The following is a 71,305-nucleotide window of genomic DNA, read 5'->3' on the forward strand; positions in this document are numbered from 1 at the left end:
AACCATTCTGAACCGGATCCAACCGGATTGAACCGGTCCCAACCATTTTGAACCGGTTCCAACCGACTTTGACCGGTTCAATCTGGCTTGGACCAGTTGTAACCGGCTTGAACCGGTTCCAACCGGCTTGAACCGGTTCCAACTGGTCTGAACCGGGTCCAACTGGCTTGGACCGGTTCAAACTGTCTTGGACCGTTTCAAACTGTCTTGGACTGGTTCTAACCAGTCTGAACTGGTTCCAACCAGCTTGGACCGGTTCAATCCAGCTTGGACTAGTTCCAACTAGTCTGAACTGGTCAACTCAGAGAAGGGCTGTTAGACCGGAAGCCATTATTTAAGAGGCTGGGTTCTATTGCCTCTCTCTGTAATACTGAAATAAAAAAGGAGGGGAAGAACCTTTTCCTTGTCTTTATGCTTCCCTGGGCAGTCAGCCAGGAGCTGCTGACAGCATCTTGACACCTAACATCTTCCTCATCTCGTCCCTCTCCATCCTTTTTAAGAAACAGCAGTCTAGAGGCTACTAGTCACACAGCTCAAGCCTCACCAGGAGAACCAATTCTGACCCCAAATTAAGAAAGAATAAAAATAATCTATGCTGTGGCTTCACTTGGTGGTGGTTTGTTTTTACAGCTGCTTTTGAGCCTCTGTTGTCGAGTTTTGTCTCGGCTTTACGAAAGAGGCATGACCGACCTACAAATGCATTTGCAAACTGTTATTTTTCAGTATTTCCCCTCTTGAGTAGGGGCAGGAGAAGTGAACAGGTGGAAATCTCACTCCCCTCAAAAGGAAACAAAATTCAAAATGGAAATACCTCCTTTCTGAGGATGCAACATGCCCCAATGTATATTGTATTTGCATTTTGCCTCCAGTTTTTGACTACCGGCTATGTCCGTTTTACCTAAGTTAAGAAAGCAACGGAAAAAGAACGTACCTTTGCATTCCGGTTTGGGTAACCATTCTCCCTCGATGCATTTAGCTTCACGAAGCCTGGAATCACAGATGTAGCTGAGGACATCATTGTTGTCATACTGACTTTTCAGAGGAACAGCTGATGCAAAAGTTGCATTCTTAGGCATATTTGGACGTGCACATTTTGTTGAAAAATCTAATAATTCAAATATTGTTCAAGTGAGGTGGCTTAATAGCTAAGGCAAACACATTTGTATGATTTAATAAGCCTGAAAGTGTTACTGGATAAGTTCTCAAACTATATATATAATTTATGGAAACTAATCTTTGTGGCAAAGAGATAAAAATTATTCTCAATTTTACAGACAGGAAACTGAGGCTGAGATGCAATGACTTGCTCAAGGCTACATAGAGTGTGCTTGTTTTTACTCTTCCATAGTCACAAAAATAAAATAAAATCTCATAATAAGTGCACTCAGATATTGGGCCGCTTTGTTGTGAAGGTTATTTTGCTTTATTTGACCAACAAAAAAAATAATGTATGGGCTTCTTAGATATTGTATGGATTTATCACAACCAAGACCAAGATGAGATGAATTTTGTAATTTGGGACATCCCTACACAAATTATGGACACTTCATAATAGTGCTTTCCCAGTAGTGATGTATGGAAGTGAGAGCTGGACCATAAAGAAGGCTGATCGCCGAAGAATTGATGCTTTTGAATTATGGTGCTGGAGGAGACTCTTGAGAGTCCCATGGACTGCAAGAAGATCAAACCTCTCCATTCTGAAGGAAATCAGCCCTGAGTGCTCACTGGAAGGACAGATTGTGAAGCTGAGGCTCCAGTACTTTGGCCACCTCATGAGAAGAGAAGACTCCCTGGAGAAGACCCTGATGTTGGGAAAGATGGAGGGCACAAGGAGAAGGGGGCGACAGAGGACGAGATGGTTGGATAGTGTTTTCGAGGTTACCAGCATGAGTCTGACCAAGCTGCGGGGGGCAGTGGAGGACAGGAGTGCCTGGCGTTCTCTGGTCCATGGGGTCACGAAGAGTCGGACACGACTAAACGACTAAACAACAACAACATAATAGTGCAACCCCATAGATCCTAGGGTGAGAATCACAGCTTAGTAAACTATGAGCTCTGCTTACCTGCACATCTAGGTAATTCCCAAAGTCCATGAAGACACCTGGCTAAGCTGGTCTGAACGATGATGAAGTTTTCTTCACATTCATATTCCACATCCTCACCGTGAATATATTCTTCTCTGAGTGTTCCAGCTGCATGTCCATTTGGAATACTGGGTGGTGGGCCACATTTCTTTTCCTCTACTGCAAAAGGCATAAAGGAATGTGAAAGAAAATACTCCAGATTGTGTTTAGACCCTGACCGGAAGGCAACTTTATTAATTGAAATAGGATCTTACTTAGTGTGACAAATCCATTGTTCTCAGAAGTCAAGGACAGCTCTCTGTTCCTAACTCATATTCCAGGCACTAAGCGTTCACTGGCAGTGTCAGGTGAAAGGGTCAGTATATAAACTTTCAGGGTTCATCTTTTCATTGGAAATTAATTTGCCACATGCCATTGCAATTACTTAATGTGGTGCAAGAAATATCTGGTTGTTTTAAACCCGGTTGATACGTTTATGTTAGTATTATTGAAGCTGTGGATAGGAGCCTGTACACAACATTTAAGATAACTTCAGAGCAGAGAAATCAGGAGAGAATATTTAAGATGTTCTCTTCCACTTTCTCAGATGCAGGAATCATTGGACTACATAAAATCATGGAAAATGATTACACACACAGAGTACACTGTGTACACACTTATTTTATACGGATTGCAACCATGGCTTACCTGTACAAGAAGGTACAGGTGTCCATTTTCCATCAACACACTCTATTATCTTTGATCCAGTCATCACAAATTTGATGTTACACGCATATTCCACTTGGTCACCATGGTGGTATTCTTCAAGAAGATCATCAACAATACTGCCATTCCTAATGTTGGCTGGTGCCTTACAGTGCTTGACTTGTTCTAGAAGTAAGCAAACATAATTCCTCACCTAATAAGGTTTGCACAACACTATTCACAGGTGACATGGATGGCACTGTGGTCTAAACCACTGATAGGAAAGGTCAGCGGTTCGAATCCCCATGACGGAGTGAGCTCCCGTTGCTCTGTCCCAGCTCCTGCCAACCTAGCAGTATGAAAGCACACAGTGCAAGTGGATAAATAGGTACCGCTGCGCAGGAAGGTAAATGGCATTTCTGTGTGCTCTGGCTTCCATCATAGTGTTGCACCAGTGGTTTAGTCCTGCTGGCCACATGACCTGGAAAGCTGTATGCGGACAAACACCGGCTCCCTCAGCCTGAAAGTGAGATGAGCTCCGCAACCCCATAGTCGCCTTTGACTGGACTTAACCATCCGGGTGTCCTTTACCTTTACTACAGACAGGTGCTCATCTCGCTTTATTGGCCGAGGGAGCCGGCATACAGCTTCCAGGTCATGTGGCCAGCATGACTAAGCTACTTCTGGCAAACCAGAACAGCACACGGAAACGCCGTTTACCTTCCTGCCAGAGCGGTACCTATTTATCTACTTGCACTCTAAAGTGCTTTCGAACTGTTAGGTTGACAGGAGCAGGGACCAAGCAACGGGAGCTCACCCTGTTGCAGGGATTCGAACTGCTGACCTTCTGATTGGCAAGCCCTAGGCTCTGTGGTTTAACCCACAGCGCCACCCGCATCCCAAGATCTCCAGATGGCTTACATCTAAAATTGAATTTCAGCCTAATGCCCAGTTTTCACAACTATTCCAGGCACTGCGGCTGCTCAGTTCCCTGAGTTTCAGCTAGGAGGGATGAGACAGTTGGGAGGAAAGAATCTTGGCAATTGAGATACAGATTCAAGGAGAAAAAATTTTGATATTTGGAATTTATGCACCGAATGAAGGGAAGGCAGAATTTTACAAGAAATTACATGAGACATTAATGAACTATCTGGACTATAAGGTGATCCTATTAGGCGATATGAACGGTGTCATCTCTACAAATATGGACAAAGCACAAAGACAGGTGATCTCCAAGGACGGGAGACTACCTAAGACTTTCTTTGAAATGACTGACAACTTGGACCTGATTGACATTTGGAGAACAAGAAACCCCCTCGAGAGGGAGGGAACATTCTTTTCAGAATCACAGATGACCTGGACAAGAATAGACCAAATATGGATTACTAGTGGAATGGCTCCTAAGATAAAGAAAGTGGAAATCTGCCCAAAGACATGCTCCGACCATAATGCGGTAAGGATGGAAATGAAAATAACAACAGCTGGCTCCTTCAGATGGAGAATGAATGACACCCTATTTAAAGATCCAGAGGTGTACCAAAAGGCCCAAAAGACTTTGAAGGACTATTTTGAGATAAATCTAAGGACAGAAGTGGAGAAACGAGTGATCTGGGACGCAAGCAAGGCCGTGATGAGGGGTTTCTTGATACAGCAGAACTCCTTGAAAAGGAGGAAACAACAGGAGAAGAAAGATAAAATTTTGGAAAAGATAAAAGAAAGTGAAAAGAAATTGAGATCCAACCCAAAGTCACATGAGATCTTGAGACAAATTAAACTGTACCAGAAGCAATATATGGAATTGATGAATCAGGAGATTGAATGGAAAATTAAACGAATGAGACAAAAGACATTTGAATCAGCAGATAAATGTGGGAAACTCCTGTCATGGCAATTGAAGAAGAGACTGAAATTGAACACAGTCACAAATTTGGAGGTAGATGGAAAGAACATTTCGAAACCAAATGAGATCAGCAACTGCTTTCAGAGTTATTTCAGAAGATTGTATGCACAAGGGCTGGAAAATGAAAGAGAAATTGAAGAATTTCTTAAGAAATATGGATTACAAAAAATTTCGCAACAAAGTATGTCGCTTTTAAATGAGAAAATAACTGAACAAGAAATTGAGGGTGCCATTCAAAACATGCAACTGGGGAAATCTCCAGGGCCAGATGGACTAACCTCCAGATATTACAAAGCCTTGAAAGATTGGATAATCTAGCCGCTTAAGGAGGTTTGTAACGAGATATTAGAGGGGAAAAGGGCACCTGAGACGTGGAAAGAAGCTTTCATCACACTTATACCAAAGACTGAGGTTGATAAAAAACAGATCAAGAACTACCGCCCTATATCACTACTTAATGTGGATTACAAAATTTTTGCAGACATTTTGGCAAAAAGATTAAAGAAGGTGTTGGTGGAGGAGATCCATAAAGATCAGGCAGGCTTTCTCCCGGGTAGGCATATATCTACTAATGTAAGGAATATAATTGACATTATAGAAATGTTGACAGTGAACATTAATACGAAGGCAGTTTTAATTTTTGTGGACGCGGAGAAAGCCTTCGACAATATATCTTGGAAATTTATGAAGAAGAATCTCCACGGGATGGGGGTAGGCCAAAGGTTTGAAAATGGTATAAGTGCAATTTATTCTGAGCAAAAGGCAAAGTTAATTGTAAATAATGTGGTTATGGATGAATTACCTATAGAAAAAGGGACACGTCAGGGGTGCCCAATATCCCCATTACTTTTTATATCGGTCCTGGAGGTCCTGTTAAATATGATTAGGGGGGACCAGCTGGTAAAAGGGATTCAGGTCGGAGCCAGACATTACAAATTAAAGGCTTTTGCAGATGACTTAGTACTGACCTTGCAAGAGCCAGACACTAGTACCAAAAGAGCTTTAGAACTAATTCAAGTATTTGGCCAGGTCGCAGGATTTAAGCTGAATAAACAAAAAACTAAGGTACTGGAAAAAAATTTAACAAATGTTGAAAGGGATAGATTCCAAGAGGAAACTGGGTTAGTGGTGGCAAAGAGTGTAAAATACCTGGGGATTAACATGACATCTAAGAATGTAAACTTATTTAAGGACAACTATGATAAGTGCTGGACTGAGATAAAGAAAGATTTAGAAATATGGTCAAACCTGAAGCTTTCCTTGTTAGGTCGAATTGCAGTAATCAAAATGAATGTATTGCCTAGAATGTTATTTTTGTTTCAGACATTACAAATTGTTGATAAACTGGACTGTTTCAAGAAGTGGCAGAAAGACATATCTAAATTTGTCTGGCAGGGCAAAAAGCCCAGAATTAAGTTTAAGATACTTACCGATTCTAAAGAAAGAGGGGGGTTTACCCTGCCGGACTTAAGACTCTACTATGAATCGGCAGCTTTCTGCTGGTTAAAAGATTGGCTACTGCTTGAAAATGCAGACATTCTAGATTTGGAAGGATTTGATAATAATTTTGGTTGGCATGCATATATCTGGTATGACAAGGTTAAAGTGTATAAGGGTTTTAAAAATCATATTGTCAGGAAAGCACTATATAATGTTTGGATACGGTACAAAGATTTATTGGAAAACAGAACTCCCAGGTGGCTTTCACCTATGGAGGCTAAGGAGGTAAAGAAACTTAATATGAGAACCAATTGGCCGAAATATTCTGAGATTTTAGAACAAGAAGGTGGTGAATTTAAACTACAAAGTTATGAGAAAATAAAGTCTAAGGTACGAGATTGGCTCCATTATTTTCAAATAATGGAGGCTTTCAAACAAGACAGGAAAATTGGCTTCCAGGTGGAGAAATCGAAATTAGAAACAGAATTGTTAGAACCCAATACTAAGAATTTATCAAGAATGTACAACTTGCTGTTGAAGTGGAATACAATAGATGAGACAGTGAAGTCTGCTATGGTTAAATGGGCACAGGACATAGGTCATGACATTATGTTTGCTGACTGGGAGCAGTTATGGACCACAGGTATTAAATTTACGGCATGTAATGCCTTACGAGAAAACATTATGAAAATGATTTATAGGTGGTACATGACCCCAGTCAAGCTTGCGAAGATTTATCATTTGCCCAATAACAAATGTTGGAAATGTAAAGAGACTGAAGGTACCTTTTTCCACCTTTGGTGGACCTGCCCAAAGATTAAGGCCTTCTGGGAAATGATTTATAATGAAATTAAGAAAGTGCTTAAGTGCACCTTTAACAAGAAACCAGAGGCATTTCTCTTGGGTATGGTCGGCCAGCTGGTGTCGAAGAAGGATAAGAATTTCTTTTTGTACGCTACTACGGCAGCAAGGATTCTTCTAGCAAAGTATTGGAAGACACAAGAACTACCCACGTTGGAGGAATGGCAGGCGAAAGTGATTGACTTTATGGGACTGGCAGAAATGACCGGCAGAATCCGCGACCAAGAGAAAGAGACTGTGGAAGAAGATTGGAAGAAATTTAAGATGTATCTTAAGAATTATTATAAAACTGAGGAGTGTTAAAATGCTGAGGGAAAAGAAGACGTAGAATTGCAGCGAAAATTGGGTTTAATTTTAGGGTGGAATAGAAAAAGAGGATGAATTTATATTTAATTGGGCAAGAAAGGTTGCTGAATAATGGTACTAAATTAAGGATGCAAAAAGGGAAAGGTATGGGGAAGTCCGGGAAAAGAGGGTTATGGAAATAAGGTTAAGAAAATATGAGTTTTTTGTTTGTTTGTTTTTATGTTGTTTTTTGTTTTTGTTAAAAAATTGGAAATCAATAAAAATCTTTATATAAAAAAAAAAGAGACAGTTGGGAGGAAAGGACCCAGCACCAAACTATGGGTTCTAATCTTATCATTTTCATGAGCCTACCCATTCATTGGCATCAACTGGAGAGTTTCTTCTTCACACACCACAATAAATTATTGTTATTATTATTTATTTATCATAATTAATTTATACTTATATGGCTTAATTAGTAAGGTGGCTTCAAAGTGGTTTACAACTCTAAAACCAATTATAAAATAGTACAAATTAAAATACACAAGAAAACAAATCTATCAAAACACGGAGGTAAACGGCCACAACGAAAAGGCTGTTGTCATCTTCCCTAGGATGAGGACTTTGCCTCCTCTCTGACTAACAAAGAACACAGGACAATGGTGCCTGACCAAATAAGGTACACACACTTAGAAGAGCACAAAGCACATTTGTGACGGAACTTCCTTTAATAGTACCTTTACAGCGGGGAGGGAGTGGAGACCAGCCAAAGGGATAACACTGGGCAGAAGCAGGACCAACTATTGTGAATCCTTCATGGCAGAAAAATTGCAAAACATCGTTGGGTTGATACTGGTCTTTTCTTGGCTGAATATCCCCATGCTGCAACAGGAGACCTTCACATATTGCTGGACGAAATGTTGAGGAAAAGAGATTAATATAACTAAACATAGCTATTATTATTTTTAGCATCTTAGTTTTACTATGTTAGCTTGAAACTAATGTACTGGAGAGAGACTTGGAGCTGGTTATACACTCGGAAACTGAGGTACCACTGTATCGTGTCATTTGAAATGGAAAGAGATGTTTTATGAAAGAAAAGAAGGTGTCAACATCAAATTATTAGAATGGTTTTGCTAGAGCAACTCCCAGTTGAGGTCAGAGAGGGTTGACCTAAATGTTGGATCGTGGACCTCTACTGAAGACTTGACCTACTGAAGACTTACTTCATTGGGCATTTTAACTGAATACGGATTTTATAGTTTTAACTCTCTTTTTTTACCTTTACTCTTTTGAGTTACTTGGGCTTAGGGATGATTATAATTAAGCAGTATATAAATTGTATTCTGGAGCTGGGCCCAAGACAAAGGGCAACCAACTACAGTGGTATCTCGGGTTACATACGCTTCAGCTTACAGACTCCGCTAACCCAAAAATAGTACCTCAGGTTAAGAACTTTGCTTCAGGATGAGAACAGAAATCGCATGGCGGCAGCGCGGCAGCAGCAGGAGTCCCCATTAACTAAAGTGGTGCTTCAGGTTAAGAACAGTTTCAGGTTAAGAATGGACCTCCGGAATGAATTAAGTATGTAACCAGAGGCACCACTGTACACTTTTCTACACTTCCTTCTCTGGGCTAGTGGTAGCTGCAACAAAAATATCAGGAGGGATAGAGAGATTCTAAAGCAGGCATAGGCAAACTCAGCCCTCCAGATGTTTTGGGACTACAATTCCCATCATGCCTGATCACTGGTCCTGTTAGCTAGGGATCATGGGAGTTGTAGGCCAAAAACATCTGGAGGGCCGAGTTTGCCTATGCCTGTTCTAAAGAGCTGCAAGTTCTCCCAAGTCCAGCTCAATCCACCACAAGTGTGGTGCATACCCAGAGTGCTAGTGGTTGTTTTACCCTGTGGAGAGGATATAGAAGGGTTGGCTGCTGCAAATGCCTCCTTTCCTCTGCCATGCATGGGATTTGTAAACATGCACAGTGTAAGCTTTAAGAGGTCAAAGAAAACCATGTAACCTGCTGTTTACAGCAGAACAGTTCCTCCGGTTCTATATTCTCTGATAAGATGCCGCGAATAACACTCACTTTTCGTGTCGCAACGTGGAGCAGGTGACCAGCCACTTTTTGTGCAAGTGGCTGTTCCTTCTGGATTTGGAGTATCACCGCCTTCATCACAAGAAAATGAAATTTCTTCACCCTCTCTGAAGGTCTGCTGATTTAGGAAAATGAATCTACCATGTGCAAAGGGTATTGAAGGGTCACATTGCTCTAGAGGCGAAAAGAGTAGTTAAGACAGCTTTGTCAGTGATGGGCCCCTGTCTCTGGAATGCTTTCCCCAAGGAAGCTCGTCTGGTGCCCACATGGATAATTTTTCTAGGCTACTACAGTGTGGTGCCTTTCTGGGGTTTACACCAAAGGGGGTGGGATGAAGAAGGAGGGATAGTACCAAAAATACAGGATGGGTAGTTTTGCCAATCCATCCCAGCAAAAGTTTTGATTATATTTTAAGGCTCACTATTTTAAGGCCCCCAAAACAATTACAGGGGCAAGGGTTCACAATTCCTACATGATAGCTGGTTCTTAGTTCTCCCACGTTCCTAGCATTTACAGTTTTTTTCCATTACAATTTAAAAAAAAAAGTGGTTTTGGTGTTGTAAGTAGTAACAGAACCCTGACCAATCAGATTTTTCCTGGAGGAATAATGGTTGCAGTGGCAGAACCCCCTGTAACCCATTATGCATGCACACTATTCCTAGCATGCACACAAAGCCAGAAATGCTACAAGTCAGTCAGTTGCTAGTTGCTAAAGAAAAACTCAGAAAACATACGTTATTGACCAGTACAGTCATACCTTTTGTTACGTTTGCTTCAGGTTAAATCCTTTCAGGTTGCGTCCTGTGGCAACCCGGAAGTAACAGAATGGGTTACTTCCAGGTTTCGCTGCTTGTGCATGTGCAGACGCTCAAAATGACGTCACGCGCATGCGCAGAAGTGGCGAATCGCGACCCGTGCACGCGCAGACCTGGGTTGCATTCTGCTCAGGTTGCGAACGGGGCTCCAGAATGGATCCCGTTCGCAACCAGAGGTACCACTGTAATTTCATTAATCTCACGTCATACCAGCTTTTAAAATACTTGTACCTGGTGCAACCCCATCTCATGTGGAGGTATGCACCAACCAAGCCACACCCTCTCCAAAACATACAAGAAAGATTAAGTTTTATCAGGGATAACTTCCTTGGTGTCAATTACTATCTATAGATGCAATATTTTCAGTAACAGCTCTCTAGCAATGATGGATGTTGTTTTACATGGTGTCTTTAATCACAGAGCACAATAAAAGATCACTGGAAACACAATAAAAGATCAGAGTTGTGTCTGTAGCATCCGACTGTGCTTTATATATTCTTACCAGTTTCACAAGGCCTCCACAGTTAATTTTTCTATTAGACTTATATTTCTATTTCTGAGCCAAGAGGAGAATGCAATAAACATCTACTTACTGAGGCATTTCGGTTCTGGATTCCACCCAAATTTGGTGCATGTAATTCTAGGCCATTCTTCTTTATTTGGGGTCAGGAACCCAGAATGGCAACTGTAGGAAATCACTTGTCCAATGCTGCTTGGAAAATAGTTGTTTTTAGAGTGTTCATACTCGCTAGCTAGGAATCCATTCTCTATTCGGACATAGGCACAGTTCTTTGCTTTGGAAAAGATAAAATAAAAATATAAGCCCCAAAAACCAAACCAGAATGTTCCTCTCACTGCAAAGGGCAAAGGCTCAGATTCAGTCCCTGTGCCCATGTAGAAAGCACACCCAGACAAAAACAAAGAGTTGCTAAGCGTTCAACTGCAGCATCTTGAAAAGCTGCTCTGTGGTTTCTCTGGCCTTCAGGAGGAGCTTTTCAGGGATACGGGGGCAGCAGTTGCTGCGAGAACAAAAGAGAGGGATGGGCAGGAGAAAACTGTGAGGAGACACCTGGTAAAAACTCAAGCAATTCTGCAGTACTTTGAGTCTCAGTCAAGATCTGTAGAGGTCCACTTACCTTCACAACGAGGGACCTCATTGCTCCATCCATCTGCACGACAATCACGGAAGTCTGTAGGACTGAGTATCTGAAACCTGCAAGTTTTTTTTATAAGTGAAACCGAAACATTTTAAAACCAAATAATTACATGACAGGAGCAGCTTTGGAATAACATTGAAACACACTGAGACGCAAACAAATACTTCTAGAATAGCAGGATTATTTTCTAGGGTTTTTTTTTCTAGAGATGGCATGAGTGTTCACCACAAGTTAGCTCAGACTCAAACTGAATGGATTCAGGAGAGCTATTCACTAAAGTGAGGTGAGTATTCAAATCCTCAGTTCCCCCACACTGGCTGAATGTTGAAAACTGAGTATCAGGGAGAAGAAGTCCCAACTCCTTCCAATATACATACACACTCCTTCCTTGCTCACCTTGTTCCAAAGGCTAGGAGTTTTTGCAGAAAGAAGGCAAATAGGGTAGAAGAGATTTCTCTCTCTCCTCATCCCTTTGGTCATTATAACCAGATTAGCACCACAATATGGCTAGACCCTGGGGACTGCAGGAGCCCTCGAACAAAACTTCCTCCCCAGTATCCATCACAGGCAGGATTACCAAGCCTTAAGAGGAGGGAAGCAGGCCAGGATGTGTCTGAGATCTGGGAGCTGGCAGGAGTTTGATTAGCATTGGTTCGAGGGCAACATAAATGGCAGAGGGGACACCTTCTGATCCCTCATTTAACCCCTGATTGGGGGAGTGGGAGCAAACTCAATAGAGTTTTCCCATTGCTCGTTGTTTCCCAGTTTTACTATTTATCTGTTGCTGCATGACAGAAGCTCTGTTGGGTCCTTCTGAGTACTTGCATTATATACGTTATATGCATTATATATATTCACATATAGTCAAAAGTTAAAAGTAAAGGACCCCTGGACGGTTAAGTCCAGTCAAAGGTGACTATGGGGTTGCGGCGCTCATCTTGCTTTCAGGCCAAGGGAGCTGGCATTTGTCCACAGACAATTATCTGAGTCATGTGGCCAGCATAACTAAACTGCTTCTGGCACAACGGAACACCGTGATGGAAACCAGGAAACACTGTTTACCTTACCTATTTATCTACTTGCACTGTTGTGCTTTCGAACTGCTAGGTTGGCAGGAGCTGGGGCAGAGCAATGGGAGCTCACCCCATCGTGGGGATTTGAACTGTTGACTTTCTGATCGGCAAGCCCAAGAGGCTCAGTGGTTTAGACCACAATGCCACCCACATCCCTTTATATATGCATATACATATATATATATGTATATATTCTCAGCTGTCCTAAAAATACTACCATGACTAAATATCTGAAGAGAAGAGGGGTGGGGGATATTTACCCTTCATTGCACCGATACACAACACGAGCACCAAAGACAAATTCGTCTCCATTAACAAGTTCTAAAGAGCCAAATTTGATATGTCCAGGATGTCCACAAGGCCTTTCTGGAAATTAAGAAAATTAAGTGTAAAGCAAGATAACACTTATGGCTATAAGAATGTTCTTGAAAACGATGCTATGTTGTGAGAAATGTAATGTTCTTTCCATTACCGTGAAGTAAAAGAAGACACGTGACATCACCATGCTCAGACTTTCCACATCCCTGCTCTGATTCACTGGGTGCCTCTTATAGACAGATTTGTGGGGAAAGTCTTAACATGATGCTGTCATATCAAATGCCTTCTTTTATAAAGCTTAACGAGGGAGATGATGTTGTTCGTAGTAATAGCTGTAGTGATGGGGTGATGCTTAGAGCATCTCCCAGCCCCTTTCCAGCCCCACTGCTGCATAACATCCCTGAAGTGTCTCCTACCTGGTATTTTATGTCCCCAGCTCTTTTTTTTAAGTCAAAGCAACCCCAGAAACAAGGGGGGGATGGGGAGTTCCAATTATTGGTTAAGTCACGGGATCCTGGACAATTGTGCCTCCAGCTGATCCTTTGCAAGTTTTGCAGAGCTCTCCAGCCCTCTTTACCAGCAGGGACGTAGGTGGCGCTGTGGGTTAAACCACAGAGCCTAGGACTTGCCAATCAGAAGGTCGGCGGTTCGAATCCCCGTGACAGGGTGAGCTCCCGTTGCTCGGTCCCTGATCCTGCCAACCTAGCAGTTCGAAAGCACGTCAAAGTGCAAGTAGATAAATAGGTACTGCTCCGGCGGGAAGGTAAACGGCGTTTCCGTGCGCTGCTCTGGTTCGCCAGAAGCGGCTTAGTCATGCTGGCCACATGACCCGGAAGCTGTATGCAGGCTCCCTCGGCCAATAAAGCGAGATGAGCATCACAACCCCAGAGTCGGTCACGACTGGACCTAATGGTCAGGTGTCCCTTTACCTTTACCCTCTGCTTATCCACAAGACTAGGGCACATTCTTGTCTTTACCAACTCTGCTGGTCTTAGACCTCCAATCGTATGAAACCCAAAGCAAACAGAAAAAGGGTTAGTGGCTACAAAGTGAAATGCAACCTTGTATTGCCTTGTTGTTGCTGTTTTTTTTTTTTTTTTTTTAAAAAAGGACCATCCCAAGGCTTATCACAAGGAGAAAAAAATTAACTGTTCAAATATTTCAATAGCTTGTCAATTTTATAAAGTTATGTTTCTACTTACTTCTGCATTGCACATGTGGTGTGGATTGTACCCATTTTCCATTGTTACACTGCAATTTTATGCGCCCAAATTTTATATACCCAGGCTGGCAATTGTAAATTACTTCATCCCCGTGTGAATAGGATTTTTTGTCTGATATGTCTGCAAGTTCTTCATGGTCTCTTATTGGTGGTGGTCGGCAGTCTTCAATTAAGATAGCATCAGGAAAATCAACAATGGATGGCACCCTTTGACCTGTAAAATTTAAAGAATTTGAAGGAAATGAAAAAGAACTGAGTAGGAATTATGCAATAAAAATGTTGGCCTCATAACTTTAATCTCCCTTCATTGCACCATAACTCAGATACTTAAGCAGAAAGTAGGTCTCTAGCTGTTTTGGGACTACAACTCCCAACATCCTTAGTTAGTGGTACCAGTCAGGGGTGATGGGAATTGTAGTTCAAAAACAGCTCGAGACACAACTTTGGGAAACCCTACAATAATGCAATGGAGAGGGGGGAAATGCAGTTTCAATCTGATTCCTACCTAGAGATGTAAAATTTCTGGAAATTTTGAAGCCATGAGAAAAAAAACGTCCCCCCCCCCATTTTTTTCTGGAAAAAATGGAAATTTTGGAAAAATTGAAAAAAAGTTCACTGTGGAGCAGTTTTACAAATTGCGTGAAACACAGTGTAGATCAGGGGTAGATGACTTCCGGGTTGGCGCCATCGCCGAATGGCGGACTCCCTCCGAGCTCCGGAGGGAGCCTGCTCGGCAGGGGCTGGGTCCTGCCGTGCCGGCGATGCGGGGACCCTCAAAAACCATGGGCGCTGAAACCCATGGGCATGGTGACTCGGCTGGCACCGTTTGCGCTCCCCCCGACCACGCGAAGGAGCCTTTTTAAAGGCTACGGAGCGGGTGACGGGGGGGGGTGCTGTGAGTCCTCCGCTTCCCCTGCCGAGTGAAGCCGCATGCCATTTGGCGGAGAGCGCTGACTTCTTCCATTGAAAATTCGGACTTAAAAGAATAACCCGTGAGTAATTGGAACTTGGATTAAAAAGGGGAAAAAAATTTCTTTTTAAATTCGGAGCGAGCGGGGGAGGCGCAAAAAGGAAGTCAGCCTCCCCCCTGTTGTAGAGGAGCTAAAGCAAAGGATTTGACAACTAAGATCGAGTGCAACCTTCTTTATTGATAAAGTTATAAATTTCGCGATGGAAAACTATAAGCTGGGCTGGAGGAGAAAAGTGGAATGTGAATTAAAATGCAACCCCCCCCCCGGAAACCCCGGGAGCGATCCGTGAGAGCGCCGGGAGAGGAGAAACAGAGGTTTTGACAGCTGTCAAAGGAGCTGTCAAAGTGGAAGAACAAAAAGAGAACTTTGTAGGACTTTGCTGGTTACATTTGTTATAAATTGGATACAAATTGTTTAAAACAAGGAATAATAAGTTATTTTGACTGTTGGGTGTGATCGGGAAGGAAACTGTGTTACTACAAATCCCTCTAGAGGAGCTGTGGGACACTACAAGTACTGCTGGTATGGAATTTGAACAGGACTTTTTATCTCCTGGGAAACTGCAGAAATGGAACACTATTTTGTCTACAGAGGTCTATACACTAAAGGAGACAATAGATTTATCTATTGAAGAATGGAAGGGACCTGACGTAATGTTTTGTTCCTGAATAACAAAACCTCTGTAGAGGAATTATAAGCTTTTTGGAATTAGAACATTTGTGCAGGAGAGCAGGAGAGCAGAAAAAGAAAAAAAGAGGAGGAGGAGAGAGAACAACAAGAACAACAAGAATAAGAAGAACTGGACAAAGTTGGAAGATAGACTCCTTCCAAGATTGGACATTCGAAACTAAAAATGATTAAAAGATGGCAAAGACTATCAAAAAGACAGCAAAGCGGATTGGTGAAGGACTATGGCCTAGATGTGGGAGCTCCAGAACGACAGTAGACATTGACGGACATTGGGAACGCAACCGGGAAAGGGGGGAGGGAAATTTGGAATCCAAAGGGTGTTAAATTACACTTTATTCTTTTTTCTATTTTTTATGTTAATCTGTACTGTATACTAAAAAGGGGAACTCGTGGAAGGAACAGGTCGATTTTAGGGGATGGGAAAATATTTTTTAAATTGGGTTAATGATAATAATTTTAAAACTTGGGGTAAGAATTTGCGGAACCTATTTGAAAGAATTGGAATACAAGAGGGGGAGGGGAGGGGAAGTCCTGGGAAGATGTCAATGAAAATAAGGTTTTAAATTTGGATGTTTTTCTTTTTTCCGTTGTATTTGAAAATCTTTAATAAATATTATTAAAAAAAAAAATACGAATTGCGTGAAACACAGTGTAGATCAGGGGTAGATAACCTAAGGCCCATGGGCCCCAAGCAGCCCACGGAGGTTGTTTAACCGGCCCCCGAGCCGCCCCCGAACTGAGCCGCACACACTGCACTAAAGCAGCGCAGTGCAGCACGGGGACTCGCTTCCGTGGCACTGAAAATCACGTCTGCGCAGATGTAGGTGCCAAAAACCGCGTCTACGCAGGTGCAGATGTCGGATATAGTGGGTGGGTGCCATCAAGTGTGCCCACGATCTGGCCCACAGAGGGGGCTCCACAGCAGTGAACCTTGCTGACCCCTGGTGTAGATAAAAGTATTATACTTGCAGTAAAACATGTAACCACCCCCTTTCCCTCAAACTCTGTTTGAAAGGAAAAGGAGTGTATGTGTTTAATTGTATTTGTTATTATATATTATAACCCGCATGATGGTAAGAGAGCTTTCTAAACAGTTTACAAAAACATACAACAGAATATTAAAATGATTGATGAAACACAGTTAAAAGCAGGCATTTAAGAGTATTCAATAGATCAGCCTTTCTCAGCCTGTGGGTCCCCAGATGTTGTTGAACTACAACTCCCATCACCCCTAGCTAGCAAGGCCAGAGCTCAGGGATGATGGGAGTTGTAGTCCAACAACATCTGGGGACCCACAGGTTGAGAACCGCTGCAATCAATGATTAAAGTCAGCAGTGGTTAAAAGGAAGTAAATTGCATGCAGCTTCTACGTGTTCAGATGGGCTGGCCCTAATGAAAATGTTTTGAGCAATTGCTGGAAAGATTACAGTGAGAGCAGCTGCCTGGTGTCAATCGGCAAGGAGCTCCAAAGTGTGGGTGCTGAATATTTATTAAAAATCTTAATAAATATTTATTAAAAAAAAAACAAAAAACAAAAAACAAAGTGTGGGTGCTGGAAGGCCTGGAAAAAAATGGAAAAATTGGGGGGAGGGAACAGGTTTTTTCAGGTTTTCCCCAAAGCCTTTTTTTTCCCTAGGAAAAATTGGGGGGGGGGGGGATAGTGTGTGGAATATTCAAACTATATAAAATTTTTTTTTTTATTTTTTCCGGGAAAAACGGCTTCAGAAAAAACCGGGGGGAAACCTGTCCCTCCCCCCATTTTTTCCAGTTTTTTTCCAGGCCTTCCCATCTCTATTCCTACCTGAAGTTCTAGTTCTACCATTCTGGTGAAACTAACTTGTTTTTTGAAGTGTTGGTTCCACACTAATGCCACAATCCTATGCACATTTTCCCAGGACGAAGTCTTGCTGGGGCTTTCTGAGTGGATATGTATAGGACTGTGTTACAGGTTATAGGTTAGTAGTGTTTTAGTTAATAATGACTTAGGTTAGTAAAGAATTTAAGTTGTTAGGGACTTAAGTTAATAACCTCTATTTTTTCACACTGATTTCATTGGGCCCCAAGTACAATTGAGTTAGATCCAACCCATAAGGAATCTGGCAACACCCAACTTCCCAGTGGCGTAGAGTGGGGGGTGCAGGGGGGGCCGGCAGCACCGGGCGCAACATCTGGGCATTAGGGAAATCCACAGTTAGGGGGCGCAAATCCACGGGTTAGGGGGCGCAAATCCATGGGTTAGGGGGCGCAAATTACTTGCCTTGCCCCGGGTGCTGATAACCCACGCTACGCCACTGCAACTTCCCTGGTAAAAAAAATTGTCAGCCACCTACACAACTTACCATTTTGGGAAGGACAAGATGTCAGAAGAAGAAATGGAATAATAAAGACCAGCCAGCTCTTCATATTATTTCAGGAAGCTTGCAATGCTCAGTGCCACAAAATCTTCACTTTCAGCTGTCAACATATTCCAATGATCTGCAAATATCTTTTTCCTCTCTTTGGAACCTCCAATTATTTTCTTTAGCCCTTTGCCATGTTTTTAAAATGCTTTTTGTGTTTGATAGACCAATCTGAAAAGAGCAAGAATTAGGGGAATGTGCAAGGTACTTTTTAACCCAACTCAGTTTATTTACACACGACCCGTGAGTTCTCTGATGCAATCCTGGCAGCAACAAAATATCTCTCCGTCTTTGGTTTCAACAGTTATTTTATTTTGCTCTGTTATCATAGTTTATTTCATGCTGCTTTGTTTGTTTGCTTGTTTGTTTTTGTCTCACAGCACAACCTGTCAAGAGGAAGAATTGCAGAAATGTCCGACACAGTTGAATTTTTAAGACAATTAAGATTATTTGCAAAAGGTCTGTGAGTGTTGCAATTCTGACAGTAAACCAAAAGGGTAAAGTCCACTCATTAGTTGTTGACCAGAATTATTCTGCCGGCCTTGTTCTTGCACCCCTAAGAGCAGCTTGCTGTGAAGAAATCAGAGTATGAAAATGCTTGGGGGGCGGTATAGGGAATTGACGTTAACTATGACCATATGTTTAATAGCAGCATGGCATATGTAAAAAGAGAGGATTGGGCGGTGGTGAGTTGGGGCAGCACCTTCCCATTTCATATCGGGTGATGGAACAGGATGGCACTGTCCTTGCCCGTCCCTCAAAAATGCCATCTAGGAAGAGGAAAGGAATTCCTACAGCCTGGCACTTTCCCTCCCCTCCCCTTCCTGAATGTACACTCTGTAAAATGGAAGACACTGAAATATGAGGAGATCAGTCTTATAGCACACAGTCAACCCAAGTGGAGGTGACGATCTTCTTGTCATTGCTCCAGTCCCATCCTTGAAACTACAGTCTGTAAAGAGGAACGAGGGAGACACTCTAAGCAGAATGCCACTACCAAACATCAGGAGGAGGTGGGGTTGCGGGCTCTCGACCCCGCCCACACTCCCGCGGGGCTGGTGTCAGCCTCGTGGGAAGCAGGGATTCCCCTTGATTTACATCCCCGCCCACCAGCCAATCGGCTGGCGACAGGGGCGGGCCATCCAGAGGCCACTTAAGGTCGGGGCAGCCCTTGGCTCGCCCCTTTTTCTCCCTGCAGCTGACGCGGTTTGGTTGGGATTCCCCCTTCGCGCTGCTGCTTGCTTCGCCGCTGCCTCGCTACCTTTGAGATTGTAGCCTTTAGCCGCTTGGAGCCTTTCGCTCGCGAAGAACCCCACAGGAAAGCCGTAGGATCGTTCGGCTATTTTTCGGTGTTTCTCCCTCGCTCCCGACGACGAAAGAGCCTCTTCGCCGAGAGAGCCTCTTCGCCCGCCACCCCCCCTCGGTCTGCTGCGGCGAACCCGTTCCGGGTGCGCGTGCTGGGCTTCCGCATAGACACCTTGGGAACGGAGCCGGCAACACACGGCCGAAGGCATCGGAAAGGACCTGCGATCGTGAGCTGCTGCAGCGCTCACGCAAGGTTACCTCTGTGGGAGGGGGAGCAGTAGGGAGAGCTCTGGGGGAGGGAGCGCGAGCAAAGCGATAGGCGACTTTTGGTACCTTCTCGACGTCTTTTGCCCCCTACTTCTGTGCTTACTTTAGCCCCCTGCTTTTGTCCTTATATTAGCCCCCTACGTCTCCGCTTATTTTTAGCCCCTTACTGCTTTAGCTCTGATTGCCGTGCTCACCTTGGCCCCCTTCTGCAGTGCAAGAATTCCCCCATCTCCGTCCCTATGCGCGGCTCTCCATCGCTAGATTTCAAAGCGATCTCCGCGCTGTAGGCGGCAACTGCTTCATTTGTAATAGTTTCTTAGGTTACCTCGGCAACGACCTGGCTGGCCGCCATTTTGTGTGGGCCACGTGGTGTCGGCCATTTTAAGTGTGGTCACTTTAAGTGTGGGCGGCCATTTTAAGTGCGGTAAATTTTAACTCTTCTCAGGATCCGCTTTACTCCTTGTTATTCTGCTTGCTGCTGCCTTCCTTTTAACACTGCTGTTTAAATAGCCTTGTTTTATAAGGTAACTGAACCATTGAGCCTGCTGCTGATCTATAGAGCCTAATTGATATTCCTAGAGCTTCCACGCTGGTTGCAGGCAGCAATTGGTGGCTGCATAGGTTTTTTCAGGTTATCGCTTTTGCTTCCTTTTCGTTGCCTTTGAGCGCCTTATTGTTTTAGTGCCCTAGCTAACCTCTACTCTGGGCCAGCCGGTTTCCTCGGGTAGCCGAGGATATTGCCTGCGCATTAGGGTGACTTGTTAGTTAAATTTTTGACTTATTGGCATAAAAATAAATAAATAAATAAATAAATAAATAAAGAATTGTATATATAAACCTGACTTAAATTAACAATAATAATAATAATAATAATAATAATAATAATAATAATAAAATAATAATGATAATAAATAAAAATAAATAAACAAAAAATAAAAAAAATAAAAAATAAATAACTAGATAAATAAATAAAAAAACATAAATAAATATAAATCAGATATATATATATATATATTTAAAAAAAATTCACGAATATATAAATAAATAAACAATTATAATAAAGCAAATCAGAGTGGAAGCGAGTAAATAAATTAAATAAGTAAATAGCCAATTAAATAAGGAGAAAGTGAGCCGGTATAATCTGACTAGCGCCCCCACGCAGATTTTCGCTTGAGCATGGAGTGCAATGGCAATCCCCAAGCACCTCAGCCTACCAATGCTCTGGTGCCAACAGGTCCTTGCAATCCCCAGGCTTTGGCTCAACTTTTTCCCGTGCTTCAATCCTTTTACGCGCAGTGTAGGACGCCTATCACCCCTCTCCGAACATAGTGGAAGTGTCGCAGGATTGTATACCAGACACCCCCCCCAGTCAACAGGGTCAGAATGGTCCTTCCACTAGTACAGCCACCACAGATCAGCAGGTCGCCAGCAGGCCTCGGACACGCTTGCAAACTGCGTGTGCGCGAAAATCTAAGTCAGGTCCTGAAAGGGTAAGGCAACCATGCAAAAACCTAGGGCTAATACGCAGAAGGTCAGGCCGTCAGTGGCCTCCCCTGCCGTCCTGCGGCAGGAGGTAATCAATGTTCCTAGTGTTTTTCAGGACAACCCAGCGCAGCAGAGCTCTTCGGAGGGGTCAACATCGGAGGAGGAGCTGCCCCCTCAACAGGAGGCCCCAGCCGCCAATGACACAACCCCGCGTGGCGGCGGATCACGTAGCGGGAAAAGGAAGGCGAAGAAGAAGCATCGGTCTAAGAAGAGCAAGAAGAGAGACACTTCGGACTCCGAGGAGGAGACAGGTACTTCCTCTTCCGACGGGGATAGTGATGCTTCAGTGGAGACATATTGGGGGGAAGGGGAGGACACAGGAGCCCCCCTGTGGGTTCATGAAAGGAGGGCCAATTCTCATTGGAAAGCCTTCAATGGTACTCTTGACTGGAAGGATGGGGCCCTGGTCCAGGACGTTAAAGTCTCAACCAACTCCGCCTCTGACTTTATTTTAGGGAATCACCTCTCTAAGAGGAAGAGGAATAAGATATTGAATGGTGATTTTGTGGATATGTTTTCGTTGCTACCCCCGGCTCAAATTAAGGGTAAGGGGGAGAAAAGGAGATACTATGGTAAGAAAAGGTACAGGACCCCCCGGGTGGAGCGAACTTTTGAGAACTGGCTTAACGGGTATCAGGTCTTCATGGCAGTAGTGTCGGGATGTTACCCAAAACGGGGCATGCACCTCGCGTCATACCTGGCCCACGTAAGGAGGGCTCGGGAATTGGCTGGAGACGAGGCTGCCATGGCGTATGATGAGGAATTTCGGAGGAATGCCTCGCTACTGTCCTCAACGCGCTGGGACCAGAAGGACAATAACTGCTGGATGGATCATGTGGGGCCTAACATCGAAAAGAAAACCCTCGATCAGCCGAAATCTGGTAAGGCGGAGGCTCAACGCCGCAGACAGTGCTGGGACTTCAATAAGGGGACCTGTCAGCGTCCAGCCTGTAAGTATTTGCACGAATGTGATAAGTGCTTAGGCAGCCACCCAGCCATCAACTGCTACAAAGGGAAGCAGCAGCCCTTTCATGGAGGCAGGGGCCACCTCAGCCGGGGTGGCCGAGGTGCCCATGCTGGACCTTCAGGACCCGCCCAAGGACCAACTGGGTCTCGTTACTAATGTTTCCCTTGGCCTAGCGTACTCCCCGATAAAATTGCGACCCCTGAGAACATTGTTGAAGCTTTACCCGAATAGACAAGCTGCCCGTCTGCTAGAGGAAGGGTTTTCCCTGGGTTTTAGAATACCAGTTGCTTTTACCCCCAATGCTGGTTGCCCCCTAATCAGAAATCAGTTCTAGAAAGACCCGACATTGCCACAAAAAAGATCCAAAAGGAGATTGCCGCAGGGAGGGTAGCCGGCCCATTCACAACACCCCCCATTGCTGAGTTGCATATTTCCCCGCTCGGTATTGTCCCAAAGAAGTCCCCCGGGGAGTTTCGAATGATTCATAACCTATCTTATGTTAGGGTGTGAAACCTTAGACGCTGGCAAGTTAGCAATGTCATGTGACTTTAAGTAGTCAAGCTCGTTAAGTTGTTAAGTTGCTCAGTATATAAAGAGTGTTTGTTTTCTCTGCCTGTGGGGGCGTGAAGCAAAAATGTCTGAAAGCTCCGGAGGTGTTTCTGTTATCTTTCTGCAATAAACCTGTCTTTGGAAAGACAGGCTTCCCTGTGTCGTTATTTCTTTGCTGCTGAGACTCTGAAGCTTGTACTGCAACAAGAATCTCTGCACTGGACTTAATCAATGCTCTGCAAAGAGAACTGTTGCTGGTTGCGCAGCGGAAGTGTTTACTGGACCAGTACACAAACTCTCTTAGGTTATGGGTTTTTCTACGTTTCTACAGCTGTATTGTGTGCAGAGAAAGTGAAAGCAGCTTTCGGATGAGAGAAGACTGGCTTGATCGTAAATCCAGCTCTTAAAGGAACTGAGAGGCTGGAGGCGTCTGAAAAGTGAATAAGACAAATCCCAAGGGGAAAGAGAAGCAAGGGCACACAGAGGGAGTAGCAGCCGACCCCAAGAATGGCAGTGGAAAATTTCCAGGTTCCCTTTACAAAGTTGAACTCTGCTAATTACGTGCAGTGGTCTAAGAGGGCTCAAGTCTGGTTGGAAGCCAAAGAAGTGTGGGCTGACTATGTCCAGAGGCGAAAGCCGTTTGTGGCTGTTGCAGCAGATGCCACAGCAGAGCAACAGGCTGCTGCACATGCTCAGAACAGGGAACATGATAAAATGGACACTAAAGCTAGATGTATGTTGATGGTATCGATAGACGATTCCCAATTACCTCATGTGGAAAATTTAAGGTCTGCATTTGAAATTTGGGAAGCTCTTAGGCGAATTCACCATAGAGCCACCATAGAGCGTGGGGGAACTAGCAGGCAGAGCTGTAAGGAAGCCTCACAAGTGTCTGCTATGGCCAGCAAGTCATGTTTTCGATGTGGCAGCAGGTTTCATTTGATAGCAAAGTGTCCAGAAAAGCAACAGGAATTTCAACAGTCCAAGGTCAGTTTCCGGAGCTACAGGGGAAGACGAAGTGAGAACTACAAGAATCAACGATCCAGAGGGGGAGCAGGTGCTGATAAGGGACTATCTGCAATGGCAGCAGAACAGAGTCCTAAAAGGAGCCAACAAACTTTGAAGTGGATAATTGACAGTGGAGCAAGTCACAGTTTAGTTCCAGCGACATCTAGTGGCAGCTTGATGAACTGCAAGACATTGCCAGTTGCAAAAACTGTGACTATAGCAGACAATAGTAAACGAGAAATGAACCTTAAAGGCACAATTTATGTTAATTGTTTGCAAACTAACCTTCCTGTTTTCGTTCTTCCAGGAATGAAGAATGGACTTTTGAGTGTGTCATGCCTGGTAAAAAGTGGTTTTAAGGTTGAGTTTGAAAATGATGTGTGCACCATTTCGAAACAGGGGAAGAAGCTAGTTAAAATTCCCTGTGAGGATGGGCTTTTTGTTTTGGATGAAGAGCAGTTAGCAGCAGGTAGATGTTCAACAGGTGAAGCGCAAGCTAAGTGTGTAAATAAGGCTCCTCATACAGGTTGTGCACATCTACTACACAGAAGGTTAGCTCATATATGCTTTAAGTATGTAAGCAAGATGCCAGATTTAGCTGAGGAGTGTAACATTAAACCCTGTCCAAATTTTCTGGATTGTTGTGCTTGTAAACATGCTAAGGTTAAGACATGTAACTATCCTAGATCTGATAGAGTAAGCAAGAAACCCTTTGAACTTGTGCACACAGACGTGTGTGGCCCTATGCCAGTCAAATCGCTTGGAGGTGCGAGATTTATGCAAATTTTGGTGGATGATTTTTCAAGGGCTAGTTGGGTTTTCTTTCTGAAAGAAAAATCACAAGCAGCTTCCATCCTGATGGATTGGATTGAAGAAGTCGAATGTAAATTTGACACCAGGGTGCGTAAAATACAATCAGATCGTGGTGGGGAATATGTGAACCACACGCTGGAGACGTGGTTAAAAAGGAAAGGTATAGTTCATAGACTTACCAATCCCTATTCACCACAGGAGAATGCAGTTGCCGAAAGAAAATTTCGAACATTACAGGAAGCCATTACTGCTTTGCTGTTTGATTCTGGACTTCCACAGCGGTTTTGGGCCGAGGCTGCACTGTATGCGAATTATACTTTTAACAGAGTGTACAATAGCACAGTAGGCAACACTCCTTACTTCATGCTATTTGGGAAAAAACCAAAAATTGATCATCTAAGAGTTTTTGGATGTCGTGCTTATGTCCTGGTGCCTAGGGCACAACGTAGGAAAGGCGATCCTAGATCTAAAGAAATGCTTTTCTGTGGTTATCAAGCAAACACAAAAGGTTGGAGATTTGTGAATGTAGAAGGCAATCAAACAAAAATCACAATCAGCAGAAGTGCAGAATTTTGTGAACAGGATGGTTGGAATAAAATTCATGGAAATCCTGACATACTATTTGATGTGGTGAACAGTAACAATGAAACTCAGGCCCCAGGGCAGGTATTAGTTCCAGAACAGGCTGAGGAATTTGAGTCTGAGGACGAGGGTGAGAAATCGCCTAGTTCACCCAAGTCTGTAAAGTCAGAATCTTCTAGCTCTAAAAGTTCACCCGTACAGCAAGAGAGACGTGTAAAGTCAGAATCAGAAAGTTCTTCAACTACTAGTGACAAACAGGTGACGACTAGTGATTCTGGGTCAGAGGGGGAAACTGAAGGAACATCACAGGAACTGTTAAGGCGTTCCAAGCGTACCAACAAAGGTAAACCTCCTGAAAGGTACCAAGCTATTAGTGTTTGGGCTGGTTTGGCAAACTGCGAACCTGAAAGTTTTGAGGAGGTTGAGCAATTACCCCAGGAGGAGGCCAGTAGGTGGCGTGAGGCCATGCAAAAAGAGTTGAATTCTATGAAAGAACTGGGTGTGTTTTCCATCACCAAACTGCCAGAAGGTACCAAGGCAGTAAGTTGTAGGTGGGTGTACAGGATAAAGACAACAGCGATGGGGAAACCAGAGTACAAAGCAAGGCTTGTAGCTCAAGGTTTTACTCAAAGAAAGGGGTTACATTATTCCGAAGTCTATGCACCCACTTCAAGGAGTGAAACCCTTCGGGCACTATTAGCAGTTGCTGCTCAGAAAGAGTTCAAAGTGAATCAATTTGATGTCTCTACAGCTTATCTTCATTCAGACTTGGCTGAAGAGCTCTATATGGAGCTACCGCCAGGATTGAAAGTTGGTAAATCAAATCAGGTATGGAAACTACATAAATCTATTTATGGACTCAAGCAATCTGCTCATAATTGGAATGAGTGTTTGAATGACGTTTTGGTAGGCATTGGTTTTAGCAGGAGCAAGGCTGACAATTGCTTATATTTCAGAGGTTCAGGAGATGCTCAAGAATCTTTGCTTGTTTATGTAGATGACCTGATTTATACTTCAAAGACACAAGAACAAGTAAAAAAACTAGCCAAAGAGTTAAATAAACATTTCAAAGTTAAGAATCTTGGTGATGTAAAGGTCTATCTTGGTGTTCAGATAGATAGGACCAAAAATGGCAGTTTTCTACTGAATCAAAAAGGCAAGATATTGCAAATGTTGAAAAAGTTTGGCATGACGGAGTGTGCAGGTGTTAGAACGCCAATGGAAATGGGTTTTGTAAAAGACAATGAGTTCAAGGATAGTGCTGAATTCAAGCGTGCTGAAATCTTTCAGTCAGCACTGGGAAGCTTACTTCATCTTTCGCAATGGAGTAGACCAGACATTGCTTACGCTGTTAACTTACTCAGTAGAGAAGCTTCAAAACCTAGTGTAAATGCATGGAAAGGAATTCAAAGAGTGTTAAGATATTTACAATACACCAAAGATTTTTGCCTTGAATTATCTTCTGAAGGACAAGCACACATTACTTGTTGGGCAGATAGTGATTGGGGAAATTTAAAGGATAGAAAATCAGTGTCTGGCTGTGTAATAAAATTTGGTAACTCTCTGATTGGGTGGAGATCCAAGAAACAGAACCTGATTGCTTTGTCGTCAACAGAAGCTGAGTTCTGTGCCTTATCTGAGTTATGTAGGGATCTAGAATTTTACAAATGCTTGGCACAAGAGATGTATGAAAAGGCCATCACTCCAATCACTGTATGGGGTGATAATCAACCGTGTCTTAAGTTAGCACAAAATGGGCAGTTTAAAGGTCGTACAAAACATTTGGATATCCGCTTTCAAAATGTTTGTCAAACGGTAAAAGCAGGAATTGTTAAATTAAATTACTGTCCCAGTCATGAAAATCAAGCTGATGGTTTTACAAAACCGCTTGGGTTTCAGCGGCATGAAAACTTTTGTGAAGAAATGGGTCTGAAGTAATTTTGTTTTTGTATTGCCAGCGAGAGGGGGTGTTAGGGTGTGAAACCTTAGACGCTGGCAAGTTAGCAATGTCATGTGACTTTAAGTAGTCAAGCTCGTTAAGTTGTTAAGTTGCTCAGTATATAAAGAGTGTTTGTTTTCTCTGCCTGTGGGGGCGTGAAGCAAAAATGTCTGAAAGCTCCGGAGGTGTTTCTGTTATCTTTCTGCAATAAACCTGTCTTTGGAAAGACAGGCTTCCCTGTGTCGTTATTTCTTTGCTGCTGAGACTCTGAAGCTTGTACTGCAACAAGAATCTCTGCACTGGACTTAATCAATGCTCTGCAAAGAGAACTGTTGCTGGTTGCGCAGCGGAAGCGTTTACTGGACCAGTACACAAACTCTCTTATCTTATCCCAAGGGAGCCTCAGTTAATGACGCCATTCCCCAAGAGATGTGCACGGTAAAATATGCATCTTTCGATCAAGCGGTTAAATTAGTAAGGAGATTTGGTAGGGGCGCCTTTATGGCAAAATGCGACATTGAGTCTGCATTTCGTCTTCTCCCGGTTCACCCAGACGACTATCGTTGGTTGGGTTTCAAATTCCAGGGAGCTTACTTCATCGATAAAGCAATGCCTATGGGTTGTTCTATTGCCTGCGCCGCTTTTGAGACTTTCAGCACATTCCTGGAATGGGCCTTAAAATCTAGAACTGGCGCCGATGGGGTAGGTCACTACCTGGATGACTTTATCTTGGTGGCGAGTAACGCTGGTGAGTGCAGGAACCTGCTTCAGGCTTTCGAGTCCTTAGCCAGAGAGCTGGGGGTTCCTCTGGCGAGCGAGAAGACCGAGGGTCCGGTCACGACCATGACTTACCTGGGTATCGAACTCGACACTCTCGCCCAAACGTCGCGCTTACCAGCTGAGAAGTTGGTTGCCCTTAGAGAGCTTATTGGCCAAATGTTGCCTTTAAGGAAGGTCACCTTGAGGCAAATTCAATCCCTCCTGGGGCACCTCAACTTCGCCTGCCGTGTGGTTTCCCCCGGTCGTCCTTTTTGCGGCCGGCTAGCAAAGCTGTCCGCGGGTCTACGGTCTCCACATCATAGGGTACGCCTTTCTAAGGCTGTAAAGGCAGACCTTCAAGTTTGGTTGCAATTCTTAGATGGTTTTAACGGCATATCACTATGGCAGGATAGTTTGGCCCTGCAGTCGGATTTTCAGGTACATTCGGATGCAGCCGGGTCCTTGGGCTTCGGTGTTTACTTCAGGGGTCAGTGGTGTGCTCAGCGATGGCTTCCTTCTTGGCAAGGCAAACCAATACTACGCGATTTGACATTTCTCGAATTCTTCCCCATTGTAGTGGCAATCCATATATGGGAAGATCAGTTCAAAAACCATAGGGTCTGTTTCTGGACGGACAACCAAGCGGTAGTCTCGTTCTTGAATAAACAGTCTTCTCATTCACCCAGAGTAGCGTCACTTTTGCGGTATTTCGTCCTTTCATGCCTGCGGTTGAACCTTCACGCTTCTGCAAAGTTTGTCCCCGGTATAGATAATAACATCGCGGATGCTCTATCTCGTTTCCAGATGGAACGCTTTTGCTCATTGGCGCCGGATGCGCAGCAGCAGCCGCAGCCGTTTCCGGAGCACCTCTGGAGTATTGGCAACGAGAAGCAATAAAGGGAGTATTGTCTGCACTGGCACCTTCTACCCTTAAATCTTATAATAAGGCATGGCTTGACTTTACTTCTTTCCGCAGGAAGAAGGAGCGGTTTAAGCCAGACAGGCCACCATCCAAGTCGGAAGTCATAGAGTATATGGTTCACCTTCGAGATCTAGGCCGGGCTCCCAAAACCCTCAATATCCATTCAGCGGCAATATCCTTCTTTTCTAAAGCCTTGTTCTCCGTTGATCCCTGTTCACACTTTTTTGTTCGGAAGATGCTTGAGGGCTGGCGCAGGTCCAGACCTCATGGCCAAGACAGTAGAAGGCCCATAACACTTGACATACTCACCCAAATCCGCAGGAAACTAAGGGTCCTTTGTTGGTCTAGATATGAAGCCAGGTTATTCTCGGCAGCATTTTCCTTTGCATTCTTTGGTGCCTTGCGCATAGGTGAGGTGGTCTGCGAAGACCGTGCAGCCAATAGGGGTCTATTGCTGGAGGATGTAACTGTAGCCAGCTTGCATGTGATACTGAAAATCCGTAGTTCCAAGACTGATCAGCTCGGCAGGGGAGCCTTGGTTCGCTTCCAGGCAATGCAGAAGGCTGGCCCTTGCCCTATAAAAGATGCCAGGAAATTTCTGTGTGTTAGACCGAAATCAAATGGCCCCTTCTTCTTGCATTCCGATGGTTCCCTCCTCTCTAAACATCAGTTCACGAGGGTCATGCGCAAAGCGATCGTGGCCATTGGACTTCCGCAAGAGGAGTACGCCGCGCACTCCTTTCGCATTGGGGCGGCGACCACCGCCGTCCATATGGGTTTACCGGCTGAAAGGATTATGGACATGGGTCGATGGAAATCCAACGCATTCAAGGGTTACATCCGGAAGCCCTTTTAATCTCTCCTCAGCTTCTCTCCTACCCACCCCCCCTCCGTGCATTCCTCCTGATCCGGCTCTCTTATTCTACCCTTCCAGGTGCAGTTATGGTTTGACTGTGGATTATCGGCCACAGTATCGTTCATTGGGCAAAACGACGCGCAGAGCATAGACGATGGGATGCTGACCTCCTTCTACCCAACAATGTCAAAGTGTCGTGGATTTCTAGGCGCGGGATGCGTTGGGAAGAATTCTTCCCAGTTGTATCCAGAAGAATTGTGGATGAAGGATCGCCCGACGCCTTGGTCATACAATTGGGCGAGAACGACCTGGCTCATAGAAAAGGGGTGGACTTAATGTGGAACATTATCAATGACTTGGAGTTGTTGAGGGCATCCCACGCTAACATTACAATAATTTGGTCATCTTTGCTGGAGAGGCGATTCTGGCGGGACGCTGAGTACCCCGTGGCTGTGGATAAGGCCAGGAGGATTGTGGAGCGTACAGTCGCGCGTAGGGTGGCCGCGTTGGGCGGACAGGTCATCAAGCACCCCGAAATTAAATTTAACAAGGATACGCTCTATCGTTGGGATGGCGTGCATCTATCTGATGCTGGCAATGACATCTGGTTGGCGGATATTTTTCAGGGAATTAGGGATTGGTTACAGGTCTGAGGGTATTGGCGGCGAGCCGGTTAATCCGGCTCGGGTGGCGGTAGGCATTGGCCGGGGTATTGTCATGCAAATGAGATCGGGGGGGGAGGAGCGCCATCACCTCCCCCAATGCTTGAAGGGTAGTTCGTTAAAGGACTCCGAGGGGCGACGCCTCGTCCGAAACCTACGGAGGCTAGGGCCTAAAGCGCGCCCCCGAGCAGTAACCCCTTGGGGAGCGCCTAGGGATATGCATCTCGGGTAGCTCCCCCTGTTGGTGTTTAACCCTTCCCGGTTAGACCGGATAGTCGGTTAGGGGCCAATGCCTAAAGCCAATACCTCTCTTACCTGTAATCAATAAAGTTGTGGCCATTTTCGCCCATTAACCATAATACTGGTGTCCGGTGTCTTTATTCATTCCATCTGTGGGGGGGGAGGGAATAGCCACGCAACAGGTTAGAACTGCCTTCTACTGAGCTCATTCACAGGGCCATCTTAAGCATATGTGGCGCTGGGGTGCAAAGATCCACCCGGCGCCCCTAGGTTGCCCAGAATTGTCAACTTTTTTTAGGGGCAGGGACCCCAAAGTTGTTGACTTTTTTAAAGGAAATAGTTGTTTACCTCCTTTAGAACCTTTAAAATGGTTGTGGGATGCAGGGACTCACAGCGCCAACCAAAAGGGGTGCCAGCGCCCCACTCACAGTGGCATACAAAGGGGGTGTGTGGGTTCCATGCTGGGGGGACAAAATGTTGGGCGGCACAGTTGCCACGCTGTCCGCCCACTGCCTCCCCCCCACATGGCGGTTAACTGTTTCAGCTGCATGCGCAGCACCCGGAGCGCCGTGTAATGTTGTGGGCACTGTGCAACACATCCTGTTGTGTGCACCAAGCTGCGGGTTCCTTTGCTGGCTTTTCCGCTGTTGGCACACGCTCCCAGGGCCGCCCAAAGTGGGGTGCCAGTGCAGAATGATGGGGAATGCAAGCGGCATCAGAGGCAACATCTCTGGACACCATCACATGTAGAAATGAAAAAGTAAATGCAACCAAAAGGTAAGCCAAACCATTTGGAAGCATTGCAGGCTGACAGAAGAGTGAACAGATCTGAGGGAATAACCCTTTCTTTTCTCTCCACAGATCTTACAAACCCACAGTCTTACATAGCCTTCAGCAACAGCATCTGTTTCCCCCCAAATGCTATTTTTCTAGAAAAAAGAGGTGCCGGAACTCACCATGAACACCACCCTTGTTCTCTTAGAATGGCAATGGTGCCCACCTGAGAGGTGCCAGAACTAAGTTCCTGTGAGTTTCCCCGAAAGCAGTCCTGGTTCCCACACCATCTATTACGCTGCAGTCTGAGAACCTCAGTGGCTTGACTACATTTGAGCATATTTAATCAGTTTCATGTGGATATCTATTTGAACACCTGGAGGTGTTGAAGGGGGGTTTTTTTTGGGGGGGAGACCCTCCTAAACCCTAGGAATTCATAAATGGTAGGATTTTGATTATGTGGAGTATGGAAGAGAAGCTTGCAGGACAGCGGTAAAATACAGGTGAAGTTTCCTTTCCAAGCCAGGGCCTCACCTGGGAAAGAGGCATTAACATGACAAAAAGTGTGGATGGCCCATCTAAGAGGAATCTAGAGTGTGGGCAGAGGTGACAAAGGTGATGGGGTATGCATGTGAGGTGAGAGCAAGAGTGTCTTTAGCAAGGTGTGCTTGGAAGAACAACAAAGGGAGAGATCCATTTTTGATAGGCTGGCTGAAGGCAAGCCTGGGGAGATGCTATGGGGAACAAGCCCCTCTTGAGATTATTATCCTCCCTCCCTCCAAACTCAGGTGTAAATATGTGAATAAACCACATTTCTTAATATGGTTTATTCACATATTCCGCTGTGTCACAGTCTCCACAGGAGTACAGACCCTAGTTGAGAGCCAAGACCTCTGGAATCCCATGCATGACTTGGCAGGGATTGGCATGGTTGCTAACAATATTTAATATAGGAGTCAGTTTCATGTGGATTTCCATTTGGACATCTGGAGGGCTTAACTTATATACTTAATTTAATATACATGCACAGATGGTCACTATATCCTCAATGTGAACTAACGGAGGTTTGCTGTTATTGTTAGCAATATTTGCTTAACATTGATGGGTCTCTTTCTTCTCCTCCTCTTCTTTAATTTAATTTAATTTAATTCCCCCCCTTTCTATTTTTCTCCAATTTCCTTCTTAAATATGCAATAATAATGATAATAATTTAGTATTTATACCCTGCCCATTTGGCTGGGTTTCCAGCCACTCTGGGTGGCTTCCAACAAAATATTGAAAATACATTGAAACATCAGTCATTAAAAACGTCCCTTAACAGGGCTGCCTTCAGATGTCTTCTAAACATCAGACAGTTGTTAATTTCTTTGACATCTGATGGGAGGTTTGCTTCTCACAGTGAGGGAACCGCCAGAAGGCCCTCGGTGCTGGACCTCAGTGTCCAGGCTGAACGATGGGGGTGGAGACGCTCCTTCAGGTATACTGGGCCTTCTGACAATGAATGAATGAATGAATGAATGAATTAAATGTCATCCAGCCCCCACTGCTGTTTGGAAATTTCAGTTTTCATATTTGGAAGTAAAACTCCAGATGGTTGCAAGCAGGGTAGGATTCAGTCCCTCCTTTCACACCCACAGACAGGGAAGAATTAGATCTCTTATTTCCCAGTCACAGACAAATCTGTCATTCTTGTCCTCAGTCAAGTGGCGAGGTTAATTTTCTCGCCACCACCCTGTTGCAGGAGATGATTACATGGTCAGAATTGATAGTACATTTGGTAGTGCCATATGTATACAAGACAGCACCTGAATGATTCAATGAGGAGTTTCTACTGTGACCTATAAAAACAAAGCACGACCCTTTTTATTTGTGTATACTCCAGCAGTAGGGCACCCCAAAGACACCAGTAAGAAATAATAAGACAGACCAGAGGAGAGATAGTTGTCCACATTTGATCAGTGATGATAGACATTATGACACATGGCTTTGTTGAAAACCACAAAAGGGAAACCACAGGTATTGATGGTAAGAATTTTGATGGTGTTAATATGCCCATAGTCAGAACATTGTATGAACAAATCCAAAATATCAATATAAATCGTATCAACATCTTTATTAATATAATCAAAACATTAAACTTTTTTGCAAGTTATTTTTAATTATATAATGATTAAAAAAAACATTTTTCTGGTGCATGTTTTTTTTTTTTTTAAGGAACAGAAAATCGCTGTAGTTTAAAAAAGAGCTTTGTTGCAATTATGCAAGAGTCCATTATTTAGGCTGCACTCCTCGCTAGTAGTTCAAACGTCTACAGCAAGAAATGTGTGTGCAAATATTTTGCACTAATGCTTCTTTGGGTATATTTGCCCTTTGTTATATTTTAAACTTTTCATATTATAAACTGTATTTTATCAAAGTGGATCAGACCATTTGATATCCCTACCAGTGATAAAATTGCAGGTGTTGCTTCAATTAAGTAAGTTCCCAATTTTAGATCTATGATCTTTTCTGGGATATATATATATATATATATTTGGGGGGAGCCAGTATGATTTGGTAACATTAAGTATTAAGGATAAGTGATGGATGACTTTTGAAGATCATAATGCTGGATAAAAATGTTGGCCATCCGCTTCATTCCATTTGTTCTGTTTCTGTTAAATATGAAACAAACAATGAACATATAAGGTAACATGCATAGATTTTTGTGTTAAGCATGTATTGCATTTTAACTATGTTTTGTATTAACTATGATTTGTGTAGATGCATCTTAATCGGCAACAGAATAGTCTTGAATCCACTGGATCCAGCTGCCTCCTCAATCCCCTGATAGTTCCCTGGATCTGCTGCCTTAAATATACCAGTCTCAAATTTGAGATTCCCATTTCTTTCAGAGGTAAGGGACAGAATTATAAAATTGTCAGCAAGAGAAAAATAAACATGCAAGCATAGCACCAGCTTCCTACCCTTGCCGGATATGCTGGCAAAATTATGCACAGCTTAACTCCCCACAACTGCTTAGGATTGCCTTGTAAGGTATTTGCACTCTGGTGTCATTGAGAAGGACACCATTCTACTTCTTTTTGGGTAGACATATTTGAACCAGGCCTAACCATCCAACTTCCTTTTCCCAGTCTGCTTTAAATCCATCCTATGCCCATCAAAACAATTACCCTCCCTACCTTTCCATTTTTCCTATCAGCTAAGGTCTTTTGGTCTATGCTTACCAGGCAGCAGAGTCCACTGAAAACCTCTGAGGTAACGGAGGTGGGCACCAAGTAGCTGACATTTGCTCAGCCCATGATGGAGGCAACACATAGTTGGGAAATCAGCTAATTTACCTGTTGTCCCTTTTTATTTCCATTTATCCAGACAACGCTATACACATTTCCGGTCATCAATTTGAAGCTCTTTTCTAATAGTAGAGGTCCTTGGAAGGAATCTACTTCTTCTTCTTCTTCTTCTACAAATCAGCCTCAGATTTCAAGGGTTATCCCAGCACAAAGATACTAAATATAAGAATTGCTAGGGGCAAAGGAGGCCAGTTGGATGGGGAGAGGATTGGTTGGCTGGCACCTATTCTCCCCTCCCCTCACATAGTTTATCCTTTAGTTTGTGACCTAAAGTCAACATAGATCAAGTTGTCCAGTAAATAGTTTTAAACTAACTGCAACACTTGACAAGAGCTATCTACAATGTGTACCTGCTTAATTCTGTGGGAGCCAAATATAATATGTATGTCCTCTGATCTTCGGGTCTCCTAGACCTCCTGCTACTTCCTCCAAGAGCAGAAAATGGCCACAAGCTCTACCATTCTCTGCAAGCTCCCCTTTCACCCTGACATTCAAACTGCTACCTCAGCACACCTAATAGCGTTTTGGAGGATGAAAGCTACGGTGGGCATTGTTCCTCAGCTCAGCTTTCAAAGAAGTGGCAAACTTCATCACTCCTTCATCACTGTAAATCTTTGGGATGGAAACCATGAGACCATGAATGCATACTGCCCAGCTGTATCTTTTAAGCAGAATATCCTGGAATGATAGAAGCCTTTCTGGCTTCCAATCCCAATCCCACACATCCCATTTTGCTCCCATGCTTTTGGCTGGGACCAAAAGGCGGGCGTTTTTTGGGGTCCCACACTGTGGCTTGAGTCAATTGGCTCACACCGGAATGCAAGACCCCCCAAAAACCAAAACCAGAAGCAAAGCCTATCTTGCCCCCACGTGTCACTGTTTTACTTCTTCCTTCCATCGCAGCACTTGCGGAAGGTGGCTTCAGGAAGTACGTCTGTGGTACCAGAGGAGAAAGAGGCAGAAGATAGGACAGGGGAGGGTGGGTGGGTGAAGGAATACCAAGACTGGGGTGGTGGGTGCACCAAGAAGTATAGTGATGGGGTAGGTAGAGAGTGCCAAGTTTGGGTGACTAGGGGTGTGGAGGAGCACAGATATGGGGCAGGGAGGATGGCATGTGTGTGGGTGTCCCACTTTTCCCTCCTGGAATGTTGGAGTGTATGTAACTAACGATGGTGACCGGGAGGTGAGACTTGGAAGGCAGTTCCTAGTGAGGCATCTAATCATAAGCCTGCATTTTTATTAAAGCTTATATGTTTAATCAGGGCCTGTATCTTAAAAGACCAGTCTTAGAAGACCAGTTGCCTAAAAACCTTGGCAAGATATTTTTACTCCTAGACAAGGGGCCCCCCTGATTTATAGCAGAAAACAATTCTCAAAGTCGTAAAAAGGGAATTACAGGCTGACAGCCAAGGTTACACTGACCCTACAAATTAAGAGTGGATAAATAGTAAAATGAGCCATATCTTCTTCCTAAGGTAAAAAAGGTCAAGAGCAGTGAAAAAGCATCTAGCTGGCAGAAAGAGAACATTTTCTGGGAAGACTTTTTCTAAAGCTGTTTCTTTCTTAAACTAAGATCCTTTTAAGATTTCTTTTCCTTTTAAAAGGTTGTTTATGTATTAAATATATTAGTTTAAATATAATTATGCAAAGGATTTAAGAAATGCTAGATTCTTATTTCATATAGTTGTAAGAGTTGTAACTATCCTGAAATTAAGTCAGGCACCAGCCAAGCCCCTTGCCAGACAGAAGACGCCAATCGAGCGCTCCTGATATATGGTTGTCAGGCCTTTTGTTTAGAAACCTTCAAATGAAGGAGATCTCAATGTTGATGTGAACTCAATCTTTGACATATGCATAAGATAAAAATTCAAGATTAATTATCTGTTTTGGAAGGCAATAGGGCAAGGAGGGCAAGAGGTGAGCTGGTAATTAAGATTCCTTGTTGAGACACATGTAAGATATATTACTACTTATTTGTCATTTATAGATAGAAGAATATATAGCTTTTTGATTTCCATAAAAGGGCAAGAAGGAAATGGGTGTATCTTTTGTGATTGGCTCTAGCAAACAGCCAATAGGAATTTCAACCAGGCTGATTGGACAGAGGCAGCCACAGGAGGAGCAAGGGGGCTGGATTAAGGAAATATAAGTGCTGGCCAGAATGGCAAGAGGCCAGGCCAGAGCTTGGTAACCATATACCACTGTGCCTCATATTTATTTGTCTGACAAATAAATTACTATTTTAATTTCTCTATTGCTGCGTTGAATATTTCATTCCAGCTAAGCGTTAACCACAAGCAGGGTGCTACACTAGAGCTGACTCAGAATTAAACTCAGTTCTGCGTAACTTTCCTTCTTGCTTATCATTTTGGTTGCTGCTGCCATCGACTAGGACAGTGCTGTTAGGGAGGGCCACAGTGACTGGCATTTTACTCCGGAGCGGGCCCAGGACAAAAGTCAACCAACAATGCTTTTCCATATCTTCCTTCTTTGGGCTGGCGGTAGCAGCAACAGGGATGGGCCAGGAGGAGGAGGAGGTTCTGAAGAGCTGCAATTGTTCCCAAGTTTAGTTCTTTCCACTTCACATGTTGCGCTTACACAGAGTGTTAATGATTGTGACGTCCTGTTGAAAGGACATGGTGGGTGCTACAAAGAGCTCTATTCCTCTGCCACTCCTTGCAAATCATCATGGAATTTGCATACATGCACATCCTTAAGCTTTCCTATAACTTTTAACAGTGAAACCAACCACCTGTCTCCTTGATCCTTGCCCATCCTGGCTTATAAAAGCTAGCCAGGATGGGCTGGGAGATGGGCTTCGTGGGGTGGTGAATGCTTCCCTCCGTGAGGAAGCCTTCCCAGACCCGCTGAAAGAGGCGGTTATTAAACCGCTTCATAAAAAACCAGCTTTAGATGCGGCCACGATGGCCAACTATTGCCCAGTCTCAAATCTTCCATTCTTGGGCAAGGTGATTGGGTGAGTGGTTGCTGAACAACTCCAGGCATGCCTGGAAGAAGCGGACCATTTGGATCCCTTCCAGTCGGGATTCAGGCCACATTATGGGACTGAAACTGCCTTGGTCACACTGGTTGATGATCTCCAGTGGGCTATGGACAAAGGTGAGAGCTGTTTCCTAGTTCTGCTGGATCTCTCAGCGCGTTTGATACCATCGACCATAACATCCTTCTGGACCGTCTTGAGGGGCTGGGAGCTGGGGGCACTGTCATACAGTGGTTCCACTCCTTCCTCCTGGGCCGTGTTCAGAAAGTGGTGGTGGGGGATGAGTGTTCAGACCCCTGGGCTCTCACTTGTGGTGTATCTCAGGGTTCCGTCGTCTCCCTCATGTTTTTTAACATCTACATGCAGCCACTGGGAGAGATCATCAGGGGGTTTGGGCTGGGTGTTCATCAGTATGTGGATGATACCCAGCTGTACCTCTCTTTTAAATCAGAACCAGTGAAGGCGGTGAAGGTCCTGTGTGAGTGTCTGGAGGCAGTTGGAGGATGGATGGCGGCTAACAGATTGAGGTTGAATCCTGGCAAGACAGTAGTACTGTTTTGGGGGGACAGGAGGCAGGCAGGTGTGGAGGATTCCCTGGTCCTGAATGGGGTAACTGTGCCCCTGAAGGACCAGGTGTGCAGCCTGGGAGTCATTTTGGACTCACAGCTGTCCATGGAGGCACAGGTCAAATCCGTGTCCAGGTCAGCTGTTTACCAGCTCCATCTGGTACGTAGGCTGAGACCCTATCTGCCTGCGGACTGCCTCGCCAGAGTGGGGCATGCTCTGGTTATCTCCCGCTTGGACTACTGCAATGCGCTCTACGTGGGGCTACCTTTGAAGGTGACCCCGAAACTACAACTAATCCAGAACACGGCAGCCAGACTGGTGACTGGGAGCAGCACCGAGACCATATAACACCGGCCTTGAAAGACCTACATTGGCTCCCAGTACGTTTCCGAGCACAATTCAAAGTGTTGGTGCTGACCTTTAAAGCCCTAAACAGCCTCGGTCCAGTATATCTGAAGGAGCGTCTCCACCCCCATTGTTCTACCCGGACACTGAGGTCCAGCACCGAGGGCCTTCTGGCGGTTCCCTCACTGCAAGAAGCCAAGTTACAGGGAACCAGGCAGAGGGCCTCGTCGGTAGTGGCACCCTCCCTGTGTAACGCCCTCCCACCAGATGTCAAAGAGAACAACAACTACCAGACTTTTAGAAGACATCTGAAGGCACCCCTGTTTAGGGAAGCTTTTAATGTTTGATATATTACAGTATTTTAATATTATTTTGGAAGCCGCCCAGAGTGGCTGGGGAAGCCCAGCCAGATGGGCGGGGTATAAATAATAATATATTATTATTATTATTAAATCAACATGGGATTTGCAGACATGCACACCCTTAAGCTTTCCTATAACTGTGAGAAGTCCAAGAAAATAATATAATGTACTGGTTGTTCACAGCAGGACAGAGCAGGCTCCAGGTTCTCAGGTTCTATATTGTCAAATTGGATTCCATAAATAACACTTACTTTTTACGTTACAACGTGGAGTAGGTGACCAGCCATTTTTGGTGCACATGGCCTTAGCTTGTTGATTTATAGGATCATATCCAACCTCACAAGAATACGAAATTTCATCACCTTCTATGAACTTCTGCCAAGTATGGGCATTGAATGTACCATGTGCAAGCAGTATAGGAATATCACATTTTTCTAAAAGCAAAAAAGTAGATATGTTACATCATTGATAGACACATATTTTGGTGATTGAAATACCATTATAACTCTTCTTTTTATACTTAGAGAATATATGGATTTTTAGGATTTTGTCTTTTAAAAATTTGCAGGCATTTGAAAGAAGGAATTAACAATGTGCTTGTTCTGAGGTGACAGGAATGAGACATTAATATGATTCAACCCACCCCTACATCCATAGCCACCTGCCCAAATGCCAAGATCTTCCACTGATATCAGGGGGTGGTCACACAGAAATCTTTTCCATCAGCCCCCCCCCCCCACATATAGAACACAATCGCCACTACCAAATGGGTCAACCTGGTACTCAGCTTATTATATTTTTGGTGCCATATGAAGACATTTTCATATTAAATTTTAAAGTTTTCCACTCTGATTACTCACTGTCTAACCATGTTACACATTTTCCTTCCACATCTTTCGGAATAGGCATATTTTGTGTTTGCACATGGCCGTTTCCATTTCTGATCAAAGTTGAGAATGCAAGGAAAATGTTAACTTACTGAAGCATTTTGGTTCTGGACTCCAGCCGAATTTGGTGCATGAACTTCTACCCCATGTTTCTTTATTTTTTGGTAGAAAACCATAACGGCAACGATAGTCAACTGATTGTCCCACCCTTCTTGGAAAATAGTAGTCTTTCCAGTTTTCATAGGTATCAGATAGTTGTCCATTCTCAATCCGAATATAGTCACAGTTCTTTCCTTTGGAGAAGATGAGAAAAAGGTTAAGCCAAACATAAATAAATCAGGATGTTCCACTTGCTATTTTCCTTGGCTGGCTGGTTTAATGGAGGTTGCACATTTTGCTCAAGGGTATCAGTGTCTAAATATTATCTGGGTTTCCTTCTTTGGTCTGGTTATGAAAACAGAAATAGATGACTGTGGCAGCAGATGCAGGTGGTCCCCAGACAAGCACTCAGGGTTATGGTGCAGGGAACTCTAATATTTTCGGATGCATTGAATGCTATCTGCTCATGTTTTGAAATTGCAAAGAGAAAGCTACTTACGAATACATATCGGAGGAGGAGACCACCCCATCTCTGTACACGTGGAAGTGGCTTGGCGGCTCTGAAGCTGATAGCCAGACTCACATTGTGTTTCGATTGTTTCTTGATATTCATACTGAATCTGATTAGGCTGAAAGTTGCCATTTTCTACTTGTGGTGGGGAGCAGACAATTTCTATGAAGGAATGCAAGAAGGACATTTGGTCAGCAACAAATTTGTCATTTCTGCCAAAGCCACATAATTTTATTTTTCCAACATCTTTCTAACAATCCTTAATTTTACAATATTTTTGAAGATAAGCTTTAAATTTTTTCCAATCTTCTCCCACCGACTCTTCTCCTTGGTCCCGGATTCTGCCAGTCATCTCAGCCAGTTCCATATATTCCATCACCTTCGTCTGCCATTCTTCCTGGGTGGGTAGATCTTGTGATTTCCAGTACTTTGCAATAAGTATTCTTGCTGCTGTTGTGGCGTACATAAAAAAAAGTTCTATCCTCCTTTCGCACCAATTGGCCGACCATGCCCAAGAGAAAGGCCTCTGATTTCTTCTGGAAGGTATATTTAAATACCTTTTTCATTTCATTATAGATCATCTCCCAGAAGGTCTTAATCTTTGGGCATGTCCACCAAAGGTGAAAGAATGTGCCCTCAATCTCTTTACATTTCCAACATATATTATCGGGCAAATGATAAATTTTTGCAAGCTTGACTGGTGTTAAGTTCCACCTGTAAATCATTTTCATTATATTCTCTCTTAAGGCATTACATGCCATAAACTTCATACCTGTGGTCCATAACTTTTCCCAGTCAGCCATCATAATGTTATGTCCAACATCTTGTGCCCATTTAATCATAACAGATTTAACCATTTCATCTTGTGTATTCCATTTCAACAGCAAGTTATACATTCTTGATAAATTCTTAGTTTTAGGATCTAACTATTCTGTTTCCAATTTTGATTTTTCCACCTGAAAGCCAATTTTCTTGTCCAAGTTATAAACCTCCCTTATTTGATAATAATGAAGCCAATCTCGTACTTTATTTTTTAGTCTGTCAAAGCTCTGCAGTTTTAATCTATCTCCTTCTTGTTCCAAAATTTCCCAATATTTCGGCCAATTTGCCTCCATATTGAGTTTTTTCAGAGCCTTAGCCTCCATTGGTGACAGCCATCTTGGCGTTTTACTTTCAAGCAAGTCGTTATGTCTCATCCAGACATTAAACAGTGCTTTCCTGACAATATGGTTTTTAAACGCTTTATGTGCTTTGACCTTGTCATACCACAAGTATGCATGCCATCCAAAAACATTATTAAAACCTTCTAGATCCAAAATGTCCGTGTTTTCAAGAAGCAGCCATTCTTTCAGCCAGCAAAATGCTGCTGATTCATAATAAAGTTTAAAATCTGGCAGGGCAAATCCACCTCTTTCTTTAGCATCAGTTAAAATCTTAAATTTTATTCGAGGTTTCTTGCCCTGCCAGACAAATCTAGAAATATCTCTCTGCCATTTCTTGAAACAGTCCATCTTGTCCAGAATTTGCAATGTTTGAAACAAAAACAGCATCCTAGGCAATACATTCATCTTTATCACAGCAATGATAACTTCAATTTTGACCATATTTCTAAATCCTTTTTCACTTCCATCCAACATTTTTCATAATTATCTTTAACTAAATTCACATTCTTAGCAGTCATATTGACCCCCAGGTATTTCACTTTCTTAACCAATGTTAATCCTGTCTCCTTCTGAAACCTCTCTTTCTCAATCACTGTTAAATTTTTCCTAACACCTTAGTTTTCAGCTTGTTCAACTTAAATCCCGCAACATGACCAAATTCTTGAATTAATTGCAATACTCTTTTAGTACTGGATTCTGGCTCCTGTAATGTCAAAACTAAATCATCAGCAAAAAGCTTTCAATTTATACTGTTTAGCTCTGAGTTGTATACCTTTAACCAATTGGTCCTTTCTAATCATATTAAGCAGAACCTCCAGGACCGATATAAAAAGCAATGGAGAGATTGGGCAACCCTGTCATGTTCCTTTCTCAATCTTAAACTCTTCTGTAACTACATTATTCACAATTAACTTAGCTTTTTGTTCTGAATAAATTGCACCTATACCATTTTCAAAACCTTGGCCTACCCCCATTCCTTGTAAATTTTTCTTCATGAAACTCCAAGAAATATTATCAAAGGCTTTCTCCGCGTCCACAAATATCAAAACTGCTTTAGTGTTAATATTCACTTGTAATTTTTCTAAAATATTAATTATATTCCTTGTGGTGTCTAACAAATTTCTCCCCGGGAGAAAGCCCGCTTGATCTTTATGAATTTCTTCTACCAATACCTTTTTAAATCTTTTAGCCATAATTTCAGCGAAAATTTTGTAATCCACATTGAGTAAAGATATGGGATGGTAGTTCTTAAGCTGTGTCTTCTCTGATTCTGTTTTCGGTATAAGTGTGATGTAGGCTTCTTTCCACGACTCTGGTGCCTTTTCTCCCTCCAGTATTTCATTACAGACTTCCTTCAAAGGCTGTACTAACCATTCTTTCAAAGATCTATAATATCTTGCAGTCAAGCCATCCGGCCCTGGAGATTTGCCCAATTTCATATTCTGAATGGTTCCTTCCACCTCTTGGTCTGTTATTTTATAATTTAGCATTAATTTATTCTCTTGAGAGATTTTTTGTAATCCATTTATTTTCAAAAATCGGTCAATGTCCATTTCTTTCTGGCTCTCCTGTGTATATAGCTGTTTAAAATACTTCTGAAAACACTTCCTAATCTCCACAGGATTCTGTATGTTCTTTCCCTCCACTACCAAATTAGTGATAGTGTTAAGTTTTTGTCTTTTTTTCATTTGCCAAGCCAGCAGTTTCCCGCATTTATTAGCCGATTCAAATGTCTTTTGTCTCATCTGTTTAATCTTCCATTCTATTTCCTGATTCATCAATTTCATAAATTGTACTTGATGTAGCTTTATCTCTCTCAGGATCTCCTGTGATTTCGGTTTTACCCTCAGTCTCTTTTCTCCTTCCTTTATTTTCTCCATTTTTTTTTCCTTTTTTTCATTTTGGGCTCTCTTCTTAATTGCATTTTGTTGTATCAAAAACCCTCTCATAACTGCTTTACTTGCATCCCAAATTACTCTTTTTTTCAGTAGTGGTATTCATATTTATCTCAAAATAGTCTCTCAAGTGTTTTGGGGCCTTTTTAGTCATTTCCTCATTCCTAAACAGAGAGTCATTCATCCTCCATCTAAAGGAACCAATTGGTGTTAATATCTTTTCCATCTTCACGGCATTATGGTCGGAGCAAGTTTTAGGGCAGATTTCCGCTTTTTTTTTTATCTTTGGGGCCAGTCCCCTAGTTACCCAAATTCGGTCAATTCTTGTCCATGTCATTTTGGCTTCAGAGAAGAAAGTTCCTTCTCTTCCCAAGGGGTTCTTAGTTCTCCAAATGTCAACAAGGTCCATATTGTCAGCGATTTCAAAAAACGTCTTTGGTAATCTGCCATCTTTTGTCACCACCTGTCTTTGGGCTTTATCCATATTTGTAGACACCACTCCATTCATATCTCCCATCAAGATAATATTGTAGTCTAAATAGTCCATTAAAATTTCATGCAATTTCTTGAAAAATTCTGATTTCCCCTCATTCGGTGCATAGATACCTACTATCAAAAACTTCTCTCCTTGTAATTGGATTTCAGTTGCAACAAATCTTCCTTGATCATCTTTAAATAAAAATTTCGGTGACAGGCTTTCCTTTGCATAAAGTACTACTCCTCTTTTCTTAACTTTATCTGATGAAATAAATTCCTCTCCTAATCTTTTATTACTCAGAATTTTCCGATGTAGCCTTGTCACATGTGTTTCTTGTAAGCAAATCAGGTCCAAATGTTCTTTTTTAAAGATATGAAATACTCTCCCCCTCTTTTCCGGGGAATTCAGTCCATTAACATTCCAACTTAATGCTTGCAGTGTCATGATATACTTACTTACTTTGCTTTTCCTCCAACTGTACCCAGTAGTTCGTCTGTATCAGTCGTTGGCGTTGGTTTCCCTTTTTTTGGTGAACTCTTGTCCAATGCTGCTGGCTCTTTTCCAAGTCCTTTCTGCAGGTCTTCTTCGTGATTTCCCAAAAACTTATCCTTCTCCTCCACTGATCTTATTTTTATCTTTCTTCCTTTGTAGCTAAAAGATAGGCCTTGGGGGAATTCCCACCTGAAAATAATTTTGTTCTTTCTCAGCAGGGCAACCAAGTCTCCAAAACTGGATCTAAGATCCAAAAGGTGTTTTGGTATATCTTTGAAAATTTCCACTCTTGATTGAAGAATTATCAAAGGGTTCTGGAAATGCAAACCCAAAATTTTGTCTCTTTCTTCTTTAGATTGGAGGGTAATCAAACAATCCCTTATTTTGATCTTCTTTCCTCCTTTTCCTAGTCTGAAAGCCCTCACGATTTTAAAGTCTTCTTGTTTCAATTCTGACTTCCAAAACTCTGCAAATTCTTGTGTCAAGAAATCTGTCAGGGTGCCCTTCTCCAATTCAGGTACAGCTCTAATCCTTAGGTTCGTCTGTTTTTCAACGTCAGCTTATGGTCTTCAATTTGTTTCTGTAGGTCTGGAACCTTCTCTGTTTCCAGTTGCGCTACCTTAAATTCCACAGTAGCAGTTTTTTCCTGGGTCAAGGTTGATTCCTGCAACAATTTCTGAATAGATTCTGTGTTACTGTTGACCTTTTGCCCCAGACTATCTAATGTTTCTGTATTTAAGTCAATTTTTTAATTTGCAGTATCAACCTTCTTCTTTGTCTCCTCAACCCTCTTATTGGTCTCTTCGACCCTCATACTGAGTTGTAACAAAGTTTCATTAATCTTAGCCAATGCATTCGCTAGAGCATCTTCTGAAGACATTCCACTGGACTTAGATTGTGTTGATACAGTCCCAGATACAATAGGAAGGCCAGCAGTTGATTGCCTTCGCTGCCCCAAGGTCTTCCCAGACCTTGTTGTTCTGTCTAAAGATGACAAGTCTACTTTCTCTTTCCCATCTGCCATAACAATAAAACAGCAGAAGAGCCAAGGTCAGTCTCAGATAAGCAATTCCTGTTTACCAGTGGAAAATTCCCCTTGTAGCAATTTCTAAGGGTCCCTCTAGGTGGAAACAGTTGCAATAGTCCAGAAAAGAAGTAATTTTCCCTTTTTTTTAAAAGACTCCAACCGAGAAAATGAAACAGTTCCAATTTTTGTTACCTTCCAGTTGCTTTTTCTCCCTTTAGCAAACAAAGTATTAAAGCTGATCACAATGTATCTCTCTTGCTGTCTCAAAAATCCTTCTAATGACAGCTAACATGCAGTCTAAAAAGCAACAGTCTTTTTCACTGGCAGACCGTTGCCAGGTTTGAGCGGTGGATTTTAAGCTCTTTCCCTCTCTCTTGCAGGTTTATACAGTCCAAAAACAGCCCCTTCCTTCCCTGCTTCCCAGGTAGGGGGTTCAGAAAATTATAGAGTTACAAAACAGTCCTTTTCAAGCGTAATTCCAGCGCTTTAGCTTAAAAGTCTCTTTGCTTTGATCTATTTACAAAGCGGAAGGCGGACTTCCTGTTTAGACCTCCCCGCTTCGGTAGCCAATTAAGTCTCCCCCCCTTTCTTTATAAATAAGTCCAATTTCCCCTACTCACTGGTAGTTACTTTTATAATCCAATTGTCCCAGGAAAAAGTCAGCGCTCTCCAGCAATGGCCATGCGGCTTCGCTCTGTGGAAGAAGCAATTGACTCACAGCACCGCGCTGCTTGCCCCGCTCTGCTCCGAAGCCCGTAAAAGGGTTTCCTTGTGAGTTGGGGGGGCGCAAAAGGTGCCCGCCGAGTCCCACGTTCACAGGCTTCACCGCCTGTGATTCCTGTAGGGTCACCGCTCCGCCGTAGCGGTACAGACCCGATTCCCACGGAGCCGGTCCCCTCCAGATCAAGGGGAATCCGCCATTACCTGATGGCGCTGACCCGGAAGTCATTTTGGACTCACAGCTGTCCATGGAGGCACAGGTCAAATCCGTGTCCAGGACAGATGTTTACCAGCTCCATCTGGTACACAGGCTGAGACCCTATATGCCTGCGGACTGCCTCGTCAGAGTGGTGCATGCTCTGGTTATCTCCCGCTTGGACTACTGCAATGCGCTCTATGTGGGGTTACCTTTGAAGGTGACCCGGGAACTACAACTAATCCAGAATGCGGCAGCTAGACTGGTGACTGGAAGCGGCCACCGAGACCATATAACACCAGTCTTGAAAGACCTACATTGGCTCCCAGTACGCTTCCAAGCACAATTCAAAGTGTTGGTGCTGACCTTTAAAGCCCTAAACGGCCTCGGTCCAGTATATCTGAAGGAGCGTCTCCACCCCCATCGTTCTACCCGGACACTGAGGTCCAGCACCGAGGGCCTTCTGGCGGTTCCCTCACTGCAAGAAGCCAAGTTACAGGGAACCAGGCAGAGGGCCTTCTCGGTAGTGGCACCCTCCCTGTGGAACGCCCTCCCACCAGATGTCAAAGAGAACAACAACTACCAGACTTTTAGAAGACATCTGAAGGCACTTCTGTTTAGGGAAGCTTTTAATGTTTGATGTATTACAGTATTTTAATATTATTTTGGAAGCTGCCCAGAGTGGCTGGGGAAGCCCAGCCAGATGGGCGGGGTATAAATAATAATATATTATTATTATTATTAAATCAACATGGGATTTGCAGACATGCACACCCTTAAGCTTTCCTATAACTGTGAGAAGTCCAAGAAAATAATATAATGTACTGGTTGTTCACAGCAGGACAGAGCAGGCTCCAGGTTCTCAGGTTCTATATTGTCAAATTGGATTCCATAAATAACACTTACTTTTTACGTTACAACGTGGAGTAGGTGACCAGCCATTTTTGGTGCACATGGCCTTAGCTTGTTGATTTATAGGATCATATCCAACCTCACAAGAATACGAAATTTCATCACCTTCTATGAACTTCTGCCAAGTATGGGCATTGAATGTACCATGTGCAAGCAGTCTAGGAATACCACATTTTTCTAAAAGCAAAAAAGTAGATATGTTACATCATTGATAGACACATATTTTGGTGATTGAAATACCATTATAACTCTTCTTTTTATACTTAGAGAATATATGGATTTTTAGGATTTTGTCTTTTAAAAATTTGCAGGCATTTGAAAGAAGGAATTAACAATGTGCTTGTTCTGAGGTGACAGGAATGAGACATTAATATGATTCAACCCACCCCTACATCCATAGCCACTTGCCCAAATGCCAAGATCTTCCACTGATATCAGGGGGTGGTGATCACACTGAAATCTTTTCCATCAGCCCCCCCCCCCCACATATGGAACACAATCGCCACTACCAAATGGGTCAACCTGGTACTCAGCTTATTATATTTTTGGTGCCATATGAATACATTTTCATATTAAATTTTAAAGTTTTCCACTCTGATTACTCACTGTCTAACCATGTTACACATTTTCCTTCCACATCTTTCGGAATAGGCATATTTTGTGTTTGCACATGGCCGTTTCCATTTCTGATCAAAGTTGAGAATGCAAGGAAAATGTTAACTTACTGAAGCATTTTGGTTCTGGACTCCAGCCGAATTTGGTACATGAACTTCTACCCCATGTTTCTTTATTTATTGGTAGAAAACCATCACGGCAACGATAGTCAATTGTTTGTCCCACCCTTCTTGGAAAATAGTAGTCTTTCCAGTGTTCGTAGGAATCAGATAGTTGTCCATTCTCAATCCGAATATAGTCACAGTTCTTTGCTTTGGAGAAGATGAGAAAAAGGTTAAGCCAAACATAAATAAATCAGGATGTTCCACTTGCTATTTTCCTTGGCTGGCTGGTTTAATGGAGGCTGCACATTTGGCTCAAGTGTATCAGTGTCTGAATATTATCTGGGTTTCCTCCTTTGGTCTGGTTATGAAAACAGAAATAGATGACTGTGGCAGCAGATGCAGGTGGTCCCCAGACAAGCACTCAGGGTTATGGTGCAGGGAACTCTAATATTTTCGGATGCATTGAATGCTATCTGCTCATGTTTTGAAACTGCAAAGAGAAAGCTACTTACGAATACATATTGGAGGAGGAGACCACCCCGTCTCTGTACACGTGGAAGTGGCTTGGCGGCTCTGAAGCTGATAGCCAGACTCACACTGTGTTTCGATTGTGTCTTGATATTCATACTGAATCTGATTAGGCTGAAAGTTGCCATTTTCTACTTGTGGTGGGGAGCAGACAATTTCTATGAAGGAATGCAAGAAGGACATTTGGTCAGCAACAGATCAAGCAACAGATCAAGCTAGATATTATTCAGCACATGGGTATGAACATTCATTATTATATGTTAAAAACCAACAAATCTCAAAGCAGCTTACCAAAAAAAAAGAAAAAAAAGAAAAAGCAATAAAATGATTGATAAGAAAGATTATCAATGATTTAAAACTTAAACAGGAACAACAACCTCTCATTGTCCTTCCATTTCTAACTTGAGTTACCTTTGCATTCAGGATACACAATTGAATCTCCATTGCACTGGATTACAGAAACAGATTGCGAAAGATTTGTTTTAACCATGTAGCCCATTTTACAGGTGAACTCAACAGAACCACCACGTGGTACATAGATGTTTTCAGATATGTCTCCATCCAACCTCCTTTTAATTTCTATCTTCCGGTTTTCCATTTCAGCCAAAGAGATTGTACAGGGTTCTGTGAGGAGAAAGAAAATAAATTCTGTTCATGAAGGCACCCAATATATATACCTGCCATCCTACAGGCTGACAAGCCCATGGAAAGTCATCAGCTGCCATGGTTGACTTGGTGGAGTGGCCTGGTGGAGTGTCAGGGAAAGGAGGGGTACCCCCTTTAACATGGAATAACCATCATTTCTGGCTTGCATAAAAGCAGTGCATTCAAAGAAAGATATGAATTAGGTATCTCCCATGCTTTATCTCACATCCTTTACCATGAATTCGCCCCATATGATTCAAACGTCACAGACGCTGTCTGTAATATTAATGAAACCAGAAGTCAGACAATACAAACAAACGACAGCAATGAATTTCCTTAAATGATATTCTAAACTCACTCATGCAAATAATATAAGCACTACCTTTGTTCTTACCTAAGCAAACAGGTGCTTTTGTCCAGGTCCCATTATCACAAAAAGTTCTGTTATCTCCTTCTAGAGCATAATATTTTTGGCATTTGAACTGAACTGAAGAGCCAGCCTTGTACTGCTTCTTTGATAAGGTAATAATGTCTCCATTCTCAATAGCAGGTGGGCGGCTACAGTTTTCCCCTCTTTCTGGTAAACAATAAAGCAATGAGAATGATGACTTAGTTTAGCAACCAAGGGCCAAGAGTGAAGAACAGGAAATGCTCTCACTATCCTGGAATATTTATAGCAGGGGGAAAGTCACTTATGGCTCATGTGTAATAACATGGCAGCTAGCTACCAAGGTCTGTTGGGACTTTGACTGCACTAAAGAACTGGTGGACTGAACTACCAAGGCATTAATCTCATAACTGCAACTATGTGATTCACTCAGAATCTGAAGCATGCTAGTTCTTTTCCAGTATGTTTCATGGGACATGGCAGAAAATGTAGCAACAAGTGGTTGGGGAAATTAATCCATTCTGTAGGTCATGCATGTTGGGAAACGGTTTATCAAGGCTAATTTTTTTGGCCCAAACCAGGATTCCAAAGGAATTCACAAGAAACAATAACACAATTAACACAACTTTAAACGTTATGAACTACATTTAACAGCATGTGTTAAGCATGACAACTCAGAGCTTTTTTTCCGGCCAGAACTGTGTTCCAGCATCTCTCAGGTGGGTTCCACTGCCTTTATGAGAGAAAAAGTGAGGTATTCATGATGAGTTCCAGCACCTCTTTATCTAGAAAAATAGCACTGGATACACTGATCCTCATCGCCAGAGTGTCTGGGGCAGCCCAGTCATATGGAAGAGGTACAAATAATAATAACAAAACACTATGGACATGCCTTTGGTCCATACATTCATACTAACTGGATACCCAGCACACGCAGGCCTATTTATGATGCAACAGTCCTGGTCGAATCAAACCACAGTGCAGTGGACTGAAAACAACCACTACAGCCTTGTCTCCATGTGCTTATAGCAGGATACAATCAATTCTGTGGAGGGGGAGTGGTGCTGAAAATTTGTGAACAAATGAGGAAGGCAGTCTTGGAACCTGTGGAACCAGTCAAAATGGGAAGTGTGGTGCCTCCAAACCCTTTGGGTATTTGAGTAACTTTTGAACAATTTTTCAAGATGAACAATGTCTTTACCAGAGATACACGAGGGCAAATCCATTTGCCCATCAAGACACTTCCTGTCCAAAGGCACCGTGAGGACATGCCCTTCCCTGCACTGGAACTGCAACATATGATTATGTTGAATCAGTTGTGTCCGTACTCGGTTCCCAGACAGAAGCAGGTTTTTGGCCTCTAGTTGTTGTTTTGTGACAATACAAGGTGCTGAAAGACAAAAAGGTGGCAATGGGGACACAAGTCAGCGATAATCACTGGTGCTCATTTCTTCATGTGCCCTATTCCGTTTGCCCTCTTTGTTACGCTAAGGATTGGCTCACATTTGTCATCGTCTTCAGGGAGGGTTGCCATATCTTGATGAGAAGAAGAAGAAGAAGAGTTTGGATTTGATATCCCACTTTATCACTACCCTAAGGAATCTCAAAGCGGCTCACAACCTCCTTTCCCTTCCTCCCCCACAACAAACACTCTGTGAGGTGAGTGGGGCTGAGAGACTTCAGAGAAGTGTGACTAGCCCAAGGTCACCCAGCAGCTGCATGTGGAGGAGCGGGGAATCGAACCCGGTTCACCAGATTACGAGCCCACTGCTCTTAACCACTACACTACACTACACTACACTACACTACACTACACTACACTACACCACACCACACTGGTTCTCAGTGAGCAAAGGAGCAAAGGAGCAAAGGAGAGGACAGCCATGGCTGCTGCCGTCCCAAGCTGGGGAAAGAGGCATGTTCCTCTTTTTCCATCTCGGGCTGGCAGCAACCGTGGCATGCGGAGCCTCATCCAGGAAAGCAAAAACATTCAAGGAGGGTGCAAAACAGGCTGGTGAGGGGCACAGCTTCTGAGGGACTATTATCTAGGGAAAATACTGAGGCTCGGTTAAAGTAAAGGTAAAGGTACCCCTGCCCGTATGGGCCAGTTGTGTCCGACTCTAGGGTTGTGCGCCCATCTCACTTAAGAGGCCAGGGGCCAGCGCTGTCCAAGGACACTTCCGGGTCACGTGGCCAGCGTGACAAGCTGCATCTGGCGAGCCAGCGCAGCACACGGAAACGCCGTTTACTTTCCCGCTAGTAAGCAGTCCCTATTGATCTACTTGCACCCAGGGTTGCTTTCGAACTGCTAGGTTGGCAGGCCCTGGGACCGAGCAACGGGAGCGCACCCCGCCGCGGGGATTCGAACCGCTGACCTGACGATCAGCAAGTCCTAGGCACTGAGGTTTTACCCACAGCGCCTCCCGCGTCCCTTCGAGGCTCGGTTAGAGAGGCTGAAAAGACCACATTTGTCTCCTGGAGATGAGATTCTCACACTCTGCGTTCATGTTTCCAGCCTGAAAACACAGCTTTGTGTGGAGAGAAGCTATCAAAGGTCCTGTTGGACAATCCACAGTCTAATTTGAAGGTTGTAGTATTCAAAGAGGAGATGGCCTCTTACCCAAGCATTTTGGTGGTGGTGTCCACTTTTGTCCACTGCATGTTATCCACTTGGAGCCTTCCAATGCAAATCCAGGGTTGCAGTTGTATTGCACTCTGTCACTTTCAACGTAAACGGCCTTCTCACCACTTCTTATTTCCCCAAAATCAATGTCAGGCGGTTCTTCGCACACTGCAATCATATGTACCATCAAAGCCAACTTAATAGTAGTAGTAGTAGTAGTAGTAGTAGTAATAATAATAATAATAATAATAATAATAATAATAATAATTGTAGTAAATTTCGTAAATCAAATACAAGCCAACATTACCAACACTTTCCAAAGATATATTTTAAATTTAGTAAATTCTTTTTCCTAACATTTTTTGGATGGTAATTCATTAATTTCTATCAGTCATTTTGTGAATGGAATTACAAGGCATCAAATACAGAAAAGGATGGTCATAACTGGAATGATCCATGTAGTAATATATCAGCTTCTTTAGCCAGTTGAGCAAAAAAAAGCACCTAAAGGGTTATGTGTAATTACAAAGGTATGGAGATTATTGCTACATTAAGCATAGTTGATTCCAACACTATCCTAATCCTCAAAGAATCTACCACTATCTTTTATTTTGTTTTAAAATCAATTTTATTAAAGGTTTCCAACCTAACATAGCATAAAATCCGGACTAAAGAGAATAATAGAAAACAATATAGCATAAAAACAACTAAATACAAAAAGAAAATAAAACATATTAATGATACAAAATTATAAATATATCTATGTAGCCCTGGGTCACCCTTTCATCTTGATTTTCACAGATACAGAGTTGAATCCCCCCCACCTGAGAGAGCCTCCTCTTCCACTGCTACTATCTGCTTCTTCAGTCACTTCAACACAACGTTGCTTCTTCAATTAGCTGAGCAAAGACACTCTAACATTTATGTGCATGTAGGGTGAAGGGGAAATATTCTGTCATTAATTAGTTAATATCAAAACCTTATTACAGTGTTAGTGAAATGTCTCTGGTAATCCTTGGAGAACTGCCAACACAAATGGACCAAAAAAATTGCAGCTTTATACATAAAACAGTGCTGAATTAACTTACATCTTTCCACACCTGCTGAATGCAAATGTTTCTATTATTAATACTGCAGTGACCATTTACCTTGGCCAAAGGTTGCCCTTTTCCACCATCACTCACCATTTTGGGAAGTACAGCATGTCCGCAGAAGAAATGGAAGAAGATAAACCAGCAAGTTCTTCATAGCAATGCTTGTTGCTCACCTTCTTCTAATTTTTCTAATGACTGACCTTGCAAAAGTCACTTTTGGTTTCACCAGTGGTTCATGGCTCTGAGTTCATGAGAAGAGGAAGAATTACTGGAATGGGGAACATGAACTCTTTAACCCAGCAAGGCATGTTTGCAGAAGGTGGGTCGGTTTTATGTTGCAATTCTGGCAACAGTGGTCGAAGCACTGGCCCAGCCTTTGGTATAGCCCTGACAATGAGCCCAAAGAAGAAAGAGTCCTTTTTGCAAGTGTTGAAAACTTTGGGGCAAGCCCTTTTAGCCATCTATTAACCTAGTAAGGGATAAATTCAATTCACTTTGCATTTAAAGCCAAATATATCCAATTCTCATTTCACAAAACAACACAAGAACCAAAACACAGTTGTCCTTCAAAGCTCACACAATTTTGTGAGGAGGTTCTCCAATAAAACAGTGAATACAAAAATGCATCTTTTAGGGAAAGTATGCAGGAAATGAATTGGTGAAAATAACATGCAAAATGCATTATATCAGCAGAAATTGCTGGCGAAAGAATGTGTGCCTTAGCCACTACTCCATACAAAAAGGTGTTCATTAGGAGACACTGGGATTAAAATCTTCCTGTTCTCCTAAAAATATTATGGCAATGATAGGGTAGATTTGATTTTCTGAATTTAAAAATGTTGTACTCTGCAGGAGCACCACCTTGCCCTCAGGTTTGCATGTGCCTGCCGCCACACATGTCACATGCACACACCTGCACATACTGCATGTGATTTTACACAGCCACTGAGGCACACTTTCTGCAGAGAGGGACTCGGACTCAGAGGCAGAGGCAGAGAGACTCTGCCTCTGCGACTGAGCCGTACCCCTCAGAAAAGGATGCCTCACTTTCTGGCACAGGAGAACGGATCCGAACTACTTCTTTCCCTGCTGGTTTTTCCATTGACTTTGTGGGTGCCGGACTCCCACAATTATATTATTGTGGGTGCTTGAGCACCCACAGCAGCGGCGTAGCGCGGGTTGTTAGCACCCGGGGCAAGTCAAGTAATTTGCGCCCCCTAACCTGGGGCAAGGCAAGTAATTTGTGCCCCTAACCCCTAACCTGCCGCCGCTGCCAGCTTCTTCTTGCTGCTGCCTGGGCTGGGGTATTTACGGTAAGGTAGCCACGGCGGCGGTGGCGGGTCCGTGTCAGGTGATCTGAGGCGAGTTGCCGCTGGCGCTGCCGCCCAAACGACGCCGCTTGCCCGGAGGAGGAGGAGGGCAGAGAGGCGAGGAAAATGCAACATGGCCCAGCAGCTGCAGCAGCGGCGGCGGCGGTGGGGCTGTGAGGAGGGGCTGCCTGGCGCGCCCTCCGCGGCCCTGACGCGCGGGGACCGCGGCGAGCGCTGAGAGCTGCTGCCTGCTGGATGCCTTCAGCCCGGACGTGCGCACAGCTCGTCGGTTCCACGAGACATGGGGCTCTGCTACAGCCTGTGCCCGAGGCTCTTCGGTGACTCCGGAGGCGGCGACCCCCCCCGATGTTGCGGCCAGTGCGGCCGGCCCCCCTGCACCCCCACGCTACGCCACTGACCCACAGTCCCCTGGATTTGGCTCCTGTGCTACTTTGCCTTTCCTCTGGAAAGCCCACAAGGCAGCTAGCAACAAGGATGAAACCCTGAGTTATCAATGTAAAGCAAATTTTACAATGGCTGGATCTAATCTGACCTGTTTAACACTTTGCCCCTGTATTAGAACGATATTAGAGATGTCATTTGAAAATGCCTCAGGGCCCAGACTAACACTCGGCAGATTATTTCCCTTTAAAACCAAATCTAATCTCAATATTAGTACTTGCTGGTAAGAGATGTAGCTGTTTCATTCACATCTCTTCAACTCCACCTGGTGGAACATGAAGCATTTTTTTTTTTTTTAAAAAAAAAACCTGAATTAGTATTTGCTGCAGTGTGGAGGCTACTGCTCTTGAAACTATCAGTTTTATCACATTTTTAAGCCTTAAGAATATAGTTTTGCAAGTCTTGATTAAAAAACAGTAGTACTTTATCGACTGCACACATACTGGAAAAGGGAAACAGTCACATTATATATGTGGATTTATTATATGGTGTCTTCCAGTAGTTTTCAACATGCATATAATACATAACTTGATTTTTCCAGTTCTGAAGATGTGGCAGTAAACAGTCCCACTGCAAAGTAAAACCTGTCTGTGGTGTTATATTTATAATAATTCACACACATTCAGGTCAATTGACACAACCATTTGGCACCAATTTAGAGTGAATTGGAGAAATTCAGATTTTTGCTGAAATTGTGACCCCGGGGCTTAGGGATTTTTTCAAAAGAATCTTTTTCCACTGGTTAAGTTGTCGAGGGCTGATTTCTTGTCCTGTGATAAAAAGCCTTCTATTTTGACCGCCAAACCTTTCAGGGGAGCATTTGCAAACGTTTGGCACCATTTTTGAGTGAATTGCCGAAAGTCAGATTTTTTCTCAAATTGTGACCCCTTAGGGATTTTTTCAAAAGAACAGGGGTAGATAGCCTAAGGCCCATGGGCCACAAGCGGCCCACAGGGGTCGCACCACTGTACACTAAAATGTCACATATTAAAAACTTCCCTGAACAGGGCTGCCTTCAGATGTCTTCTGAATGTCAGGTAGATGTTTATCGCTTTGACATCTGATGGGAAGGTGTTCCACAGGGCGGGCGCCACTACCGAGAAGGCCCTCTGCCTGGTTCCCTGTAACTTGGCCTCTCGCAGTGAGGGAACCACCAGAAGGCCCTCGGCGCTGGACCTCAGTGTCCGGGCAGAACAATGGAGGAGGAGATGCTCCTTCTGATATACTGGACCGAGGCCGTTACGGATTTAAAGGTCAGCACCAACACTTTGAATTGTGCTCGGAAACGTACTGGGAGCCAATGTAGGTCTTTCAAGACCGGTGTTATATGGTCTTGGCGGCCGCTCCCAGTCACCAGTCTAGCTGCTGCATTCTGGATTAGTTGTAGTTTCCGGGTCACCTTCAAAGGTAGCCCCACCTAGAGCGCATTGCAGTAATCCAAGCGGGAGATAACCAGAGCATGTACCACTCTGGCAAGACAGTCTGCAGGCAGATAGGGTCTCAGCCTACGTACCAGATGGAGCTGGTAAACAGCTGCCCTGGATACAGATTTGACCTGTGCCTCCATGGACAGCTGTGAGTCCAAAATGACTCCCAGGCTGCGCTCCTGATCCTTCAGGGGCACAGTTACCCCATTCAGGACCAGGGAATCCTCCACACCTGCCCGCCTCCTGTTCCCCAAAAACAGTACTTCTGTCTTGTCAGGATTCAACCTCAATCTGTTAGCCACCATCCATCCTCCAACCGCCTCCAGACACTCACACAGGACCTTCACCGCCTTCACTGGTTCTGATTTAAAAGAGAGGTAGAGCTGGGTATCATCCGCATACTGATGAACACCCAGCCCAAACCTCCTGAGGATCTCTCCCAGTGGCTGCATGTAAATGTTGTATCTGAAGAAGTGTGCATGCACACGAAAGCTCATACCTAGAACTAACTTAGTTGGTCTTTAAGGTGCTACTGGAAGGAATTTTTTTATTTTGTTTTGACTATGGCAGACCAACACGGCTACCTATCTGTAACTGTATATGTTGAAAAGCATGGGGGAGAGGACAGAACCCTGAGGCACCCCACAAGTGAGAGCCCAGGGGTCTGAACACTCATCCCCACCCCCACTTTCTGAACACAGCCCAGGAGGACGGAGCGGAACCACTGTATGACAATGCCCCCAGCTCCCAGCCCCTCAAGACGGTCCAGAAGGATGTTATGGTTGATGGTATCAAACACCGCTGAGAGATCCAGCAGAACTAGGAAACAGCTCTCACCTTTGTCCCTAGCCCGCCAGAGATCATCAACCAGTGCGACCAAGGCAGTTTCAGTCCCATGATGAGGCCTGAATCCCAACTGGAAGGGATACAAATGGTCCGCTTCTTCCAGGCGGGCCTGGAGTTGTTCGGCAACCACTCGCTCAATCACCCTGCCCAAGAATGGAAGATTTGAGACTGGGCTATAATTAGCCATCGTGGCCGCATCTAAAGCTGGTTTTTTAAGAAGCGGTTTAATAACCGCCTCTTTCAGCGGGTCTGGGAAGGCTTCTTCACGGAGGGAATTGCAGAAAGTCAGATTTTTTATGAAATTGTGACCCCGGGGCTTAGGGATTATTTTTTAAAAAAACTTTTTCTGCCGGTTAAGTTTTCGAGGGCTGATTTCTTTCCTGTGATAAAAAGCCTTCTGTTTAGACTGCCAAAACTCTCAGGGGGGCAATTGCAACCATTTGGCACCATTTTTGAATGCTTTGCTGAAATTCAGATTTTTTGTGCTCCCCTTTCAGCGGAGCATTTGGAACCGTTTGGCACCATTTTTGAGTGAATTGCCGAAAGTGAGATTTTTTATGAAATTGTGACCCCAGGCCTTAGGGATTTTTTCAAAAAAATCTTTTTCTGCCGGTGAAGTGGTCGAAGCCTGATTTCCTTTCCTGTGATAAAAAGACTTCTGTTTAAACCGTCAAACCTTTCAGGGGAGCCTTGGCAACCGTTTGGCACCATTTTTTTAGTGAATTTCCCAAAGTCAGATTTTTTATGAAATTGTGACCCCAGGGCTTTGGGAATTTTTTTAAAAAAATCTTTTTCTGCCGATTAAGTTGTCGAGGGCTGATTTCTTTTCCTGTGATAAAAATCCTTCTGTTTAGACCGTCAAACCTTTCAGGAGAGCATTAGCAACCGTTTGGTACCATTTTTGAGTGAATTGCCGAAAGTGAGATTTTTTATGAAACTGTGACCCTGCGGCATAGGGATTTTTTCAAAAAAATCTTTCTCTGCCGGTTAAGTGGTCGAAGCGTGATTTCCTTTCCTGTGATAAAAGACTTCTGTTTAGACCGTCAAACCATTCATTTGAGCATTTGCAACCCTTTGGCACCATTTTTGAGTGAATTGCAGAAAGTCAGATTTTTTATGAAATTGTAACCCCGGGGCTTAGGGATTTTTTCAAAAAAATCTTTTTCTGCTGATTAATTTGTCGAGGGCTGATTTCTTTTCCTGTGATAAAAAGAACTCTGTTTAGACCGTCAAACCATTCATGGGAGCATGTGCAACCCTTTGGCACCATTTTTGAGTGAATTGCAGAAAGTCAGATTTTTTATGAAATTGTAACCCCGGGGCTTAGGGATTTTTTCAAAAAAATCTTTTTCTGCTGATTAATTTGTCGAGGGCTGATTTCTTTTCCTGTGATAAAAAGCCTTCAATTTGGACCACCAAAACTCTCAGGGGAGCCTTGCAGCAGTTTGGCACCATTTTATAGGGAATTTCCAAAAGTCAGATTTTTTATGAAATTGTGACCCCCGGGGCTTAGAGATTTTTTTAAAAAAAACCCTTTTCTGCCGGTTAAGTTTTCGAGGGCTGATTTCTTTTCCTGTGATAAAAAGCCTTCTGTTTAGACCGCCAAAACTCTCAGGGGGGCAATTGCAACCATTTGGCACCATTTTTGAGTGCTTTTCCGAAAGTCAGATTTTTTGTGCTGCCCTTTCAGGGGAGCATTTGCAACCGTTTGGCACCATTTTTGAGTGAATTGCCGAAAGTGAGATTTTTTTATGAAATTGTGACCCCTTGGCTTAGGGATTTTTTCAAAAAAATCTTTTTCTGCAGATTAAGTTGTCGAGGGCTGATTTCCTTTGCTGTGATAAAAAGACTTCTGTTTAGACCGTGAAACCTTTCAGGGCAGCCTTGGCAACCGTTTGCCACCATTTTTTAGTGAATTGCCAAAAGTCAGATTTTTTGTGCTGCCCTTTCAGGGGAGCATTTGCAACCGTTTGGCACCATTTTTTAGTGAATTTCCAAAAGTCAGATTTTTTATGAAATTGTGACCCCGGGGTTTAGGGATTTTTTTAAAAGAATCTTTTTCTGCCGGTTAAGTTTTTGAAGCATGATTTCCTTTCATGTGATAAAAAGCCTTCTGTTTAGACCGTCAAACCATTCATGGGAGCATTTGCAACCCTTTGGCACCATTTTTGAGTGAATTGCAGAAAGTCAGATTTTTGAAGAAATTGTGATTTTTTTCAAAAATAGGGATTTTTTCAAAAAAAATCTTTTTATGCCGGTTAAGTGGTCGAAGCGTGATTTCCTTTCCTGTGATAAAAAGCCTTCTGTTTAGACCGCCAAAACTCTCAGGGGGGCAATTGCAACCATTTGGCACGATTTTTGAGTGCTTTGCCGAAAGTCAGATTTTTTGTGCTCCCCTTTCAGGGGTGCATTTGCAACCGTTTGGCACCATTTTTGAGTTAATTGCCGAAAGTCAGATTTTTTATGAAATTGTGACCCTGGGGCTTAGGGATTTTTTTTTTAAAAAAATCTTTTTCTGCCGATTAAGTTCTCAAGGGCTGATTAATTTCCTGTGATAAAAAGCCTTCTGTTTAGACCATCAAACCTTTCAGGAGAGCCTTGCAACTGTTTGGCACCATTTTTTAGTGAATTTCCAAAAGTCACATTTTTTATGAAATTGTGACTCCGGGGCTTATGGATTTTTTTTAAAAAACCCCTTTTCTGCCGGTTAAGTTTTCGAGGGCTGATTTCTTTTCCTGTGATAAAAAGCCTTCTGTTTAGACCGCCAAAACTCTCAGGGGGGCAATTGCAACCATTTGGCACCATTTTTGAGTGCTTTGCCGAAAGTCAGATTTTTTGTGCTGCCCTTTCAGGGGAGCATTTGCAACCGTTTGGCACCATTTTTGAGTGAATTGCCGAAAGTGAGATTTTTTATGAAATTGTGACCATGGGGCTTAGGGATTTTTTTTTAAAAAAAATCTTTTTCTGCCGATTAACTTGTCAAGTGCTGATTTCTCTTCCTGTGATAAAAAGCCTTCTGTTTAGACCGTCAAACCTTTCAGGGGAGCCTTGGCAACCATTTGGCACCATTTATTAGTGAATTTCCAAAAGTCAGATTTTTTAATGAAATTGTGACCCCGGGGCTTAGGGATTTTTTTTAAAAAAATCGTTTTCTGCCGGTTAAGTTGTCAAGGGCTGATTAATTTCCTGTGATAAAAGCCTTCTGTTTAGACCCCCAAAACTCTCAGGGGGGCAATTGCAACCATTTGGCACCATTTTTGAGTGCTTTGCCGAAAGTCAGATTTTTTGTGCTGCCCTTTCAGGGGAGCATTTGCAACCGTTTGGCACCATTTTTGAGTGAATTGCCGAAAGTGAGATTTTTTATGAAATTGTGACCATGGGGCTTAGGGATTTTTTCAAAAAAATCTTTTTCTGCAGATTAAGTTGTTGAGGGCTGATTTCTTTTCCTGTGATAAAAAGCCTTCTGTTTAGACCGCCAAAACTCTCAGGGGGGCAATTGCAACCATTTGGCACCATTTTTGAGTGCTTTGCCGAAAGTCAGATTTTTTGTGCTGCCCTTTCAGGGGAGCATTTGCAACCGTTTGGCACCATTTTTGAGTGAATTGCCGAAAGTGAGATTTTTTTATGAAATTGTGACCCCGGGGCTTAGGGATTTTTTCAAAAAAATCTTTTTCTGCAGATTAAGTTGTCGAGGGCTGATTTCCTTTGCTGTGATAAAAAGACTTCTGTTTAGACCGTCAAACCATTCATGGGAGCATGTGCAACCGTTTGGCACCATTTTTTAGTGAATTTCCAAAAGTCAGATTTTTTATGAAATTGTGACCCCGGGGCTTAGGGATTTTTTCAAAAAAATCTTTTTCTGCCAGTGAAGTGGTCGAAGTCTAATTTATTTTCCTGTGATAAAAAGCCTTCTGTTCAGACCGTTAAACCTTTCGGGGGACCATTTGCAACCGTTTGGCACGATTTTTGAGTGCTTTGCCGAAAGTCATATTTTTTGTGCTCCCCTTTCAGCGGTGCATTTGCAACCGTTTGGCACCATTTTTGAGTTAATTGCCGAAAGTCAGATTTTTTATGAAATTGTGACCCCGGGACTTAGGGATTTCTTCAAAAAAATCTTTTTCTGCAGATTAAGTTGTTGAGGGCTGATTTCCTTTGCTGTGATAAAAAGACTTCTGTTTAGACCGTCAAACTATTCATGGGAGCATGTGCAACCGTTTGGCACCATTTTTTAGTGAATTTCCAAAAGGCAGATTTTTTATGAAATTGTGACCCCGGGGTTTAGGGATTTTTTCAAAAAAATCTTTTTCTGCCAGTGAAGTTGTCAAGGGCTGATTTCTCTTCCTGTGATAAAAAGACTTCTGTTTGACTGTCAAACCTTTCAGGGGAGCCTTGGCAACCGTTTGCCACCATTTTTTAGTGAATTGCCAAAAGTCAGATTTTTGCTGAAATTGTGACCCCGGGGCTTAGGGATTTTTTTAAAAAAAATCTTTTTCTGCCGATTAAATTGTCGAGGGCTGATTTCTTTTCCTGTGATAAAAAGCCTTCTGTTTAGACCGCCAAAACTCTCAGGGGGGCAATTGCAACCATTTGGCAACATTTTTGAGTGCTTTGCCAAAAGTCAAATTTTTTGTGCTGCCCTTTCAGGGGAGCATTTGCAACCGTTTGGCACCATTTTTGAGTGAATTGCTGAAAGTGAGATTTTTTATGAAATTGTGACCCCGTGGCTTAGCGATTTTTTCAAAAAAATCTTTTTCTGCCGGTTAAGTGGTTGAAGCATGATTTCCTTTCCTGTGATAAAAAGCCTTCTGTTTAGACCGTCAAACCATTCATGGGAGCATTTGCAACCGTTTGGCACCATTTTTGAGTGAATTGCCGTAAGTGAGATTTTTTATGAAATTGTGACCCCGGGGCTTAGGGATTTTTTCAAAAAAATCTTTTTCTGCAGATTAAGATGTCGAGGGCTGATTTCCTTTGCTGTGATAAAAAGACTTCTGTTTAGACCGTCAAACCATTCATGGGAGCATGTGCAACCGTTTGGCACCATTTTTAAGTGAATTTCCAAAAGTCAGATTTTTTATGAAATTGTGACCCCGGGGCTTAGGGATTTTTTTTTTTTTTAAAATCTTTTTCTGCCGATTAAGTTGTCAAGGGCTGATTTCTCTTCCTGTGATAAAAAGCCTTCTGTTTAGACCGTCAAACCTTTCAGGGAGCCTTGGCAACCGTTTGGCACCATTTATTAGTGAATTTCCAAAAGTCAGATTTTTTTATGAAATTGTGACCCCGGGGCTTAGGGATTTTTTTTAAAAAAATCTTTTTCTGCCGATTAAGTTCTCAAGGGCTGATTTCTCTTCCTGTGATAAAAAGCCTTCTGTTTAGACCATCAAACCTTTCAGGGGAGCCTTGCAACCGTTTGGCACCATTTTTTAGTGAATTTCCAAAAGTCACATTTTTTATGAAATTGTGACTCCGGGGCTTAGGGATTTTTTTTAAAAAAACCCTTTTCTGCCGGTTAAGTTTTCGAGGGCTGATTTCTTTTCCTGTGATAAAAAGCCTTCTGTTTAGACCGCCAAAACTCTCAGGGGGGCAATTGCAACCATTTGGCACCATTTTTGAGTGCTTTGCCGAAAGTCAGATTTTTTGTGCTGCCCTTTCAGGGGAGCATTTGCAACCGTTTGGCACCATTTTTGAGTGAATTGCCGAAAGTGAGATTTTTTATGAAATTGTGACCCCGGGGCTTAGGGATTTTTTCAAAAAAATCTTTTTCTGCAGATTAAGTTGTCGAGGGCTGATTTCCTTTGCTGTGATAAAAAGACTTCTGTTTAGACCGTCAAACTATTCATGGGAGCATGTGCAACCGTTTGGCACCATTTTTTAGTGAATTTCCAAAAGTCAGATTTTTTATGAAATTGTGACCCCGGGGCTTAGGGATTTTTTCAAAAAAATCTTTTTCTGCCAGTGAAGTGGTCGAAGTCTAATTTCTTTTCCTGTGATAAAAAGCCTTCTGTTCAGACCGTTAAACCTTTCGGGGGACCATTTGCAACCGTTTGGCACCATTTTTTTAGTGAATTTTCAAAAGTCAGATTTTTTATGAAATTGTGACCCCGGGGCTTAGGCATTTTTTTAAAAAAAACCCTTTTCTGCCGGTTAAGTTTTCGAGGGCTGATTTCTTTTCCTGTGATAAAAAGCCTTCTGTTTAGACCGCCAAAACTCTCAGGGGGGCAATTGCAACCATTTGGCACGATTTTTGAGTGCTTTGCCGAAAGTCATATTTTTTGTGCTCCCCTTTCAGCGGTGCATTTGCAACCGTTTGGCACCATTTTTGAGTTAATTGCCGAAAGTCAGATTTTTTATGAAATTGTGACCCCGGGACTTAGGGATTTCTTCAAAAAAATCTTTTTCTGCAGATTAAGTTGTTGAGGGCTGATTTCCTTTGCTGTGATAAAAAGACTTCTGTTTAGACCGTCAAACTATTCATGGGAGCATGTGCAACCGTTTGGCACCATTTTTAGTGAATTTCCAAAAGGCAGATTTTTTATGAAATTGTGACCCCGGGGTTTAGGGATTTTTTTTTATAAAAAATCTTTTTCTGCCAGTGAAGTTGTCAAGGGCTGATTTCTCTTCCTGTGATAAAAAGACTTCTGTTTAGACTGTCAAACCTTTCAGGGGAGCCTTGGCAACCGTTTGCCACCATTTTTTAGTGAATTGCCAAAAGTCAGATTTTTGCTGAAATTGTGACCCCGGGGCTTAGGGATTTTTTTAAAAAAAATCTTTTTCTGCCGATTAAATTGTCGAGGGCTGATTTCTTTTCCTGTGATAAAAAGCCTTCTGTTTAGACCGCCAAAACTCTCAGGGGGGCAATTGCAACCATTTGGCAACATTTTTGAGTGCTTTGCCAAAAGTCAAATTTTTTGTGCTGCCCTTTCAGGGGAGCATTTGCAACCGTTTGGCACCATTTTTGAGTGAATTGCTGAAAGTGAGATTTTTTATGAAATTGTGACCCCGTGGCTTAGCGATTTTTTCAAAAAAATCTTTTTCTGCCGGTTAAGTGGTTGAAGCATGATTTCCTTTCCTGTGATAAAAAGCCTTCTGTTTAGACCGTCAAACCATTCATGGGAGCATTTGCAACCGTTTGGCACCATTTTTGAGTGAATTGCCGTAAGTGAGATTTTTTATGAAATTGTGACCCCGGGGCTTAGGGATTTTTTCAAAAAAATCTTTTTCTGCAGATTAAAATGTCGAGGGCTGATTTCCTTTGCTGTGATAAAAAGACTTCTTTTTAGACTGTCATACCATTCATGGGAGCATGTGCAACCGTTTGGCACCATTTTTTAGTGAATTTCCAAAAGTCAGATTTTTTATGAAATTGTGACCCCGGGGCTTAGGGATTTTTTTTTTTCAAAAAAATCTTTTTCTGCCGATTAAGTTCTCAAGGGCTGATTTCTCTTCCTGTGATAAAAAGCCTTCTGTTTAGACCATCAAACCTTTCAGGAGAGCCTTGCAACCGTTTGGCACCATTTTTTAGTGAATTTCCAAAAGTCACATTTTTTATGAAATTGTGACTCCGGGGCTTAGGGATTTTTTTTTAAAAAACCCTTTTCTGCCGGTTAAGTTTTCGAGGGCTGATTTCTTTTCCTGTGATAAAAAGCCTTCTGTTTAGACCGCCAAAACTCTCAGGGGGGCAATTGCAACCATTTGGCACCATTTTTGAGTGCCTTGCCGAAAGTCAGATTTTTTGTGCTGCCCTTTCAGGGGAGCATTTGCAACCGTTTGGCACCATTTTTGAGTGAATTGCCGAAAGTGAGATTTTTTATGAAATTGTGACCATGGGGCTTAGGGATTTTTTTTTTATAAAAAATCTTTTTCTGCAGATTAAGTTGTTGAGGGCTGATTTCCTTTGCTGTGATAAAAAGACTTCTGTTTAGACCGTCAAACCATTCATGGGAGCATGTGCAACCGTTTGTCACCATTTTTTAGTGAATTTCCAAAAGTCAGATTTTTTATGAAATTGTGACCCCGGGGCTTAGGGATTTTTTCAAAAAAATCTTTTTCTGCCAGTGAAGTGGTCGCAGTCTGATTTCTTTTCCTGTGATAAAAAGACTTCTGTTTAGACTGTCAAACCTTTCAGGGGAGCCTTGGCAACCGTTTGCCACCATTTTTTAGTGAATTGCCAAAAGTCAGATTTTTGCTGAAATTGTGACCCCGGGGCTTAGGGATTTTTTTTAAAAAAATCTTTTTCTGCTGATTAAGTTGTCGAGGGCTGATTTCTTTTCCTGTGATAAAAAGCCTTCTGTTTAGACTGCCAAAACTCTCAGGGGGGCAATTGCAACCATTTGGCACCATTTTTGAGTGCTTTGCCAAAAGTCAATTTTTTTGTGCCGCCCTTTCAGGCGAGCATTTGCAACCGTTTGGCACCATTTTTGAGTGAATTGCTGAAAGTGAGATTTTTTATGAAATTGTGACCCCGGGGCTTAGCGATTTTTTCAAAAAAATCTTTTTCTGCCGGTTAAGTGGTTGAAGCGTGATTTCCTTTCCTGTGATAAAAAGCCTTCTGTTTAGACCTCCAAAACTCTCAGGGGGGCAATTGCAACCATTTGGCACCATTTTTGAGTGCTTTGCCGAAAGTCAGATTTTTTGTGCTCTCCTTTCAGGGGTGCATTTGCAACCGTTTGGCACCATTTTTGAGTGAATTGCCGAAAGTGAGATTTTTTATGAAATTGTGACCCCGGGGCTTAGGGATTTTTTCAAAAAAATCTTTTTATGCAGATTAAGTTGTCGAGGGCTGATTTCTTTTCCTGTGATAAAAAGCCTTCTGTTTAGACTGTGAAACCTTTCAGGAGAGCATTTGCAACCGTTTGGTACCATTTTTGAGTGAATTGCCAAAAGTCAGATTTTTTATGAAATTGTGACCCCGGGGCTTAGGGATTTTTTTTAAAAAAAATCTTTTTCTGCCGATTAAGTTGTCGAGGGCTGATTTCTTTTCCTGTGATAAAAAGCCTTCTGTTTAGACCGCCAAAACTCTCAGGGGGGCAATTGCAACCATTTGGCAACATTTTTGAGTGCTTTGCCAAAAGTCAAATTTTTTGTGCTGCCCTTTCAGGGGAGCATTTGCAACCGTTTGGCACCATTTTTGAGTGAATTGCTGAAAGTGAGATTTTTTATGAAATTGTGACCCCGGGGCTTAGCGATTTTTTCAAAAAAATCTTTTTCTGCCGGTTAAGTGGTTGAAGCGTGATTTCCTTTCCTGTGATAAAAAGCCTTCTGTTTAGACCGTCAAACCATTCATGGGAGCATGTGCAACCGTTTGGCACCATTTTTAAGTGAATTTCCAAAAGTCACATTTTTTATGAAATTGTGACCCCGGGGCTTAGGGATTTTTTCAAAAAAATCTTTTTCTGCCAGTGAAGTGGTCGAAGTCTAATTTCTTTGCCTGTGATAAAAAGACTTCTGTTTAGACCGTGAAACCTTTCAGGGGAGCCTTGGCAACCGTTTGCCACCATTTTTTAGTGAATTGCCAAAAGTCAGATTTTTTGTGCTGCCCTTTCAGGGGAGCATTTGCAACCGTTTGGCACCATTTTTTAGTGAATTTCCAAAAGTCAGATTTTTTATGAAATTGTGACCCCGGGGCTTAGGGATTTTTTTAAAAGAATCTTTTTCTGTCGGTTAAGTTTTTGAAGCATGATTTCCTTTCATGTGATAAAAAGCCTTATGTTTAGACCGTCAAACCATTCATGGGAGCATTTGCAACCCTTCTGCACCATTTTTGAGTGAATTGCAGAAAGTCTGATTTTTGAAGAAATTGTGATTTTTTTCAAAAATAGGGATTTTTTCAAAAAAATCTTTTTATGCCGGTTAAGTGTTCGAAGTGTAATTTCCTTTCCTGTGATAAAAAGCCTTCTGTTTAGACCGCCAAAACTCTCAGGGGGGCAATTGCAACCATTTGGCACGATTTTTGAGTGCTTTGCCGAAAGTCAGATTTTTTGTGCTCCCCTTTCAGGGGTGCATTTGCAACCGTTTGGCACCATTTTTGAGTTAATTGCCGAAAGTCAGATTTTTTATGAAATTGTGACCCCGGGGCTTAGGGATTTTTTTTTATAAAAAATCTTTTTCTGCCGATTAAGTTGTCAAGGGCTGATTTCTCTTCCTGTGATAAAAAGCCTTCTGTTTAGACCGTCAAACCTTTCAGGGAGCCTTGGCAACCGTTTGGCACCATTTATTAGTGAATTCCCAAAAGTCAGATTTTTTTATGAAATTGTGACCCCGGGGCTTAGGGATTTTTTTAAAAAAAATCTTTTTCTGCCGATTAAGTTCTCAAGGGCTGATTAATTTCCTGTGATAAAAAGCCTTCTGTTTAGACCGCCAAAACTCTCACTGGGGCAATTGCAACCATTTGGCAACATTTTTGAGTGCTTTGCCAAAAGTCAAATTTTTTGTGCTGCCCTTTCAGGGGAGCATTTGCAACCGTTTGGCACCATTTTTGAGTGAATTGCTGAAAGTGAGATTTTTTATGAAATTGTGACCCCGGGGCTTAGGGATTTTTTCAAAAAAATCTTTTTCTGCAGATTAAGTTGTCGAGGGCTGATTTCCTTTGCTATGATAAAAAGCCTTCTGTTTAGACGGTCAAACCATTCATGGGAGCATTTGCAACCGTTTGGCACCATTTTTGAGTGAATTGCCGAAAGTGAGATTTTTTATGAAATTGTGACCCCGGGGCTTAGGGATTTTTTCAAAAAAATCTTTTTCTGCAGATTAAGTTGTCGAGGGCTGATTTCCTTTGCTATGATAAAAAGACTTCTGTTTAGACCGTCAAACCATTCATGGGAGCATGTGCAACCGTTTGGCACCATTTTTTTAGTGAATTTCCAAAAGTCAGATTTTTTATGAAATTGTGACCCCGGGGCTTAGGGATTTTTTCAAAAAAATCTTTTTCTGCCAGTGAAGTGGTCGAAGTCTAATTTCTTTGCCTGTGATAAAAAGACTTCTGTTTAGACCGTGAAACCTTTCAGGGGAGCCTTGGCAACCGTTTGCCACCATTTTTTAGTGAATTGCCAAAAGTCAGATTTTTTGTGCTGCCCTTTCAGGGGAGCATTTGCAACCGTTTGGCACCATTTTTTAGTGAATTTCCAAAAGTCAGATTTTTTATGAAATTGTGACCCCGGGGCTTAGGGATTTTTTTAAAAGAATCTTTTTCTGTCGGTTAAGTTTTTGAAGCATGATTTCCTTTCATGTGATAAAAAGCCTTATGTTTAGACCGTCAAACCATTCATGGGAGCATTTGCAACCCTTTGGCACCATTTTTGAGTGAATTGCAGAAAGTCTGATTTTTGAAGAAATTGTGATTTTTTTCAAAAATAGGGATTTTTTCAAAAAAATCTTTTTATGCCGGTTAAGTGTTCGAAGTGTAATTTCCTTTCCTGTGATAAAAAGCCTTCTGTTTAGACCGCCAAAACTCTCAGGGGGGCAATTGCAACCATTTGGCACGATTTTTGAGTGCTTTGCCGAAAGTCAGATTTTTTGTGCTCCCCTTTCAGGGGTGCATTTGCAACCGTTTGGCACCATTTTTGAGTTAATTGCCGAAAGTCAGATTTTTTATGAAATTGTGACCCCGGGGCTTAGGGATTTTTTTTTATAAAAAATCTTTTTCTGCCGATTAAGTTGTCAAGGGCTGATTTCTCTTCCTGTGATAAAAAGCCTTCTCTTTAGACCGTCAAACCTTTCAGGGAGCCTTGGCAACCGTTTGGCACCATTTATTAGTGAATTTCCAAAAGTCAGATTTTTTTATGAAATTGTGACCCCGGGGCTTAGGGATTTTTTTAAAAAAATCTTTTTCTGCCGATTAAGTTCTCAAGGGCTGATTAATTTCCTGTGATAAAAAGCCTTCTGTTTAGACCATCAAACCTTTCAGGAGAGCCTTGCAACCGTTTGGCACCATTTTTTAGTGAATTTCCAAAAGTCACATTTTTTATGAAATTGTGACTCCGGGGCTTAGGGATTTTTTTTAAAAAAAACCCTTTTCTGCCGGTTAAGTTTTCGAGGGCTGATTTCTTTTCCTGTGATAAAAAGCCTTCTGTTTAGACCGCCAAAACTCTCAGGGGGGCAATTGCAACCATTTGGTACCATTTTTGAGTGCTTTGCCGAAAGTCAGATTTTTTGTGCTGCCCTTTCAGGGGAGCATTTGCAACCGTTTGGCACCATTTTTGAGTGAATTGCCGAAAGTGAGATTTTTTATGAAATTGTGACCATGGGGCTTAGGGATTTTTTCAAAAAAATCTTTTTCTGCAGATTAAGTTGTTGAGGGCTGATTTCCTTTGCTGTGATAAAAAGACTTCTGTTTAGACCGTCAAACCATTCATGGGAGCATGTGCAACCGTTTGGCACCATTTTTGAGTGAATTGCCGAAAGTGAGATTTTTTATGAAATTGTGACCCCGGGGCTTAGGGATTTTTTCAAAAACATCTTTTTCTGCAGATTAAGTTGTTGAGGGCTGATTTCCTTTGCTGTGATAAAAAGACTTCTGTTTAGAACGTCAAACCATTCATGGGAGCATGTGCAACCGTTTGGCACCATTTTTTAGTGAATTTCCAAAACTCAGATTTTTTATGAAATTGTGACCCCGGGGCTTAGGGATTTTTTCAAAAAAATCTTTTTCTGCCAGTGAAGTGGTCGAAGTCTGATTTCTTTTCCTGTGATAAAAAGACTTCTGTTTAGACTGTCAAACCTTTCAGGGGAGCCTTGGCAACCGTTTGCCACCATTTTTTAGTGAATTGCCAAAAGTCAGATTTTTGCTGAAATTGTGACCCCGGGGCTTAGGGATTTTTTTTAAAAAAATCTTTTTCTGCTGATTAAGTTGTCGAGGGCTGATTTCTTTTCCTGTGATAAAAAGCCTTCTGTTTAGACCGCCAAAACTCTCAGGGGGGCAATTGCAACCATTTGGCACCATTTTTGAGTGCTTTGCCAAAAGTCAATTTTTTTGTGCCGCCCTTTCAGGCGAGCATTTGCAACCGTTTGGCACCATTTTTGAGTGAATTGCTGAAAGTGAGATTTTTTATGAAATTGTGACCCCGGGGCTTAGCGATTTTTTCAAAAAAATCTTTTTCTGCCGGTTAAGTGGTTGAAGCGTGATTTCCTTTCCTGTGATAAAAAGCCTTCTGTTTAGACCGTTAAACCTTTCGGGGGACCATTTGCAACCATTTGGCACCATTTTTGAGTTAATTGCTGAAAGTCAGATTTTTTATGAAATTGATTTTTTTTAAAAAAAATATTTTTCTGCTGATTAAGTTGTCAAGGGCTGATTTCCTTTCCTGTGATAAAAAGACTTCTGTTTAGACCGTCAAACCTTTCAGGGGAGCCTTGGCAACCGTTTGGCACCATTTTTTAGTGAATTGCCGAAAGTGAGATTTTTTATGAAATTGTGACCCCGGGGCTTAAGGATTTTTTTTAAAAAAATCTTTTTCTGCCGATTAAGTTGTCAAGGGCTGATTTCTTTTCCTGTGATGAAAAGCCTTCTGTTTAGACCGTCAAACATTTCAGGAGAGCATTAGCATCCGTTTGGTACCATTTTTGAGTGAATTGCCGAAAGTGAGATTTTTTATGAAATTGTGACCCCGGGCCTTAGGGATTTTTTCAAAAAAATCTTTTTCTGCCGGTGAAGTGGTCGAAGCCTGATTTCCTTTCCTGTGATAAAAAGACTTCTGTGTAGACCATTAAACCTTTCGGGGGACCATTAGCATCCGTTTGGTACCATTTTTGAGTGAATTGCCGAAAGTGAGATTTTTTATGAAATTGTGAACCTGGGGCTTAGGGATTTTTTCAAAAAAACCTTTTTCTGCCGGTGAAGTTGTCGAGGGCTGATTTCTTTTCCTGTGATAAAAAGCCTTCAGTTTCGTCCGCCAAAACTCTCAAAGGAGCCTTGGCAACCGTTTGGCACCATTTTTGAGTGAATTGCCGAAAGTGAGATTTTTTATGAAATTGTGACCCCGGGGCTTAGGGATTTTTTTCAAAAAAACCCTTATTCTGCCGGTGAAGTTGTCGAGGGCTGATTTCTTTTCCTGTGATAAAAAGTCTTCGGTTT

The 71,305-nt window shown here is 42.8% G+C and overlaps 2 protein-coding genes across 2 annotated transcripts in view; both read right to left on the reverse strand.

The window, feature by feature from the left end:
• The window catches only part of LOC307218682 (complement factor H-related protein 5-like), a 24,572-nt gene extending 6,358 nt beyond the window's left edge, over positions 1–18,214 (reverse strand). Inside the window, exons 1-10 of the mRNA XM_079981384.1 lie at positions 17,940–18,214; positions 13,920–14,153; positions 12,660–12,765; positions 11,306–11,382; positions 10,763–10,963; positions 9,346–9,528; positions 7,992–8,162; positions 2,772–2,954; positions 2,064–2,243; positions 932–1,105 (exon numbers count right to left, since the gene is read on the reverse strand). Of these exons, the coding sequence (XP_079837510.1) occupies positions 932–1,105; positions 2,064–2,243; positions 2,772–2,954; positions 7,992–8,162; positions 9,346–9,528; positions 10,763–10,963; positions 11,306–11,382; positions 12,660–12,765; positions 13,920–14,153; positions 17,940–18,003 (1,573 nt within the window). The 5' untranslated portion in view covers positions 18,004–18,214. The remainder of the gene's footprint in view (positions 1–931; positions 1,106–2,063; positions 2,244–2,771; positions 2,955–7,991; positions 8,163–9,345; positions 9,529–10,762; positions 10,964–11,305; positions 11,383–12,659; positions 12,766–13,919; positions 14,154–17,939) is intronic.
• Positions 18,215–33,281: 15,067 nt separating this feature from the next.
• On the reverse strand, positions 33,282–53,458 carry LOC307218683 (complement factor H-like). Its single transcript, XM_079981385.1, has 12 exons — positions 53,283–53,458; positions 52,096–52,266; positions 50,677–50,865; positions 49,482–49,664; positions 48,854–49,066; positions 48,427–48,600; positions 47,921–48,121; positions 47,190–47,372; positions 40,301–40,474; positions 39,795–39,995; positions 39,067–39,249; positions 33,282–33,841 (listed from the first exon to the last, which is right to left on the reverse strand). Exons 1-12 carry the CDS (start codon positions 53,344–53,346, stop codon positions 33,822–33,824), a joined length of 1,956 nt encoding a protein of 651 aa, XP_079837511.1. The 5' UTR covers positions 53,347–53,458; the 3' UTR covers positions 33,282–33,821.
• Between the last annotated feature and the right edge of the window lie 17,847 nt (positions 53,459–71,305).

This window comes from Podarcis cretensis (assembly GCF_951804945.1).
Source record: "Podarcis cretensis genome assembly, chromosome: 6".
NCBI lineage: Eukaryota > Metazoa > Chordata > Lepidosauria > Squamata > Lacertidae > Podarcis > Podarcis cretensis.

Coding starts and splice junctions, on each gene's coding strand:
- LOC307218683 (XM_079981385.1), bottom strand. CDS start 53,346: ATGAAGAACTTGCTGGTTTATCTTCTTCCATTTCTTCTGCGGACATGC. Junction 50,866..52,095: donor ACCACCACCAAAATGCTTGG/GTAAGAGGCCAT, acceptor TTTGTCTTTCAG/CACCTTGTATTGTCACAAAA. Junction 49,067..49,481: donor AAAAGCACCTGTTTGCTTAG/GTAAGAACAAAG, acceptor TTCTCCTCACAG/AACCCTGTACAATCTCTTTG.